This window comes from Durio zibethinus, chromosome 24, assembly GCF_047325235.1.
Source record: "Durio zibethinus cultivar Kanyao isolate XHJ-2024 chromosome 24, ASM4732523v1, whole genome shotgun sequence".
In the NCBI taxonomy this organism is placed as follows: domain Eukaryota; kingdom Viridiplantae; phylum Streptophyta; class Magnoliopsida; order Malvales; family Malvaceae; genus Durio; species Durio zibethinus.
The window spans coordinates 5,544,531-5,616,619 of NC_143185.1; the positions used below are offsets into that span (position 1 = coordinate 5,544,531).

Here is a 72,089-nt window from a genome sequence, read left to right on the forward strand (position 1 = left end):
TTCTATGAATTGAATCCAAATTTTAGATAAACTTCTAAAAGATCAACCGAATCTTATTAGATTAGACCCATTGATAAGATTAATTTATTTTTTATATATCCTTACCATATTTTTATTGGGTTGATAATTTTGAGAAAAGTAATGTAAAGAAAAATATGATTCAATTATTTCATTTTATCTTATAATCATCCATGAAAAGATGGGTTAAGTTAGATTTTTAAAGTGAAGATTTAAATAAGAGTGGAGAATAGCCAAAGCTACCTATTCCCTTACAACACACTCTCTCTCTCATAATCAACAACAAAAAAAAAAAAAAAAAATCTAACATCACACGCTCTTTCCTATAAAAATAAAAACAAAGTTTCTTTATCAAGCTTCCTTTTCATCTCTCTTTTCAACTTTTTCCAGTGGGTTTTACCCTTCTTCTTCTTCTTCTTCTTCTTCTTCTTTTTTAATCTTTGTTCTTCCCTGATTTCTTTCATTATTCTTGTTTATATGTCGTCAAATGAAAAGAATGATCCACAATATAATTATGATTCTTTCCAAGGATTCAACCGATCAACCTTTCCATTCTTTGACGACAATAATCCTTGTATCTACAACCAAGCTGCTGCTGCTGCTCCATTACCAACAATACAGGGCCTTGATCCACCTAACATGAGCTTCGCTGACTGCTTACATGGCTCCATAGTCGACTACAACTCCTTTTCAAGAGCCTTCGACATGTCTTGTTCTTCATCTGATGTTGTTAGTCCGATCGATGATGGTAGTAACTCCATGAAAATTGGCAGAACTGCAGATAATTCAGCAGGGAATAACACTACTGAAAACCCATCCACACCAAATTCCTCAGTGTCCTCTTCCTCTAACGAGGGAGCAGCTGCTGAAGATTCTAGCAAGACCAAGAAAGATAAGAAGCCGAAAGGGTCCAAAGATGGAGATGACAAATCAAAGAAAGTGTAGGTTTTGTTTTAGCTCTTTCTTGGTTTTTGATTCATGGTAAAGCTTTTGAAAGGAGTAGCACATAGTTTTATTTAACTCCATATATTTGTTTTGATCAGTTTCTTCTTCAACTTAGACTATTAAAAATATAATTTTATCTGCCTTTTTGTGGAAGGAGTTTGAAGTTATTGTTCTTAATTTTATACCAAAAAGTGAGAGAATTAAAGAAAGAAGGCTGCAAAACCCTAATACATGATAGACATTTTTATGGAGAAGAATTGGTCTTGAAAGCAGGCGTTTGCATATAAAATTTTCAGGAACAAACCAACAAAGGAGAAACGGCAAAGAGAGCCAAGGTTTGCCTTCCTCACCAAGAGTGAGATTGATCATCTTGAAGATGGATATAGATGGAGGAAATACGGACAGAAGACAGTCAAGAATAGCTCTTATCCAAGGTGGTTCTATTAACTGATCTGTTCAAATTTCTGCGCTTAATTCAATCAAAATTATTGAATTCTTGATTAATTTCTTAATTAATTACCATATATACACCAAATTAAACATTACAAGGTACATATAGAGTTAATCTTATGAATAACTCATAATTATTATAAAATATTTTGATATCTAAATTTTAAAAATCTCTAATATGTTATTTAAATTATAAATTTATTAATTAATTAATGTCATATTTAGAGGACATTTTATCGGTCACACATAATTTTTTGAAACTAATTACACTAAAGATGAATATCATATTAGTTAATAAATTTATAATTCATATATTACATTAAAGACTTTTAAAATTTAAGTATTACATTAAATATTTCATGGCTATTTGTGACATTATATATATATATATATATATATATATGCTCGTAGGAAGTTAGACTTCACTAAGAATCACTCGATTGTTGTGCAATGATTTGTAACAGTTGAGGAAGTTAAGACCCTGTTAACATTTGCAAATAGTTTTATGATCTGATCACAACCTTAGTTTATTATTACTGCAGAAGTTATTACAGATGCACCAGCCAAAAATGTGGTGTTAAGAAGCGTGTTGAAAGATCATTTCAAGACCCATCAGTCGTTGTCACAACATATGAAGGACAGCACAACCATCACATTCCAACAACTCTTCGAGGCAATGCAGCTGGGATGCTTTCACCTTCAATTCTGGCATCATCAGCATCAATGGCTACCAGCTTATCTCATGAGTTCCTAACTAGTCATTTCCTTCCTTCAACAAGCAACCCAGCCGGAGACACGAACTCCATGCACGATCAAAGCCTTTCTCCTCATCACCAGCAGCAACTTCAAGTTCCTGATTATGGCTTATTACAAGATTTAGTTTCTTCCTTCGCCCGCAAGCAGGCGCCATGAAAGTCTATATATAGTGATCTATCCCTCTCCTTGAATTTATATATAAATGAACTAATTACAAGTATGAGGCTCACTTAGAGCATTATATCAGACAAGCTGGAGTTCCTGCATTCATATTCTTCATCTTGCAATATTCTCTTCCCTCTCCTTTTGTGAAAATCCTGAATGATGGCTATTCTCTTTGAGCTAAATGCAACTCTTTTTTATATATTTGCCTCCCCAATATATGGGAAATAAAAACATCAATGGAGGCCATGGGGTTAATCCACGTATGAAGTTTGGGAATCCATTTCTTTTTGTGGTGCAAATGCAATTATTCAGATGGTCATAACTCACTGTAACGAGGGATGAAATTGTAATATTGGAAGTCCAAATTGATTGTTCCTTAATTTATTCTCTTTTCTACTATAAATTTCATATTATCTCATGTTCTTGGAAACAGTTCCTTGCAATGACAATGAGCTGATCTTCTCCATTTAATTGATCCTCTTTTCTGATTATGAGTATCATAATAACTAAAAGTGGCACTGTATGACAAGGGAAAATTTAAAGGGGAAAAAAGTTGACTCCATAGCCTTGGCTGAGGGAAGATATGGAGAAAAAGTGTGACTGTCAAAGAAATTTGTTGGACAAGACCAATTATGACCTTACCAAATTACCATGCTGATTCCTTGATGGATATATAACCAAAGAATAAGAAGTTTGGTTTACAGCATGAAGCATTTCCTAAGCAATAATTGATATCAATTTTAACTGAATAAAATTAACAGGCTCTGACCCTAATGCACAAACACTTTTTCGCAAGATTATGTATATATTTCATTCGGCTTAATTAATTAACTATGATTATCGTAGTTAAGGTATTCAATACCCGCATATCTCTCTATTTTAAGAAAATTAAGGATTGATATGAACTTAAGTTTAAATCAATTGGTTCATATAATTATTTATATTTAATGATATTCATTAGGTTTGAAATTTAATTTTCAAAACTTATAACTTTTTATATATTAAAAACTGCAACTTGAAAATATGAAAAATAATTATAATTGCAAATGAATGTTGTCTCTTAAAAGTATTAATCAATTGCATTAAATTTTGAATTTTTTAAAACTCTTTATTATCTTTATACAACAATCTTTATGATAAAAAAATAATTAATGTGACGCAGTTCAACTAATTTAAATCACATTTAAAAGACCTATATTACGGAGGTTTCATATATGTTAGTTTATAATTTTTTTTAGCTCACGAGTCACGATAAGAAATTAATATTTTTAACAAAAAGTTTCAATTCCACAAAAAACACTAGAATTTTATTTATTTATACTGCTTTGTATGAAATGAAAAGTGATTAGATATACATATATAGTCACATTGAATTTGATTGGTATTATATTATTATTATATCTTAAATCTTTTCATCTAAGAATCCTATCAAACACATTCAAAATGTTCATTTGACAACAGATATACTGTTATCTCACATTTGTGTCTTTTATATTGATTAGTGAGAAGAATAAATACATATATATATATATAGAGAGAGAGAGAGAGAGAGATTTGTTGAAGTCAAAGGGCCAATGACATCCACCTAACTCAATTTTATTTAATAGTAGCAATTTAGAATGCATTAAGATTGGTAGAATTTAGATTAAGTACAAAAGATATCCTTTCACAAAACACAAATAAAGGTTGGATTATTAAATTGTTTGCATGAGAATCCAGACCACCTCCTAGTAATGGACCAAAGACACATTCTCCACTGTTCACACTTAAGTGCAGTCTTGATTTTCATAACTTCAATTTTTTAAAAACCACTTTCATCTAACCTGACAAATTTTTTAGGTAACGCCTACGGCAGCTAGATGTGGCAAATTCCACACCCAAAAACTGCCAACTTGCCCAAAGTTAAACATGATTTCTTTGACATTGATTATGGAACTATGACGTGAGGCAGGCTTTCAGACTTGATAGACTAACAAAAATTAAGGCCCATATTCAACAAATTAATTTCTCTTGTCAAAGATTCGGGGACTGTTTGTTCTCTCCCGTGTGTTCGTGAGTTTTATTAAACTTGGTTATGGTAATATCTGTTTTCTGTTCGATACAAATAACAAGAAAAATGAAATTCTCTTCTTTTTTTTTTACAAATTATATCGGCCCAATAATTTCATGCGTTTGTGGAGTAACTAATATTATTTTAAATTGGTTAAATATTGAGTTTCTTAGTGTTAAATTGCTTCTGTTAATTATCGAGTGATTTCAAGTTGGCTGTTCACATAATATATTTGATCAGTTCAAAATTTTTTTTATAAAAAAGACTATAGTTTGGATTAGGGAAATAAATTATAAAAATTTAAATTTAAATTTCAAATATATTAAATGTCAATTGTTAAAAAAGATTATAAAAATTAGCTAAAATAATAAGTTTTAGGTTCAAGTCCAAGTCTGTTGTATTTCTTATTATAATTTGGATAAATTACTATATATATATATATTTTATGGTTAAACGTGATTTGACTTTACCCCTTGAATTTGAAATGTGATAATTAATCACCTTAAATTGTTTTTTCATGTTATTCTGTTAGTATTCACTAACAGAGTTAACACCTAAACCCTTACCTTCCCTAATGCCTCTTTATCTCCTTATCCCCATTCTCTCTCAAAAGTTTTGGTAATCCATACACAAATTTGAAACCACCTCTTTTTCTTTCTCCTCATCATCTTCTACAAAAATTACTTCTTTTTCATTCTTAAAGTACCTTGAAGGATATAGCTTTTAAATGAATTCTTATTAGGATTTGAAGTTGATAACCCACATTTAAAGTGTTTGACAAAGGTGTGAATATCTCTAGGAAAAGGTAGTTTAGCCTCTGCTTAATAAAAGATTCTTGAAACAATGTTGTTCAAGGATAAAATTATTTTTTTTAGCTTTGATTCACCTAAGAAAATCTAAGAAATTTGAATATGGGGCTTTGTTTTTGTGACTAAAATTGAAATAGAAATACTCATCACCATTGCGTTTACAATTACTTGTTAAAGAATCCATTGATGAAATTTACAAACTTCAAACCCTGAAAACTCAATACTCATTCAAAGAAAACCATGAAACATAGATTTAGGAGGTTAAGACTTTTATAAAAACCCTAAAAGCATAGAATCCAGAATAACCATTTCTAAAGTTGAAAACCTAGAATTTGAAAAACCAAGATACATCAAAACCCTATGAAAAGATAGGATTTTTAGAAGAAAAAAAAACCCTAGAAATTTTGAAGTGGAGAAAATAAGTGGAAAAATGGGAAGAGTGTTTTCTAGACAAAAAGCTATTGACTTTTTTTGGGAAAAATCAATGAAAAAAATTGATGAAAAATTACTTAAATAGTTGTTTTATGTACTTTACCATAAGCATGAAGAAGGCAAAAAAAAAAAAAAAAAAACTCAGTAAATAAGCAACAGTCATCAATATCTTATACTTCACATCCATCTGTATTTGCATCTCATTACATGAAAATAAAGATTTAGTGGTTGTTTTTTAGCAGTATTTTTAAATAAACGTCACAAAGTTTTATGTTTTTATAAGGTTAGTAGTGTTTTTTTTTATAAAACGCCTCTAAATTTTTATATAATGGTGTTTGGATTTTAAAATGTCACTTAAAATATATTTTTATAGCGTTTGTTGACCTAAACACTGCTATATACTTTGACTTTTATAAATTTCGGGTTGTTTACGTAAACAACGTTAAAAACAAATATACAAACTAAAAATAACATAGGCGGCATTTGGTTCGGGGGAATCCAAACATTTTCCCCCAGAATCTTACTATTAGGTATTTGATTCTAATGTTTGGTTCAGGGTAATCTGATTTTGAAAAAAATTGATAGATTTTCAACAATACCTAAAGTCTTAAAATCAAAAACACACCTCTCTGTAGGATTCTAAGATTCCAAAAGGAAAAGTAATATTATTTTCAAATTTGACTTGACTAACAATTTGTGAAATAGTCATTACCATTTTAAAAAGCATATTTTAAAATGAAAGCAAGTCAATTGTAGATTTTTCTAGTAAAAAATTTAGTTTATATATGACGTTTGGCATAAAAAAATGCTTTCAATAATCTCTTACAAAAAAATTGAATAAGATTATTGAATGCATTTTTACCCAAAAATACATTGAATAATCCCCTTTAATTTTTATAAGGATATTATTCAAGGCATTTTTAAGGAGTTATTGAATAGGTTTCTGGCAAAAAACACCTCAAATAATTTTTTTCTTTTTTTTTAAGGATTATTCAAGGCATTTTCTGTCAAAAAAGCCTTCAATAATCTCCTTCTATTTTTTTTAGATTATTTTCATACAAAAAATTAAATGGGGTTATTCAAGGCATTTCTAGCTAAAAATACTTTGAATAATCCCTTTCAATTAAAAAATAGAATGGATTATTTAAGGCATTTTTGGCTAAAAAATGCTTTGAATAATCTTTGTTTCACCCTCTTTATTCATTTTAGGCTAGAATTTTCTCTAACACTCATAGTTCATCATTTCTTTCCATCGTAAAGCTATTTTTCTCCCTTTCATTTTAGGCTTTTGTAAAGCCAAAACCTAAAACTTGACCCCTAACATAAATCTCTGACAGCCAAATTTGTTTAAGGCTTTTGTAGAGCCAAATTTGAGTTTCGTGATACTGATGCCTCTATGTTCAAGCCAAATTTGTTTTAGGTTTTTGTGTTTTAGCTAGGCCCATAAATGAAGTAAAAAACTTAAGTGTATGTGTGTGTTGAGGGTTGTGAATTTGAAAACAAAATAGAGAGCAAACCATGTGAGCCAAAATAGAAAGGAGAAAGGCTATGTTATGTCGTGAACAAGAGAAGAAAAAATGGCTTATTTATTTTTGTGTAAGTTTATTTTTATTCTACTAAATAAATATGTTTGATGCATTTTGAAGTGAAGAAATTTGTTATTTTGATTGCTATTTATAAACTTGAATTTTAGTTGTGATTGAAAGTTGATTATATAGTTGTATTAAATATTAAACTTGGTTGTTTGGTGTAGACACCCAATTTGGTCCAGGCTCGGATTAATTGGGCCTGGTCCAAATGGGTAAATCAATTTTGTATTTTTATTTTATATCTTATTTATTTATTTATTGTTATTATTATTATTTATTAATATATATATTTATCTATTAATATATATTATTATTTAACTATTAATGTATATAAATTTTTATTATTAACTATTATCTATTATTTATCTATTAGTATATATATATTTATTTATTATTTATCTTTTTTTTGTGCTGGGATTAAAGGATATTAATCAAAAAGCGAGAGTTTTATCGCGAATTTGAGATTCAATTAGAGTCTATATTGGATTCAAGGATTAAATCCCAATCCAAAAGAGAATTGGGATTGATCAGAAACTCTTCTGATCAATCCCTATAAATAAATACACAGAAAACGAACGAAAACACACAGACAGACGAAAAGAACATAGAGAAAACAGAAGCTAAAAAAGTTCTGGTGCGTTAGATATAGCTTTAGGAATTTATGAGAAATTTTTTAGAATTTTTGAAGTTTTTTTTCTGAAAAATTTTTGAAATTTTTTCAGAATTCGACAAAATTTTTCGACGAACCTTGAATTTTTCGACGAGTTTTATGGCCAACTTTGAAGTTTCCAACATTATTTTCTAGAATTCGATGAAAATTCAACCGGATTCTGGGTTGTGTTCTTCGGGTAGAGAGAATGAGGAGAAAGCTAAAGGGAAGAAAGAGAAAGAGGAAGGCACATATGAAGAAAAAACATGTTCTTTGCCTTTTATACCTGTGCAAAACGATATTATTTTAATGTTAGTAAGTTACCAAAATCCACGTGTTTTTGTTTGGGCTAACCCGACCCGATCGCAATCCGATTCGTTAACCCGCATGCTAGCCGATCCCTGGAGCCGAGCCAACTTTCCCGAGCCGCGTCTTCGAGCTGTCTCTTTTGTCTTGAGCTAAGCCGAACTGTTTCAAAGTTTTTTTTTCTTATTTATTATTATTATTATTATTATTATTATTATTGTTGTTGTTGTTTATTGATTATATTAGAATTATTTAGTATTCTTTATTTTATTTTATTTTATTTTATTATTTTTTAAATGATTTTCTTTACATAAAATTCCAAAAAAAAGAAAAAAATATTGTTGAGAAAAAGTTGAAAGTATCAATTTTTCTTGAAAATAAGTTTTTTAAAAAATATTTTTGAGGAAAAGTTGAAAGTATCAATTGTTCTAGAAATTAAAGTTTCAAAAAAATATTTTGGAGAAAAGTTGAAAGTATCAATTTTCCTTGTACAAAAGCAATGAGTTTTTGAAAAGAAAAGGATTTATATCTAAAGCTGAATCATTTTTTTTTATTTCTTTTCCTTTTTGTTTCTTAATTTTTTTTATGTTAAATAATCCGATTATGAAACCTCTGCAAGTGAAACAGTAGTCTCCTTGCATACTCTTAAGGTGAGAAAATTTTTTCAATTTTTTGCTAAAAGTATTAGAGTCAATTGAGAATAATTTTCAATAATTAATTACTTGATAAATTTTTAAAGTTTATTGGATAACACAAAATTAAGCTGGTACCATCTTTTGACAGGCGTTGTGAGGGTGCTACAACCTTCTTCACACGTAACCGTACTCCTGAACTCTGTTCTGGTTAGTAGACCTGAACCTCTTCTTTTAGGGACCCTTAAGCTTGGGTATTCCTTAAAAAGATAGATTCCTTAGGTGGTCAATCACACCTAGATAAAAAAAGATTGGTGACGACTCATTCAAGTCAATATCTAGCAATAGTCCTTGGATCTAGATGTTATGACATTTAGAGATATTTTTTTGGTGAATTTTGAGCTAGAAATTTTGTATGATTAAAGTGATAAATTGTGATATGTGGAGGTTGATTGAAGCTTGGGTTATTATGTATCAAGATGGTTTATGCAATGTGCATGCCAAGTGTTTGTGAAAATGTTTATTAGAGCTTTTCTCCCAACACTTGTGTCATAATCCTTGAAGCATCTATCGTTGAATGAATAGCTCTATTTCATGCAGATAATGGTTAAACTAGAATTGACTTTTTAGAAGCTTTCATGCAATATACATAGCAGCTTTCAATTATTTGATTTAGTGGGTGAATTTATGTGGTTTAGCTTAAAAACAATAGTTTCTATCACCATAAACTTTGTTATCTGACTATTAGTAGCATTAGAAGCTTATTTGAAAGATATAGATCCTTCCACTTACTTCTGTTAACCACGCTTTGATAGAGAAACCTAAGGAGCTTATTTCATGTGCCTTGTAACAAAAACTCAGCCTATTCACGATTTTTTCTTAACTTGCTAAGTAAATTGTAATATGCGTATCTACTTTTATATCCCTCTCCTATATAGTATTTGCTCATTTATTTTGCCTCTACATCTAAAGAGACACACATACACACATATTCTCTCTCTTTTATGGGTAATCAATATATGCTCTTGACTTATACCTTTTGGTCATTGAGGTTTGTTAATACTTTTGATTGCATACCATCAAGCAAACATAGAGTTTATTATAAGAAACAAGGAATTGACAGAGACAAGGATAATGTAGGTAAATTAATTAGTTTTTTTTTGCTGGCACAGCATGTATGTTCACACATACAGATGACACATATACACCGTTTTTTCATTATTAACTTGTTAATCTATTTGTATGCATTTTTCTTAGGCACTATGTGAAGAGCTGGCTTCTGCAGAAATGAGAGCAGAAGAATAACATGCAGCACATAATGCTACCAAAATGGTCCATATTCGGAACATTGATTTATTATTGTTGTTATCTTGCATATAATAATCTCTATTTTTAGAACAGGTTACCATGGAAAAGGAAGTTGAATTGGAATATTAAGCTATTGAGGCATCCGCAGCTCTTACTAGGATGCAAGTAATATAAGGATTCTTTGTTTTTTATTCCATGGCCAAATCAGCACCTAATTTGCATGCATAATATTCTTGTTTTTGCTTTTATGAGTATCTTCTTTTTTATGTTTCAATTACAATGGTATTAAGAGTTTGCAATATTAATGTCTTCAATAATAGGTCTATAGAATTGTTTTTTTTTTTCTCATAGAAACAGATTCAAGTTATGTTTTTAAATGTCTCTTGATGGTTTTCCAAATTCTTGAGCATTTTAATCTATTGCTGCTAAGTGGAGCTCAAGAAAAACTCATTAATTTTTTGAAAGATGATAATAAAATAATAAAAGAAGACATTTTGCATGTTCTGGCTAAGGTTGGTGGTACCATTTGAGAACAACTTGCAATGTCAACAAGGTGCAACTTTAGAATGCCTAAGTTGTTGGATTCAGTTCTTCATTCATATTCTTATCATCTTCTTAATAATTACTTGCAATTAAATTGATCTAATATTAAAGAGGCTTTGTTTAGAAGGTTGTCGAAGACAAGCTAAATATATAGTGCATGCATTAGTAGCCAAGTTCACAGTGTAAAGACACATTTGCCAATCATATTAAAGTCTTTAGAATGTATAACTCATACTGCAATACTTGTTTTTAAAACTAAATAGAGTGAAATTGAAGAATTTATTAAATGCACAATATATTATCCTTTTTATGTATTTAAATATTTAGATATTGAGAGGAAGGAGAGGAGAAGATGGCAAAAACTTTGACTTGGGCGTTAAAGGCATCAGCGGATATTAACAAAATGACACAGAAAAACAATTCAAGCTGGTTACGTGTCACATTTTAAACCCCTAAAGAATAAAATCAAAACGCATTTAATCAAAAGATATATATATATATATATATATAATTTACCCTTATAATTTTTGTTGTTTGTTACCTTTTATGTGTTAGCCAGCATGGTAAGTTCTTTTATTTCAATTTACACCAAAACATAATCTCTCGAATTTCAGACCTTTGAGTCTGGCAAATGCTCATATGGATCTCTACAACAACTTAAACAAATATTAAGCCAGAAAGAGCATTATTAAATAATCCATTAAATAAGGAGAAACATAAACTGAGCAACATCAAACAGACGTTTGGCCTGAACCATGTAGTTCAGCAGCACAGTTGGAATGGGAACATTAGCATATTTTCTAAAAGCAAAGACACATTGAAACAGGTCTAACTGCGCAATTCTTGAAGAAAGATCAGCATTTTTATAATCCAAAACTTCCAGGTCGGTCAGGCCATCCCAAAGAGTGTTTGAAGCTGAAAAAAGGGTGCCTTTACAAACTTGGAATGATTTTTTGAGACCGACTGCTGCAGTGTTTTGGAACAGGTGGTCTGCACACTGATGGGCATAGGTTGTCTGAGAATACATGCAAAAGAGCACTGAATATGTCAAATCAGTAACATTACTAGTTCCTCTACCAGAATCTGCTAATAAACAATTCAGGCAAGCATCTGGTTCCAAGGTTTGGCTGCATATTTTTTGGACAATCATTTTGTCAGCTTCTGCCTCAACAGGTTTAGAGGACAGCAGAAAAACCACCAAGAGAATTTGAGTGAGGATAATGAAGATGACCCCAAGACCATACTTAAAGCAACCCATTTTTGCTTCTCTGCAAAAATTCAAGCTTCAACATTCCTGTATATTCCTACTAGTGATTGATTAATGCAATGGTCATTTTCTCTAACAAACTGCAGAAATTTCCTTCTGTCTAATATGGCATCTGATTGAATGCTGCCTTTATACAGGTCATTATAACCTGCACTTTTTCTTCTTTGGTAAAAACGCCTTCCAATCCATTTCTAAGCATTTAATGCCCGTTTAGTTGTCCTGAAATTCCTTGGTTTGTCTCTCTCCGTTACTTTTTTTTTTTTTTTAATTTCTCAGTACAATCATCATCACTGCTTACGTATTAAAAAGTAATAAATAGAAAATTAACGAAAAAGAAATACCCAAAAAAAAAAAAATAATGAAGGAGGTTTCATGTAAGATTCGTATATTAATTTAATTTCACAGTATATAAATGTCACTACAAAGAAAAATTATAATTTATTAATTAATATGTTAATTTTATTTCACTAATTTTTTGTTGTCACATACATTACATATGAATATTTATTTTTATTTATTTTTAATTTATATTTTGAACATATAGTTGTACATTCTACAAATAATTGAAATTTACATTTTAACATAAACTTGCATTACCATGTATATAAAATTTAATTTTAATTGAATTATTTTTAATCAAATGAAATTGATTTAATGAAATTATTTTAATAGAATTAGAATTTTATTAATAAATTAAATAAATTTTATTAAATATTTACAATGAAATATATTCAAGATATCGATTTAGAAATATGTTTAATATAAAATGCATCGTTTCCGTCAATCGAAATCCCAAACGAATCATAGAAATTTTCAAAATATACCCAATATAGGAGTTCATAATGTCACTAAATTATATAACAATTTCAACATAACAAAATTTTTTCTTGTTGACCACTCCTACTCGATTTTATTTTTTTTTTTTGTTAATTTTATGAAACTCCTACTCAATTTTTTCTTGTGTCAATTTGAAAGGAGTGTTGGAAACCAAAATAAATAAATAAACAAATTACTAATGCTGAATACCAACGGTAGCTTGACCACTCAACCGAAAAAGTGTTGAAACCATATAACTCAAACATCATTATACGAATCAAACAACTCCATCTAAGTTCATTAAATTAACGTTAAATCTACTCTAAAATGATGTTTTACCAAAACTAAACAAAAGACGAAAAATAAGAGAGCATATTATATAACAATAAGGAACATTCCATGATTTTAGTTTCAGAAAGGTTTGTCCATCCTTGATGTCTACTTTTCAGCTTTGAAGAAAAACATTATATCAGAAACAGGAATTAAAGTCCATGTAAATTAAGACTAATGCTTGATTACAGTAAGCTCTGAGGAGGCAATGGATCATGATGAATCAAACACAGGTACAAATTTGACCAAAATCACATGTGAATTTGAGGTTAAGAAATCAGAAACAAGGTGAACAAAGTGCAAGACATTACCGTATAAAGAGGAAAAAGGGAAATGAAAATGATCATTCATTCTTCAATACTTTGATGGCTGGTACAGAATAATAAGTTAAAAATGAAGAAAAGAGTGAAACAAAAATAACTCCATTACCATTCAAAAAGAACAGTAATTGAACCCCAGGGAAGAAAAGATCATAAATCATATAGTAGTACAAACGACACCCCACCAATACCCGACACAGATCTGTACAACAAGAACCTCTAGGTCTCTCTTTCTCTTTGAGATATTAACCTTTCATCTGCCTGAAAGCAGCTTTTCATCCTGTGATAACCAATGTGTGATATGCCCAAGGAAGCAGTAAAGAAACAGCTACCAGTAATTCAAAATCCTAATGGGCTATCTTCGGGCTGATTCCTCTCTTAGATGCGGGAAGTTTCTCCAAAACAAACAAACTTTGGGATGTTTATGTATCAATGGGTTACTCAAACTTTAAATACGACAAGATTTATTCACCAGGTTATGCTTTTGTCAGTCCTACTCAATGAGTCGTCTCAGTTATGTTGCTCTGTGATTCCCCCTACCTTGCTGTCCACACCAGTTGATTCCTTCATAGATTCGATTTCCATGCTGGCTGTACGGCTCTTTCTGTTCCGCCGGTCCTGAATAAGATTGCGGAAGTCTATATCAGGGCTTTGTCAATGGTACTTTTAGCATAGTGATCATAGAAAAATAAGCAGAAGTGTAAGACAACATAACCATACATCTACATAAAGGAATGAAAAATATCTTGACCAATTAGAGAAAGGTACAAGGAACTACAAAAAGCAAAGCAAGCAAGAATAAAGGTTTGACCACCTTCAAATACCACATACTATTGCTATTTTACAGTTATCATTGAATGAAAAATCTCCACTAGACGATCATCATCTCAGTTTAAAATAAAGTTGTGAACAGAGCTCCACAGGATATAAACAAGACAAATAATTAAAATTTTCAAGTTTCATGTTGTCAAATCAGTCAAGTGGTAGAAAGTTACGAAAGCCCTTTATAGTACCAGCTGTCTGGTTTATAAAATGGACTAAGGTTTTAGAAGCCAAAAGAATTGTAGCATTTGAATTGCAAGATACGATGTGTTCATTTAAAAGAAATAAATTAATAGATTCAGTTAACACCAGATCATACTGAATGTTATGCAATAGTATAACTACAAACTTGAGCATCAGAAATTCATATAATAACATCAAAAATATTTCAAAGACTTCATGATTTGTGATGAGGCATCATATCATGGTTATTAAAATAAATACCCACATGCCTTAATGCCAAACAAATGAACTAGACCTATTACACAAATAAAATAATTCATGAAAAAGAAGCCATACAGAAATACACACGAAAATAACATTGTCAACTCAGTAAATAGAATCCTTATACCTCACGGAATGGGTATTCATCAGCTTCAAGCATTTGTACAACCTGACTCATTTTGGGTCGCTTATCTGCATCAGGATCAACACATCTAAGTGACACCAAAAGGGCACGTTTAAGAGCACGTGTTGTGGGTCTAACTTCAAGATTTGGATCCACAACTTCCTCTGCTCTTCTTGTTCCAACCATCATCTTCAGCCACTCAACAAGGTTGACCTGCAGTAGGCATATGGTTTGCTGATGAGAAATTCTTGCAAGAATTAGCTTAAGTTATATGAACAGAAAGAATCAAACATAGGTGGGGGGGTGGGGGGTGGGGGGGCAAGAGAGGAGAATTTGATTGAAAAAGTGTTAGTCTTTGCTATTAAATAGTACCTCATTAGCTGGTCTTCCATAGTCGACAGGGTCTCTTCCAGTGACAGCTTCAAGAAGGAGGACACCAAAGCTGTAAATATCACTCCTCTCGTTTAACAAGCCAGTGTTAGCATATTCTGGTGCCACATAGCTGAAATTCACATATGAAATTTTCAATCAGAATATACTTAGATACAGTAAAAGATTGTTGCTGGAAAGAATAAGAATTTAGAATTACCCAAAAGTCCCCATAACTCTAGTTGTGATATGACTCTCTCCCGAGCCCAAGAGCTTGGCCAGTCCAAAATCAGAAACCTTGGCATTGAAATCATCATCAATCAAGATGTTACTTGATTTTATGTCCCGGTGAACAACTTTCGGTTCTATTGCTTCATGCAAATAAGCAAGCCTGCAACCAAAAAAAAAAACCAGCTTTTCATCTCACTCAGTTTTTTTAAAGCAAATGACATTTTCAATTATTTCAAGCATCAATTAGAATACTAATAAGAATGAGGAGAAACATCATTATAGCAATAACAGAATATATAATGCTTTTTACTTTAACTAGAGAAAAGAGTTACATGGTCAGAATATAAATAAAATCTCTATTATAAATGAATGACAAAAGCACCTTTAAAAATTCACTCTTCAATTTTTAATCCAACAAAAGAAAAAAGAAGCTTCAAGTTTTAATGGTGAACTTACGCCTTGGCAGTACCAAGAATAACCTTCAGGCGAGCCTCCCAAGTAAGGGTACCATGCTGGCGCATTGCCCCATGTAGCCATTGTTCCAAGTTACCATTATTCACATATTCATATACCAGCATCCTATGTAATTAACCAGTAATTACAGTTATAATCTGATTTGCAGTCAAGTCAAACTCAAATAACTATAAAGAAAGAGATAGGATCAGGAAAGTCTAGCATGCATTGACACATTAATACACAATTATGGTTAAAAGTGAATCTGCAATGATATTGACAAATAAATTAATGAAACATATTTTAATTTCACCTGTGAACTCCTTCTATGCAATAACCCAAAAGCCGCACAAGATTCTTATGCCGAACATGACCAATGGCCTCCACTTCAACCCTAAATTCTTTTTCTGCCTGTCCCCTAGACATCCAATATCCCAATAATATTACAAAATAATTTTGTTAAAAAAAAAAACAAAAGTATTAATATAAATAAGATAGTGTCTCTAAAGATATCCTTACAGGTTATTAAGAAGCTTCTTAACTGCTACTTCAGTTCCATTAATCAGTCTACCCCTGTAAACCACCCCATATCCACCCTCTCCAATCACATTCTCTGCTGAGAAATGATCTGTGGCAAGATCAAGATCCCTAAGGGTAAACCAGTGACCCCACCCAAGATGTGAAATTTCTGGCAGACCAACTAAGGGAGAGGCTGTCACTATTCCCCCATATGACAATGCAGATGGCTTTCGGACCGTTCCGGAGCTCCCTTCTTCTCCTGAATGGGAACTCAAACCTCTCTCATGATGGTAAATCGAGCTGCATTGACTGATATTATCAGGATCACTCGATTTGCTCATCCCCAAATGAGCTAACATTTTCTCCGAATTCCTATCACTCGATTTATCATTAACAGAAAGGAATACACTTTCCGGATGATCATTGAAGCTCTGAACTCCGACCTTGTCAACCTTGATATCCTTTGAGACATTTGGTATTTGAGAAAGGGAGAACTTGTCTACAGATCGTCTGGATCTCCTCCGAAATGTAACCCATACAGATAAGATACCAAGAATCAACACTATAAATGCCCCAACAGATATACCAATCAAAACCCAAAGCTTTAGACCCAAAAATGATGTCTTCTTTGATAATTCAGCATTTAAGGCACCCTGAGACGACATCTCTGATCTTCTGGATTTTAACAGTCAAAATTATATTTACTCTCTTGTATACAGGACCAAAATTTTAAGACATCCCTACCTGCGCACCAGAAATATCAAAATGAGAAACATGTTTAATAATTTTCAAAGTCCATAGATACATATTTGGTGAAATTTTATGCAGAATAAGCTAGATGTGATTGACATTTATCCAAACTCATCTAAACAATCCTTACACTCAAATCTGAAGACCCAGAAAAGATAACAAATTCCATAACATTCTTGGCCCAATCTTCACCCACTAAAATGAACCAAAAAGATGAAAAAGGAAAGGAAAAAAAAATTGCAGGAGAATCTGATACCACATTTAATGAAGTTCATCACATTTTTAACAGTTCCATGAGTAGAAAAAGCACCACTTTTTTAATGCATTTAACAAATCAAGAAAAAAACCATTCTGTAAACAAGTCAGACCAATACAAAATTCACAATAAACTCATATTCCTTTATTAAATATACCCAAAAAAAAGCACTCCATTTCCATTGAAAAATGAATAAACTTGTAAAACAGAAAAAGCATCACTTATGATCCAAGTAAGAGACAGTTAAAGTAATTCAAAAAGAGGAAGCATTCACCTCGATCTTCTTTCTTGGGCATTCACAGAAGCAGAGAAAAAAACCTTATATTTTAGCATCCAAGAGGGACTCTCTCAATGAGCAAAACATAACAAGCCAATGTAGAACAAAACCCAAATGCCTGAAAAAAGGGATAAAGCTGCAATTCCAAAGGGATGAGTAGTTTACAAGTAGAAACCTTTTGTTGTTGTTGCTGCTGTGGCTTTCCGAGTGGGCCAACAAAAAAAGAATTCAGCTAATGATGAAAAGAAATGGGTAAGAAAAGGCCAGACAAAAATCTAATCTTTGAAGCAAAAATGTAAAGAGAGAGAGAGAGAGAGAGAGAGCTGTAAGCCTGAATATATAAAGAGAAAAGGAAAAAAGAAAAGGGAAGAGGTTGGTAAAATGGTTGGTGGGTCTTTGGGTGTTTGAGGAGAAAAGAGGGACCTCGAAGAAAGCTGGAAAGGAAGCTTAGTTTGCAATGGAGGAAACCAGTGACAGAAAGAGAGAGAGAGAATAGTAAAGAAAAAGCAAAAATGAGGTGAACAAAAAGCGAACCCAAATGAAATCCAAGTGGAGAGGAACTGATACAGGAAACTAGTACTAAAATCGAAGCTTGCCTTGACGTCTTCTTACCAAATTGTCCTTTCGTTTCTCAATTACCAAATTTAATTTTCAAGAATATCTTCATCTGTCTTGAAAATGGCTTTGGAGGGTATGATTTAACCCTTCCATCCATAGACAACTCCACTGTACTTGTCATATTTTTCTTTTTGTTTCTATTTTTTCTTTAAAGTTTCCTTACTCGTAAAGATGTTTTACACGTCCATTAAAAAATTTTAAATTTTTTTTAAACTCTCGTTTAGTTAAGAAAAATTTACAATTTTTTTCACAAAATTTTTTTATTAAATATTTAATTTCAATATTTAATTTAAAGTAATTTGATTCTAAAAAAATTTATAAATTTTCAACGACACTCAAAATCTTAGAATAAAAAATTTATTTCCCCTTATAATATTTTAAGATTTAAAAAAATATATATTAATTTTAAATTTGATCTGAATAAAAAATTATAAAATAATAATTTTTCTTTTGATTTTTTGAAAAAAACAAAAATATCTAAATAATTTTCTTTAAAATATATCAACAAATTTTTTTAAAATATTTCTAATCTAAAAATACCTTAAATAATAATGAATTTTTAAGATATTTTAATTTCAAAATACCTTAAATAATATCTTTTAATTTTTAAAAAAATTTATGATTTCGTGAACAAAAAATCTCTTAAAAATAAAGTATTCATTTCAACACAAAAATAATTATTTTTAAAGCTAAAATTTAAAAAAAAAAAAAGAAAGAAAAACACTTTCGCTTGTAACAAATTGTACGATTTTACTTTATTATAAAATATATATTATATTTTACTTTATTATAAAATTTATATTATATAGGATTTATTTTACTTTATTGATTTGTTTTATCGTTACAATTGGGCTTTCTTTTTTAAAGAAGATTTTAAATTTTTATATAAAAAAATCGAATTAGGGAATAAAAAGAAAAATTGGAAGTGTTTTAAATTTATTAAATATTATTATTTAAGAATAATTATATAAATTAATTAAATTATTTTCAAATTTTATTACCATACACCTGCCAACCTAATTAAATGTGGAAATATATTTGTAATTTACTTTCATTTTTGAAAAATTAGGAAGAAAAAAGTGATGAAATATTTAGATTGCAAGAGTAGTCACTATCTTCAACAATTCAACTAAAATATCTAATTGAGATTGGTAGGAACCAAACTTTCCAATGAGAAAAAAAAAAAGAAAAAGAAAAAGAAAGCATGACATTTGTTAATGCTACACATGGGCCATTTAATTCAACTCAACTTTATAAGTACTTCAACTTTGTCAAGCAAAATCAAGCAATATCCAACATTTTATGTTTAATTACAATTTCATTTTATTTTTTTTAACACAAAAATTATAGGTTAAGATAAGATAATATATTATAAATATTAATTTAAATCTTAAATTTACTAAATATTATATTTTTTAAAAAACTTTAAATTAACTTAATTAAATATCAAGTTCAATTTTATTTTATTCTTGCTTTGCTATGATATACATATATATATATATATATTGGAGTAATTTTAGAAAATTGAATAGGATCAAAATAAATAAAAATATAAAACCACATTTAATGTTTGCAATTGAAAGAGGATAGGATCATCATCATTCATTAAAAAAAAAAAAAAAAAAAAACAAGTTCAAGTGCAAAACCAATTAAAGAGTCTATTTTCTCTTTTCTTTTCTATTTTTTGGAAATTAAAATTGAAAACCAAAAAGATTGTACAAAAGAAGGGTATGGGTCCAAAAACAATTACTTGTTTTAATTATTACTAAAAAAATGAAATTTCAATCTTATCCAAAATTTTCATTTACTTCTTTTAATTAATTCTGACAAGTAAATTTTTTTTTTAAGACTTTCAATATTCTATAATCATTTTAAATTTTGATTAATTCGAAATCGAATTGAATCGGATCTTATAAAAGGATAAAATCTCTCAAATATATTTTTTTCATTCATAAGACTTAAAATTAAGATTTTATTTTAAAAAAATCGAATTCTTTACCATTCGAATCAATATTTTGATAAATATTAATTATCATATTAATAATAAATATTGATAAAATAAAATAATTGAAGTAAAACATTTGACCTTCCAAAATAAAATTTAAAATTTTATAAAATAATTTTATTTTGCAACGGTCCTTGAGGGTAAAGATGTCAATCCAATATGACCTAATTTTCTGAAACTGCAAAGAGATTGATATTTTATTAATTTCTCAAGTAGACAAATGTGCCTCTTATGGGAATACAATCATGGGTTTGGGAGAAAGACAAAGCCCCCATTGGGGGAAGTTAACACAGCCTTTGATTTGAAAGCATAACTTTTCATTTAAGTATGTCTCAATTAAACAAATACTTTTCAAATGTCCTTCTTGCTTTTTATCAGATTTACATTATTAAATTTATAAAATAGGGAATGTAATAATAGGTTGCAATTTTTTTTATAATTAAATTTTTTTAATTATGAAAGCAATTTTTACAATATTGAGATTTAATTTTCAGTATTTATAATTTTTTTAATTTCTTTATTCTTTAATTAATAGTTTTTTAATATAAAATTTTAATTATGAAAGGAAAAAATAATATTTTTTTGTTTTTGTAAATCCTATAACATTGGTTCAAAAATTCTAACGGGGAATCATCCACTTTCATGATAAATTATCAATTTTTATAATATAATTAGAAATATTTTTAAATTTTGTTGAAATTAATCTTGTTTTTGAACAATTTTAAATATTTATTTTCTTACATTAATATGATATATTTAAAATTTTACTCTCAAAATATTTTTTACCTAATCGAACTATATTAGATAAAAAAAAATTTTAATCAATTAAACCAGTTACAAAGTATCAAAATTTATATATATATACTAATTAGTGATTGGTTCAATCAGTTAAAGTTTATTCTGCTCGATTAAGAGATTTTGAATTTAAATTTTATCGATAACCACTTGTTAGAGTTATCTCAAATGTACGACTTGCAGCTGCATGTCTTAATCTGTCAAATACAATATATGTTTCTCTTATTTAAGGAATTAAACAATCTATTTATATTTGAATTTTTTTTAAAAAATTTTTTTTATATAAGTATGTGTTTTATATTAAAAGAAAAGTAACCAATGAGGTTTGTTTACTTGAGAGATCTATTAGGCCTAACTTTGACTAGGAAAATCCAAGTCTTAAGTCTTTTAGATCAATGAATATGATAATTAAAAATCATGTGATTCAACTTGCCTCGACAGTCTAGAATTACTAGATCGTATGGGTTCCATATGGATAGAGTGCAGGACATCAGACACCTCACGTGCAATGCAGGTGAATTACACTCTTTTTCAGTCCATCTTTTTTAAATTAATTAATTAGCATCAGAGAAAAAAAAAAAAGGGAAAATTCATTATTTATGTACGTAGAAATAGTGGATTGCAAAATATTATAGTATTATTGTTATTTTTTAACATTTTTTACATAATGAAAGTGGGAGGGATGTTTCCTTTAAGCGTAAGCCCACAGGAAATAGGAAACAGAGATCGGTAGATTTAGGGTTGTTTGGATTTCATTGCATTGACGTGCTATTCAATTGGAGGGTTTTGGGCCCTGAATTGCATCACTTTGTATTTATATTAAAGGTACAAATGAATAAAATTTTTAATGAATTATTCGGAAATATATTTAATTTATGTTAGTTTATCTTTATTTATTAAGTTTAACAAATAATTTCAATAATATTTTTATATTTATTTATTAAATAAAATAAATATGAATAAAAGTATGTTTGATTTATTTATATTTGTAAATAAATTCATTTGAAATTTGATTAAAATTCATTTATTGTTTGTTTATTTTTAATTTTATAATTATATGTTGGTTTATATAACTTTATACAATTTTTTTTTCTTTTTTGTCTAACAAATATACTAAAAGGTGTAATAAAATATTTAAATTATGTAATACGAAAGAAGACATGATAATAACTGTTTTAAGATAATTTGTTCTTGGAAAATATGTTATCTTTCTAATTCACATAAGCATCACCAAGAATATTAGTATTAGCTAAACTCCAAATGAAAATAATTGTATATTAAAGAAAAATTACTATAAAAACAAAGCACAAGAGGACTTGTTGAATAAGGTTTTGAACGGGTTTGATGATAAAGCAACAACAAAGTTTTGATAAATCCAAATTCAGATGATTCAAAAATTCAAGCGAACTTGACTTGGGATGTGATGTCTTTCTCTTTCCTTCCTGCGAGGATCATAGAAATCTGGAGGCCTCTGCTGAATGCTTGGTTGAAGAGCAGCCGGGTTTGGAACTCTGACACAAATGGGAACCATGACAGGATAGCTATGGGCATGAACAATATCAGACCCATAATATACTCGTATGCCCTTGCCAGCTCTTTTATTGATTCCCACAGTCCTATAGATTTCAACGCTGACCTCAGTGCTTGTCCAATCTACAAACGCAGAACATGGGTTTAATGACAATACTACTGCAATTAATCAGTAGCATATAAAGCACAATTATTATTATTATTATTATTATTATTATTATTATTATTATTATTATATATATGCTAAAAATAGTGCAAGAAACAAGGATTAGTCTGGCTTGAAAATATAAGGTGTAGGCCATACTCCAGTGAAGATATTGTAGCTATGAATATTTACAACAATTAAGCAAACAGGAAGCTTCGGTTGCAATTAAGGCATTTGTTACACTTGTTTTTTAAACCTGGTAATCTCAAACATAATACAAAAATTAAGATAACATAGTTTAAAATTTTAACAAAAATCATATATAGATTTAACAAAAACCAAAAAAATATATTTCGTGTTTTTTATGTAGACATGAATTATGATATATAATTTTCATATAAAACATCACATAAATACACAGATTGCCAGTGTTTTACATGACATGAATACAAGAATTGCCAACTCTATTGTTTTTCATGCCAAAGCTTTTAGCATCGGTGTCAAACGTAATTCTGGTGAGAAATTTAGTGAACATAATTAGTTTTTGAGTTACAATGGCTGGCACCCACTGCTAAATGAAGAGAATAACGAGTATGCAACATTTAAATTGAGAAGCTGCTAGTTGATGCCTTACAATATATATATATATATATATATATATATATATATATATAAAAGTTGTATTGTAATTTTGGAAGTTTAAACTTACGAGAAGAATTGCCCATCCAGTGGGCAAGAAGGCAAGGATGGAAGCAAATACATCAGATATTGTGAGGCCACATACTACAAATAGAACAGTCATGACTGATGTAAAACCGAGGAATAGAAGTGCCTTAAGAATCCTGAACATGAGCTGAAAATCGGTACCAAATCTTCGCCTACCCATTGATACCATCTGAGAACATGGAGAATACATAAGCAGAAAGAGAAGTAAAAATTAATATCTATGAAAACATAAGAAAAGTATGAAGGCATGAGTGGTCAGTGCCTAGTGGAGCATATTGCCAGTTCTTTAAACATGAAGCTACTCTAACCATATCTCTCATTTGAGTTTGTTACAGCTTCATTTGCATACCTTTAACACCAGAAGAGCCGTAACCATAACTAGCCAAGAAAGTCCATAAACCTACAAGGAGAATTATTAAGTTAGACTGTAGCAAGATGGACATATGAACTAGCAAAATAAAGAAAAAGAATTCCATAAAGATAAACAATCATTCATAGGCAAAAGGAAACTGTAGGTAGAAGAAGTTTGAAAAATATACCAGTATGCTTTTTCTGTGATGAGCTATATCAAGGTGGTAGACGATACCATACTGGTAAACAAAGAAACGACACACTAGGATAATCTCAAGCATCCTTCCCCTAATATTTGTGAATTTGAGGTGTTCTTGTTCTTCTTCCCACCATGATTCCCAACTATTATCAGGGTGGATACCAATACCACCGCGATTTCCCATCCACCTCTTCCAATCTGTCCAGTCATCCACTGTTTTCTGCCATTCAAAACCAGATGGATTAAACACAAAAGGGGCAAACAGCCAGGATCCAACCAGGAACCACATGGAGATTGTGATGAACCAATAAAGGCTTGAATTCCGATAGGATTCACCATAAACTTCATATAGGACCAAGAGAATAAGAAGCTCCAACCCTTTTACAAAATGACTTCTGGAATACAGCCTGTAGTTAGCTGCAAACTTTGCATGAAAAACAACAAAGCCACGACCGGTAGCTCGATATTTAGAACCTCCATGCAAGATAGTTCTTCCATAATAATGTGCTTTTGTACCAAGCTGGAAAGTAAAGAATACAGAGGCCAGCTGTAGCTGCATGATGATAAAGTCGCCCAGAGCAGTACGAAACCCTTTTTCCAGGCCAATTTCCATAACCATTGGCAGCACCAGCAACAAGCCAAGCTGGAAGACAGACTGTGTAGCCAAAGCTTCTTCAAGGGCCTTGCTCTGGCGTATGGTTGCATTCTCAAGAATCTCTGCTTCTATTCCACTCATAACCATGTATAAACGTCCATATAAGAATACATAAACTGTAAGGACTGTAACCTGAAATGGTATAATGCCCAAATCAAGTTGTAAGTATTTATTTCCATATCTACAGAGTTATTTACTTTGGCTTTTTTTTCTTAATTTTTGAAAAAAGAAGCGTGAGGTGGGGGGAGTTCACTTTCACAGTTAAAAGCTGTAAATTTAATACACTTCCAACAGCTGCTACTTACTTGGCCAACTATAGTCAAGGTGATTGAGAAATCTATCTCAATATCATATATTTAAAAAGTCAACTACTCAACAACAAAGGGATCAAACTTTGAACACTACAAAAGAATGTTACCCTAAATCATTTAAGAAACAATGCTTCATCTTGTAAACTGATTAGACTATATAAAATGCTCAGCAGAGTAACCTAGTTATGAAATTTAGAGCAGTTGGATTTGGAACTCAGCTGTGACGGACAACTACAAATGCTAGTATATTTTCTAAGAACAAAATAACCAAAACAAATTACTCTGATTAGCATACCATGCTACTGAAATAGAAGCCCACAGTTGTAAAGTAGAATGATAACATTCTATAGAAATCAAACCGACGTCCAAGCCGATAAACATCGCGGCTAAGTGTCTGCTCTCCATTTCCATTGGCAACCTTTGCCTCAAAAGCAGATATCTGATTCATGCCAACGTCACGCCCTTTACCGACTTGGATGTATTCATGGTGTGTTACGTAACCTCCGCGCAAAGTAGAATTGAACCCTGAACAAGATAACAAAATTAACAAGCATGCTATAGCTTTTCAGCTAGAGTATTTGGCTGACTCAATATTACCAGCAAATATATCCTCGCTTAAATTAATAATTTTTGAAGCTTTGCTTATGCCACCTCTTGTTATATGGAAGATTCTGTCAAATATATCAGGATGACCATAATGGAACCTTACCCTGGAATGATAAGATGAAAGCATTTAAGAGAAACTCAGATGATAATACAACACAAATAAGGCTGCTCAACTAAAACCTTCCAAGGCCATAAATTTAGGACTTCGCACAATCATGGCCATGTTTAAGGATAGAACATAACCAAGATCACATATAAACATCAATAAAGAAGTATCAGAAAATACGCAAAACCAACAGGGCAGGCTACTAAACATATGATAACAGAAAATTTGTTAGATTTTTTTTTTTTTAAGTTAGGAAAGAAGAATGCGAACCCTGCTCTTTTTGAGTAGGGGATTATGCACCAATCAATGGGCTAAATGCTTAGGTGATGCAATCGTTAGAAAATTTTTATCCAATGAATATGTTGCAAACACACAGATAAACTTATTCTTAAGCTTAATCTCTGCACACTTTTCTAATGATAATTCTTTTTTGAAGAAATTTCTAATGAAAATTCTTATTCTTAATCTCTGCAAACTTTTTTAATGATAATTCCCACCTCAATCATTCTTTTTCCAAACATAAACCCAAATTCCTTCACAAACCTAACTGCCCTGTGATCAGTGCAAAACTTTTCTAAATAAACTCTAAATCTTATTTATCATGGCCATCAGCAGAAAATTCAATAACTTGTTCTTTAATTGCAGCCAACTTTTTGCCATCAAACTCAATCAACTCAAACCTTTATTCATTTACTATCCTATATCCTTTCTTTCACTACTTACAACGACTATCAAACCCAGCCTCAGCCTCCACAGTCTTTAATTCAAGTTATCACAGTTCTATTTACAGAGGTGTGCCAGAGTTGAGATAAGTTGGGCCTTGAAAATTTCATGAACCATATTACAATAGAATCAAGATTACTAAGTCTGGAACTGACCTACCCATCCAACCTGATCCAACTTGCATCCCTAACGAGTTAAGTGGATTTGTTTATCAACTCTCTCTCTCTCTCTCTTAAGCTCCTTTATTGTACAACAACACAGATAAAATATGAATGTCAATATTAAATTTAATATCACATAAATTCAAAGATTTAAGACAGAAAGTTCAGGTCTACCTCAGAGGATTTGCTAAAATCCGTTGCCCGATAGTTACAAAACTAGTCTCTTGATTGGACATGAACCAAGCTAGCGAGGAAACACTGTCAAATAAATAAAAGCATATGCATGTATTACTACTATCAAACTGTTCTGTGTAATGTCTTGTCACATTTTCAGCAGCTTAATCACGGCTATCACGCCCAACAAAATCACACTGAATTCATCAAGATATTGGTAAACTCACCTTCCAGTAAATATATGCTCCCTTAGACCCAATATTGATGGCTTTCTCTGATTATGGCGATGTTTTACAAATTCCTCCAAAACATTTCTCATTTTATAAGCCTCTTCAAAATAATTATCCTGAGAACATAGCAGGGTAAAACAGTGTAATTTTGTTAACACATCTTTGAAATCAGTAAAAGGCTAAATTCCTCCAAATTATTTCCCATTTTATAAGTCTCTTCAAAGCAATTATCCTCCACAAACGTATAAAAATTGAGACTTTTGAATGCATCTTTAAAATAGGTAAACAAAAAGGCTACCTGATTCATGTCTATGGTCTGTAGGGCTTCTCCACGAGTAAAAATAATTGCATGATTTTGATTTTCAGGCTTCCCTTCGCCGATTTCTGTCGGGGGACCTGGTAGTTTGATGCGGTAGATTTCCTAGGAATATTATCATTTCCCCATTTATTTATTAATAACATTAAAAGAAAAGAAATTGATTGCATAAAAAATTCGAAATTATAAGGAGTAAGATTTCACAAATTATAAATCAGGAGTGATTTGAACATTTTGCAAAAATACAGGGCTAATTCAGACTAAAACGTAACCATTTCTACCTCTTTTTCCATATTGATAATTACCAATATCAAAATGACCACTCTCAACATCTCTAGTACCCTATTTTAACTACATCCCTCTCTTAGGTTAGGCTTGAAATACTAGCATTAAAAGGATGGGCATGATATATTCCTTGTTCAGCTTAGAATGTATTCAATACCTTAAACTATGGATTTAATAACATAAAGGAGGAGGCATGCTTATTGCAAGATAAACATGTACATACTGGATAAATCACTCATCTAATATAAGCAAATTACATACTTAAACCTATGCTACATTGGAGTGGTTATGGAAAACATCAAGCAAAATAAAATTTGCGTAATAAAATGTTGTTAAAAGTAAATGCAGGGCAGGCAATTTGTTTAACAATCTGATAACACAATGGGCACACCCCAAGTAATTTGATGGGTTCGTATTCACATGGTTGTGTTCATGTAATAATCGTATCAACTTGATAATGACACAAGGATGCTTATGTCTAATGTAAGTTGGCCAACTTAAGGCAAAAGTGACATGCATTTACTCCTACTGATAGTATCAATAGGTTAACTGTTGAACACAAATTCTAATCATCTAACACATTTAAACCCTTTAAAAAAATCTTAGCACTTAAAATCAATGTATTTATTCAATTAATTGAATTTCAATATATTAATCGTGCCATGTTGTACCTAAATGTTGATACATTTCATCCAATTAAACAGGTTATTTTCTGGTGTCATGACATTTTTAATAAACACGTCATGTTCGTATCAGCTATTCTTTTTACAATACAAAAACTTTGAAACAACATTATTAGAATAAGATAACATGAATTTTCACCCTTAAGTACTGTTTGAAAAAGTCCCGTATGATAGGGTGTCAGAAAATTCATACTCTACATTGTCAGCTAGGATATCAGACAAGTGCTGTTTCATACCTCGTCCAATTTTTCACCTCCTTTGACAAGAACAGAATAATAAACCTTCTGAGATGTTTTTTTCTCTTTCACTGTCTCCTCTCTTTCATCGATATAAGCAACACGCAAAGATGGATACCTTTGCAGTTTCCACATGTATAAAGATGAAATCAAAATTCTATTCTACACAGAGAACTATGATATTGAAATAGTGAGCGCTAACTTACGTTAACATGAGATTTAGAATGTTCAGGTAACAACTTCGATCTCGTGCATTAGTAGACTTTTTCTGAGCCCCATAGACCTGACAGGAAACAATGTAGGTGAACTTCATATTGGCCAATGCTTGTGCTTGCTCTCTTGCATTGGCCAATGCTTGTGCTTGCTCTCTTGCATTGGCCAATGCTGGTACTTGCCCTCTGTAATATCCCAGATCCTCCTCAAAGACCTCAGGACCTCCCAAAACTACTAAAAGGAACAAGTGAATACTTCATCAAGCTAGTTTCATTGCATCAACCTTTTAAAAGAAATTGGAATAACACATAGAAGAAATTTTTTTGAAATTGCAATTAACTATCTAAACAGAACAACAAACCAGAGTCTCCTGAAATTTCTAGAAAGTATTGGAGTTCCAGAGCCTGCCTATAGTACATCATCCCTCTCACTGGCAAAAAGACAGAGCATAGGATAGCTCAAGTAGGAATCTATATTGTTAACGCTAGAGAAAAATAAAATGATATTTTTTACATTTCCAGACCTGTTCTGGAGAGTGTCTGTCCTCTATAAGATACCCACTTTCGAATTTCCTCGTTCCTATGAGCCTTCTCATTCTCATCTTTGATTCCAACATTATGCATACGCTCCAGAAAGTTATTCCATTCATCTAGTTTGCAGTCACAGACGCCCAGTTAGTCATATGCTTTTCATGCAGCAAAAGGCATAAAGTAGCAAGAGATCACAAGTCACCTGGATATATTCTCTGTAGGTAAAAAAGAATTGAGATTCCATCCTCATTTTCCTTAGTGAGTTCCTCATCTGAATAAAGTACATCTTCTTTGTAGTATGGAGTCAAAACACTGAATCAGAGAAGCAGTATAAGTGAGAGTAGATAGCAGAGAGTGGAGAGGCATCTATATAAATAATACTTCTAATAGAGGCTATCACAGTGCCCTTGTTTGTGTGGTACAGAATGCAGAAGCACATTAACTGATCATAATGATAATTAAAAGGAAAAGAAAATCCTAAATATAGATTAAACAAGTTAAAAACCTTAGTTATGATTCAATTAAAGTAACAAGCCCCACTGATGGCTGTGAAACTGATTTTAGAATACTAACATTATAAATTCTTATAAGGAAAATTGCCCCTCCCAGTCCTTGTTTCAAGTTAGCAAGCAGTAATATATCACTAATTTAATGTCCTGAAATGACTAACCTAAAGGAAAGCATATCACGAACTTTTGGGGCGCTTGGCATATTCATAAATAAGGAGTTTGCAAAAAATGTGATGCGGCGCCGAGCTTCCAAATTTGGAGGGACATTTATAGCAGATTCTTTAACAGTCAAAAGCAAATAAAGCCTATTGATCTGGAAAAACGCATAAAAATAATTAGATTATTAACAAAACATCTTTCTGAAAAATAGTTACATGATAAATAACCATTATGAGTCCATATTAAATATACCTTTTCCTTCCACACTTCATGTTCTATAAGCCTAATATTTAACTTTTCAAACCACTGCTCCTTGCCATGTTGATCGCTTCTACCATGTGGGTGAGCTCTTTCATAGATTCTACAAAGAAAAACTTGTAGATTAATTTTGCCAAATAAGACTGACACACATCAACTCCAAAAAAGTTTTTGTTTTCAGGCACTTACCCATCGCCATGGACCATAACATCCTGTGTAATAATTTCAATGATATCCTGCAGGACATTGATTATCTGAGAATTGAATGTATCATAATCTTCAACATCAGAAATCTGCCAACATAGATAGATAGAGAGAGAGAGAGAGAGAGAGAGAGAGAGAGAGAGAGAGAGAGAGAGAGAGAGATTAGTATGGGAAAGTACAATATCATGAATAAGATTTATAAAATGTGGTGCCATGGAGGAGTTAAGAACATCTAAAGAAAGAATGTTACCAAGTTCTTTAGAAACTTCTCCAACCTATTACTGAGTGATGGCAGCCCACTCATCCGAAAGTCCTTCAAAAAGCTCCGCTGTTGTATGCTAGTCTCCACTTCATAACAAATCCGACCAACAAGACTAAATATAAAGAGAAAGGAAATAATTAGACTTTTGAATCAAGAAAAAGGAAGGGGATATTTTTTACTGCCAGACAAGGTCAAAGCTGGCACGATCAATTTAAGATCAAGCTTAAAAGTAGTTCAAGTTCATAATATGAATGGTACATCCTTACATATTATCTGCTGCATCCACCACAAGGTTAAGTATTATATCTCTGAGAGTCTGGTAACATTCTATAACCGCTGAATACATATAATCATCAGCTGCTATCTTCTTAAATAACTCTGCATCATCCTTTTTTTTAAAATCTTTTGCCATGTCTAATGCAATAGGAATCTGTCATGTGTTATAAACAAGACGCTATGTAAGACATAGGATCTTGCATTGAGCTGAAAATTAATATAAAAAACTACTACATTTATCTACCTTGCTAGCAAGCAAGAAAGGGGGCCACTGGACAACAGAGACATCACTTGATGAAGATGGTACGAGTAGCAAATCTCTATCCCTGGACAATAATAAGTCAAAAGAAAACATCAGAATTCTCTATATAATTCATTTAACATTTGACAGACGATTTAGCAAGAAATTGCCCAACCTATTGCTGATCAGATCCTGCATCCGCATAGAATGTATGAACTTATTCCAAACAAGAGAAAAACTTGCAATATTCTTTCTTTCTGCTGCCTCATCCTGCCATGTTGAAATGTTTACTTTTAGCCAAAGAAACAGAAAACAAAAGGAACTACACACTCCACAATTTCATTGATTATGCAAAAAAAAGCTCCAGATAATGGCCAGTCTTTATGTATAGAAGGAACCATAGTTCGACTTAGATATAATGGTAATCCAGACAGTTAAAGAGCAATGACATAAACAGCACTGTATCACTTAGGTAGTACCAGATGCTTTTTTCTGTCATACTGAGATGGAACAAGACGACGACAAAAGGCTGCCGGAACAGATTCAAATCTAGATCGCAACATCCCCAACGTCCGTATCTGAAAATGCCAATTGAAAAGAAACAGCAATAAGAAAGATAATCACTATCTCCAACTAACAGAAATCAAATTGTTTTTTCACCAAAATCATATATGGATTTCACAGGGCAACTAATCTATCTCTCTGAGACATGTGCCTTCAAGGTATGAAAACAACTTGGCCACTAACCTCACCCAAATGGCTGAAAGCACCATGAATCCCACCAAAAAGAGTAGAAAATATGGCATACCATATTTGAGCATCCATAAAATAAACCTATTGGGAAATAAAACAAGGCTTGTTATTCAATTTACACAGAAACTGTTTAATAATTTTAAGTACCTCGCAACAGCGTGACTCATGTCATTCCAAAAGTTTCTACATGATAACTTACCAGGACAATAGGAGACCAAATTGCAATAACGACTCCAATGTTATGAGTTACTACTACAGAAGATTCAAACATGACTTAGTGCAGGCCATAGCCACATGAAGAAAAAAAGTTAAAACAAACGCAAATTAAAGATTGATAGAGGCAGTAAGAGGGAAGAAGTGGTTTGAAGGGTTGCTAAATATCATACCTTCCGAAAAGAATTCATGCCACTGATAATTATCCACATGCAAATCCATGATTATCTTCGTCGGTTGAATTAGAGGCAGTATCTATCAGCAGATCATGCAAAAAAAAAAAACCCCAAAAAATTTTCATATATCCTTTAAGGCAAGAATGAAAAAAATAAAAAGCAACTTCTTGAAAGGTATTCACAAAGTACAATAATATATCAACAATTCACTCAAATTCAAATAATCTAATATGTTCTTTCTATAGTTGCTCCAAAAACTCAACACATGGAATGTAGTCACTTAAGGCAGTTAAGGTTGAAACTGGTTTTAATTCCTTTACATATATGGTAACTAGCATCTTTTGAATATTCATTCTTGTGCACTGCCGCAAGCACATGCACAAAATAGAATTTTGTACATAATGACCGATATAGATGCAGAAAACACGTGCACCTAAATGCAAACGTACGAAAAAGAATCACAGGAAAAGACAGCAAGAAGATTTCACAACAATGAAAATATTAAGGCTTCCTTTGGTTGTTTCTCTTTCTATTGTCTTTTCTTTTCTCAAAATTTGCAATAAAGGAAACGCAATTAAGAAAAATTGAACTCATGAATTCAAAAATGAACATGTAGCTAAAAGTAACAGCAACTGAATCACAAGGGATGTTATGACAAGCTTATGATCATTAATGAATTTGGACAGCTAGAAATGGATGATGATATTTTGCATGCGATAGAATTAACGAACTTTTCTAAACCTAGTAGAAAAAGTATTTTAGAAGCACTGAAACTCTATTGCACCCTAGTTTATGAGTCTATAGACATGCATAAATGTGTCTAAGTAAACACACACACATAAACACAGTTTTCTGAAGTTTGGCAACAAGATTAGTTCAAATTGAAATTTGCATTGCTTTACACCCATGAATGTGCTAAGACAAGTAATTAATTATTAGGGTGCCACTTTAAGACCACTTAAACTAAAACGGGAGAAATCACCTCCACATAGTAGCTGAATGCTAGCTTGCTGATTAGTAGCAGAATCCAAAACATTGTATACCTGAATATATGAAAAACACAATCCAATCATTGGGAGAAAAGGCATGTCAATGTTGTAGCACAAATGTGTCAATCTTGAATCTTTCAAGAGGAATACAATTGTGATTTCATTGAGTAGCACCAATAGAGGAAATGATCTCAAAACCTCCCCCTTCCCAACCACCAGTTAGAAAAGTCATTTGAAAAGAGGAAAACGAAAAAAAAAAAGGAAAAGCAAATTATTTTTTCTTACTTCAGAAGTGAGAAGAAGTCCTCGTGCATGCCTCTTCCTACATACAATTTTGGCTGCAGCATGGTACAAGTTAACCGAGAGCCCAATCTTTAAAAATAAATAAATAAAGGAAAAGGGGCATACTGATGTTGACAGAGAACAAGAAACTCACTCAAAATTAAGGATCTAACACATGCTTACCTGAGCCCACCACATAATAAAAGTGATAATTCGCCAGTTTGAGCGCTCCATGGATTTTCGTAAAGGTGGAAGTAGAAACATTATAGCAGCTAGTATATTGGGTATCAAATATATTGCAACAGCATAATTATAAAAAGACTCATTTCGCCAATCTTTAGCCCAACTGCTGAAGAATTTTACAAGACCTGTTGGGTTCTGTACAGAGCTAGAATAACCAATTGGCAAAACCACTGCCCAGAAAGCTGCTACGGCAAATTTCAGAAGGTACCGGAGTATTTGGGTAATTTTCAAGCTTCTCCAGGCGTTGAGACTAAGAATTATATCCAAAGTAACTGCATGAAAAGTGATTGAATCACAAAATCTTTAAACTGCCACTAAAAGAGGAAATAATTGGCTCATGAAATTTCGAACTGCATTAGCAATGACTTATTAACAAATTCCTGAAGCAAAGCATCCACATGGCTATACTTCATTTTATAGAAGACTAACAGCATTGCTTCTTGTGGGAAAACAGTTATTTACAGCTGGTTGTAATCTTGTAATCTGTATATTTATATTTGTATCTCTAGAATTAAGTATTTGTATCCCTAGAATTAAGGATAAAAAATTAGGATAGACAATCACTCACTTATAGGATCAGTTTTAGGAAGATTTAGTTTCCTAATTTATCCACTAGTTAGTTGTATATAAACTTAAGGTGCTTGTATAATTCTTTATGAGCAATTTTCAATATACATTCAGTTTTACTCTTAGTTTTCACACAATTTTTATTTCTTAGTTTTTCCACATGGTATAAAAGCTTTAGGTTCTTCTTGGGAAGAAAATTTTTTTAGCCTTCATTGCTGAATTCTATTTCAGACATTCATAGCCAAATCTTGCTAAATCTTTTAGTCTTATTTTTTCCTTCTTTGGCCTTCATTGCCTAGAATCGTCTTTGGTTAAACTTTTACTATCAAGACTCATTTCAGTCCCAAACAAGATAACCATACCAAAGATTATAGAATCTGCCACTACTACCCGATTTACTGAAGTGACAACTGGTAAAACCACTGGAGTACTACAGAAGTCTCGAGAAGAAAAAAAGTTGGACAGGGAAGAGATTGAGAAACTCAGAGTCCTATTGAAAACTCTTTAAAAGCCTACTGGGGCATGTTTCTTGGGTAAGGTTTTTAGTCCAGGTAAAGCTTCTAGTTCTCATGGATTAAATATCTCAGTTAAGCCAATTACGAATTCTTGAGTCATTGACTCAGAAGCCACAAACCATATGATGCATTTCTCACAGAAGTTTAATACATATATCTTGTGTCCTAGTAATAAGAAAATTGTTGTTGCAGATGTTTCACTTACTATAGTGGTAGGATTAGGAGATGGTCAAATTAATCTTGTGTGTGTTCTTAAAAATGTTCTTCATATTCCTGGATTGTCTGCTAATTTGATATCTATACAAAAACTTACCAGAGACATGAACTGCAAAGTGACTTTTTATTCCTCTTATTGTGAATTTCAGGACCAAAATTCGGGGAAGAATATTGGACTTGCTAAGGAGAAGGATGAACTATACTATCTTGAGACATCAAACAACATAAGTAATATCAAGAATAGTTTACCTTTGTCATTTCTTTCTGCAAAATCTCCCAATAAAGACAAAATCTGGCGTTATCATTTTCGTCTTGGACATCCTTCTTTTGGAACTTTGAAAAACATGTTTCCTTCTTTGTTCAAAGGATTAAATGCCAAAAATTTTCATTGTGATGTTTGTGAGCTTGCAAAGCATAAATGTGTGTCTTTTCCAGTTAGCAATAAAAGAAGTTCTACTCCTTTTTACTTAATTCATTGTGACATATAAGGTCCTTCTACAATTCCTAATATTTCTGGTGCAAGGTGGTTTGTTTCTTTCATAAATGATTGTACCAGGATCTCTTGGATATTTTTACTTAAATCCAAATCAGATATGAATAGTGTGTTTTTAAGCTTTCAAAACATGATCCAAAATCAATTTGGAGTGAAAATCAAGAGATTTAGGTCTAATAATGCAAAAGGCTATTTCAACCAGGATTTGTTTACCTATTTCCAAAATAATGGGATTATCCACGTGTTATCTTATGTTAATACTCCACAGCAGAATAGAGTGGCAGAGCGAAAAAACAGTCATTTACTAGCCACAACCTGAGCTTTACTTTTCCAAGCAAACATACCCAAATCCTACTGGGGGAAAGCTATTCTCACTACCACACATATTATAAATAGGTTACCTTCAAGGGTTTTGGGATTTAAAACTCCTATGGAACTACTCTCACAAATTCTATCCCAACTTTAATACCACAAACAGCCTCAAACCTAGGATATTTGGTTGTACATTATTTGTTCATGTTCACAGTCATAATAGGAGGAAGTTGGATCCTAGAGCAATTAAGTGCATTTTTGTGAGGTATTCATCAACTCAGAAAGGGTATAAATGCTATCATCCTCCTACCACAAACAGCCTCACACCTAGGATATTTGGTTGTACATTATTTGTTCATGTTCACAGTCATAATAGGAGGAAGTAGGATCCTAGAGCAATTAAGTGCATTTTTGTGAGGTATTCATCAACTCAGAAAGGGTATAAATGCTATCATCCTCCTACCAAAAAATTCTGTGTCTGCAAATGTCACTTTTTAAGAAAGTACACCATTTTTTACTCAACCTTATCTTTAGGGGGAGACTTCATTCATGGAAGATAAGGATAAAGATTTCTTTTTGCTTGATTTGCCTTCCTCTTCAACATTTTCACCCATTACTTCTTTTGAGTCAAAACCGTTTCTTTTTAGTCCAAGTCAAACACTAAATTTGAGTCTAAATCCATTCCAAACACAGAAAATGTGTCAAAGGATAATATTGTTCTTGATTCTATAAAGGAATTACAGGTGTACTCAAGAAGGAAAGTTCCAGATCCTGAACCAGTACAAGTCTAAGAACCTGATCCTAACTTTGGAAATGAGGTAACTATAGTCTTTGACTCTGCTTCTTAAAATGAGCTTGAATCTCCTAAAACTATAATTAGTGATTATGATCTGCTTATTGCCATTAGGAAAGGAACCAAAAAATGTACTAAGCATCCACTATACCCAATCTCTAATTTTGTATCATTAAAAAAACTCTCACCATCCCACAAAAATTTCCTTGTAAGCCTAAACACTATTTCTATTCCAAGTACATTATTTGAGGCATTATCCAGTGAGAAATAGAGGCAAGCCATGAAAATAGAAATGGAGGCCTTCGAGAAAAATAAGACATGGGAATTGGTAAAGTTGCCTGAAGGAAAAAATTTGGTGTAAAAGGATTCTCACTGTAAAATACAAGACAGATGGTATTGTTGAAAAGTATAAAACCAAGTTGGTGGCTAAAGGCTACACTCAAACTTATGGAGTGGATTATCAGGAAATTTTTGCTCTAATTGCCAAGATGAATACAGTTAGGATTTTGTTATCATTGACCGCAAATTACAATTGGCAGCATCAACAATTTAATGTAAGAATGCTTTTCTACATGGAGATTTAGAAGAGGAAATATATAAGAAGGTTCCACCGGGATTTGGAGGTCATCTAGAAGCAAACAAAGTATGCAAGCTGAAAAAGGCTTTATCTGACCTTAAACAATTTCTTAGGGCTTGGTTCAGGAGATTTGCCAAAGTGATGCCAGTAATGAGATATAAGCAGAGTCAAAGAAATCACACATCGTTTATTAAGCACTCTGATTCAATGAGAGTCACAGTTCTATTAGTATATGTTGATGATATAATTGTAACCGAAGATGATGAAAAAGAGAGAGAATCTCTAAAACAGTGTTTGGCTAGAGAATTTGAGATAAAAGAGCTGGGGAGATTGAAGTACTTCCTAGGAATTGAAGTAGATCACTCACGGCATGATATTTTCATCTCATAATAGAAATATGTGATGGATCTTTTGAAGGAAACTGGGAAGCTCGCATGTAAATCTGCAAATACCGTTATCATAAACTTGGAGAAGCTGATGAAGATGTTGCTGTAGATAGAGAGATGTACCAAAAATTAGTTGAAAGACTCATTTATCTCTCACATACTAGACCTGATATATGCTATGGGTGTGATAAGTCAATTTATGCATAGTCCTAAAAAAGTGCACCTATAGGCTGTCTAACGTGTATTGCACTATTTGAAGGCCAATCTTGGGAGAGGTATCGTATTCAAAAGAAATTCAGGGCTAGCTTTAAAGGCATATACAGATGCTGATTATGCAGGTTCAGTAACTGATAAAAGATCCACCTAAGGTTACTCCACTTTCCTAGGTGGTAATCTTGTGACTTAGAGTAAACAACAGAATGTGGTAGAAAGATCAAGTGCTGAAGCAGAGTTCAAAGCAATGGCTCAAGGAATTTGTGAACTACTATGATTAGAGATTATCCTAGAAGACTTGAAGATCAAGTGGGATGGATCAATAAGACTCTACTGTAGAAACAAGTCTGGAATAAGCATTGCATACAATCCTATGCAACATGACAGAATAAAACACATTGAAGTAGATCGGCATTTCATAAAGGGAAACTAGACAGTGGGTTGATTTGTACACCGCATGTATCAACCGAGGATCAACTTGCAAATGTGTTAACTAAAGGTTTCAGCAATGCAACATTTCAAAAAATTATTTCCCAGCTGGGAATGGAAAACACCTATTTATCAGCTTTAGGGAGAGTGTGGAAAAACAGTTATTTACAGCTGATTGTAATCTGTATATTTATATTTGTATCTCTAGAATTAAATATTTGTATTCCTAGAATTAAGGACAAAAAATTAAGATAAACAATCCCTCAATTACAGGATAAGTAGGAAGATTTAGTTTCCTAATTTACCCACTAGTTACTTGTATAAAAACCTAAGGTGCTTGTATAATTCTTTATGAGCAGTTTTTCAATATACATTCAATTTTACTCTTAGTTTTCACACAGTTTTATTTCTTAGTTTTTCCGCACTTCTAATAACCAAATATTCATATGAAAAAAGAAACTCAACTAGCCGAGAACAACCCTAGTACCTTGCAGAAAATTGAGAAACGCAGCAGTAATGAAAATAGTCAACACACTTCTGAACACATCTTCATCAAAAAAGCCAAGAAGAGATCCAGAATTCCATGCAACAATTAGCATAGCCTGAATACCACAATATAATGATGGAGTAAATTCTTTCAGAAAAATAGTAAGAAACAAAAAGTGCATGCAGAAAGGCACCTGAAAAGCCATTATAAAGAATATCCACATTCGGTCAAAACTTCTGTAAAGGTGCCAAAATGTTCGGGCTTCAACAAAATTAGTTTTAGGCTTTCCCTTCCCAACAGTGACTTCATTATGTCTCTATAAGCAGATAAAGAGCATCAATTTAGATCTTTGGAAAGATGAAAGAGGTAAATTCAATAATAGATGGCAAGTGTTGAATGTGAAAACCCAAAGGGGTAACCTGAATAGACAATTATGTTCAAGGTTCCATAAGCAAGACAAAAAGAATTATGCAGTCACAGGAATCTTAAGTTTCTTGGGGGAAGCAGCGCACAATTCTTTTTTTTTTTTTTTTGTGGGGGGGGGGGGGTGAGGGGGAGGAGCAATGGGGGAATGGCCATACCAAATCATTCAAATCTTAAGTTCTCAAAAAGAATATTACAAGATTAAACCAAAATATAAGGGTGATACTATCATGAATTAAGGGTGTGCGTTCTTTTCTGACTTTTATGTCACTACCAATTTTAGTTTTAAGTAAATTCTATGAATTATGTATCTTGGTTATCTGGACAAGTCTAGTTTTCAAGGTCCTTACATTTACTGTGCATACTGGTAGTCTTTGAATTAATAGTATTATAAGTTGATGATTTCTCTCTCTCTCCCTCATTGTTTTGGGAATTTTATTTTTACCACCGCCTCCAGTATCTTCACAACCAAAGACTTGAATCAATACACTGCAAACCCACGCTTCACTTTTTGATTGCTGTCTCAGAATCTCAGAAATTAATCTTGTGATTTCTCGCCATACTTGCCATCAAAACTCATTAATGTTAATTCTAAATCCCTTATTCTCATAAAATCCAAGCCAACAACTTCAAGCTGTATAGGCAGATTTGTCATACATATTCCAAGAGTCTAATACAACAATTTCTTGACCTCTACATGAAAATAAATAAATAAACCCCTTAAAAAGTGATCCAAAGAGTAGCTAAACCTGATTCACTATAAGTAGCAGCAAGAGTTTCCAATAAGCGACGCATACAATTTTTTATCCTATATCAGCAAAGGTGGCAGACATACCTTCTAAAAGACAACAGGAATTTTTGGGGGGTAGTTAAGGGGAAAAGAGACAAAAGAACTTAATGCTAGGAATCGCATGTACTATTTATAAAATTTTTGTAAATGTTTTGATTCATTTTGCCCGCCTGTCAAAGCTCCCAAGCACAAGGCACAATAGGAGACCGAATGGACATGACCCAAAGCATTCTCAATAAATAAGGCAATTCTAGCTCAAAAAAACAAATAAATAAACATGGCATCTGTTACTAAGAATAATGAAGTCCAGAATTTGTTTGCCTTCAGCTAAATAATTATGAGAACAGAGACAGTCATTCCAATAGCCTCCTTTAACCTAATATCAAACACCTGTAGCACATTTTCTGTTGATTGCCAAATATATATATATATATATGTAGCACACTTGCTGAACCCAGAAATAAAGGAGATTTCAAAAGAAAAAGGCACTAATGTTTGAGTGTTCAATGTTAGGGTTGCAAAAGAAGCAAAATAGGTAAAGCAAAATAATAAAAGAGAAAGTAGGTAATTTGTCTGTCTCAAGGATTATCTCTTTCTCTTTACCATATGTCCCCTTCATTTATTTATATGTCTTCCTTCTGGTCTTATTCCTGCTCAGTATTTCTAATTTGAGCAAACTAAGTACATCATTTCAATTATAAGATAATTGTTAAACCCAGTAGCATTTGTTTTATTGAAAAGAAAAAGATAAAAATATATATATTATAGAGGAAAAAGAATATCGATGCTCTAACCAAATCTTTTAACAAAGATTGCCAAAAAGATTTGCAAATACGTGCCTCATTTGCAGGTAGCGGTTCATCTGAATGCACAAAAAAATCTGATTTCAAGTCCATTGGCCACTTCAACTGAAAACACTTCCCAGACCTAGAAAAGTGAAGGCTTTATCTATTTATCCGACTTTATTTAGAAAACATCCTTCACTATCTAAGAAACTCACCAAAAGTACTCATTTAGGTCATCATAGTTTCTCCATTTTGAGTGGCTTGCCTTGCCTCCTTTGTTTCTCTTGACTTCCTTTAGTTAAGTAAAATCAACTTTCAGCTAGAAAACTGTAAATAAAGAGAGCAGAAAAGTATGGAGGTATGACAAAATAATAATTACCTTTAGGAGGACTGCATAGATAGGGGATATAACATCCCTTAAAAATGATTCATCATCTGGTACAGTTTGATATGTCTCCCCACTCACACGATATACATTGCCAAATAGAACTCCGTAAACCTCATTTGCCATCTTATACAATGAGAAAAGAAGATAGATTAAAACTATCCAGAAGCTTTAAAGCATGCACAATAGAGGAGGAGAAAATTAGAAATGTAATTCAGGAAGCTTCCCTTAGTGGAAGAAGCTAACCACATATCAAGCATGAGGACAATTCATCATAATCATATCAGTATGATACATTGTTTTTGTTAATAATAAAGATGTCCAATGTTGATTGTCAGACTCAATTGTTGCTTCACCAATTAAACAAGATCCAAGATTGTTCTAACAAGGAAAAATGACAGGAAAAAGGTGGAAGTATAAAATATTTTGCTTAACAGTTATATAATTAGTAAATATTAAATAATTGATTAGGTCATTAAAAGGATCCGACCTAACAACAATTGATAACAAGTGTAAAGGTTCAAGTCCCAACCTGAATCTAAAGCCACAACAAACCCCAAAACTTAACCAATATACCACTTAACACTTCCCCTTATGTTGGGCAAATACTAACAATTGAAACGAAAAGGCTTAGCACTGACAATAAATGAGGTAAGAAACAACAAATAGAAAATCACAACCAGAACAAAAAACAACTTGAGCCCTAATACCTCATTAAACTTTAAAGACACCCAACCTAGAACCAATTGGCTATAAGTGCAAAGCCAAACTTTAATGTCAAATAGTAGTTTCTGGAAACATCATTCATTTGATCGGAGCAAATTCCTTTGTGCACTATTCCGCACTCTGTGAATCACTTTTTGTCTTCCATAATTAATCTAATCAGGTGAGTGCCATAATTATAAGCTAAAAATTTTCACTAGAATGGATGCATCAGTGTTCATTTCCATTTTCCTTAAAAGTGGTTAGCAGCAGTTATTTGGCAACCAAAATTGCTGATTAACTATGCTAATTTAACAATACATCATTTTGTTCACCCTACAACAAGGATGATTTATGTGAAAACTAATTAGATAAAAATACCAACTTTCTAAATTTTATCTTGTTATAGTTGCCCCTAGAAATTTAGGTCAAACTGTTGACTCATCTTTATAAAATGGAAACTATAAAGATTAGACCTGGTTTATTGAGACTTTGGGTTTGGAGGGGATTAATAGACATTACTGTGGGAAAACACTTAGTTACAGCTAGTTGTAATTTTGTAATCTGTATATTTATATTTGTATCCTTAGAATTAAGGACAAAAAATTAGGATAGACAATCCCTCAATTATAGGATCAATTTTAGAAAGATTTAGTTTCTTAGTTTACCCTCTAATTAGTTGTATATAAACCTAAGGTACTTGTATAATTCTTAAGAGATGTTTTTCAATATATATTCAGCTTTACTCTTAGATTTTCACACAATTTTATTTTTTAGTTTTTTCATATGGTATCATAACTTTAGGCTTTTCCTAGGAAGCAAAATTTTCAGCCTTCATCACTGACTTCTATTTTGGGCCTTCATTGCCAAACCCTATTAAGGACTTCATAGCCATCTTATTTTTCCCTTCTTTAACCTTCATTACTAAGAGTCATTTCTAGTTATATCTTATTTGTTAAGACTTGTTTCAGTTTAAAGAAAGATAAAAATGTCAAAGATAACAAAATCTGTTATTGCTAACACTCGATTTAAGGAAGTATCAACTTGTAAAATCACCGAAATACTACAAAAATCTCAGGAACAAGGTGAGTTGGACAGAGAAAAGATTGAGAAATTGAGAAGCCTATTGAAAACCTTGAAAAGCCTACTAGGTATGTTCCTTGGGTAAGGTCTCTAGTTCAATTCTGATTCTCATGGATCAAATGTCTTGGTTAAGCCTGAGTTCATTGACTCAAGAGTCACAGACCATATAACACATTCCTCACAGAAGTTTAGCACATCTACCTTATGTCCTGGTCATAAGAAAATTGTTGTTGCAGAGGGTTCACTTACTACAATGGTGGGATTAAGAGATGTTCAAAGTAATCCGTCGTTTATTCTTTAAAATGTTCATGTTCCATAATTGTCTACTAATCTGATATCTATACAAAAACTTACTAGAGACATGAACTGCAAAGTGACTTTTTATCCCTCCTATTGTGAATTTCAAGATCAAAGTTCAAGGAAAAGGATTGGACTTGCTAAGAAAAAGGATGGTCTATATTATCTTGAGATGTCAAACAACATAAGTAATATCAAAATTAATTTACCTTTGTCATTTATTTCTGAAAAATCTCCCAATAAAAACAATTTGGCTTTATCAATTTCGTCTTGGACAACCTTCTTTTGGAACTTTGAAAAACATGTTTCCTTTTTGTTCAAAGGATTAAATGTTGAAAATTTTCATTGTAATGTTTGTGAACTTACAAAGCATAGACGCATGTCTTTTCCAATTAGTAACAAAAGAAGTTCTACTCCTTTTTACTTGATTCATAACGACATATGGGATCCCTCTACAATTCCTAATATTTCTGGTGGAAGGTAATTTGTTTCTTTCGTAAATGATTGTACTAGAGTCTCTTGGATATTTTTACTCAAATCCAAATTAGATGTGAATAGTGTGTTTTTAAGCTTCCAAAACATGATTCAAAATCAATTTGGAATGAAAATCAAGAGATTTAGGTCTAATAATGCAAGAAACTATTTCAACCAGAGTTTATCTACCTATTTCCCAAAAAAAAGGATTATCCATGAGTCATCTTGCGTTAATACTCCACAGCAGAATGGAGTGGCAAAGAGGAAAAACAGTCATTTACTAGTCACAACCTGAGCCTTACTTTTTCAAGCAAACGTACCCAAATCCTACTGGGGGAAGCTATTTTCACTACCACACATTATAAATAGGTTACCTTTAAGGGTTTTGGGATTTAAAACTCCTATGGAATGACTCTCACAATTCTATCCCAACTTCAATACCACAAACAACCTCACACCTAGGATATTTGGTTGTACATCATTTGTTCATATTTACAGTCATAATATGGGGAAGTTAGATCCTAGAGCAGTTAAGTGTATTTTTGTGGGGTATTCATCATCTTAGAAAGGGTATAACCATTATCTTTCTCTTACCAAAAAATTCTATATGACTGTAGATATCATTTTTGAAGAAAGTACATCATTTTTTACTCAACCTTATCTTCAGGGGGAGACTTCATTCATGGAAGATAAGGATAAAGACTTCTTTTGCTTGACTTGTCCTCCTCCCCAAATTTTCACCCATTAATTCTCATGAGTCTAAACCTATTTCTTCTGAGTCTAAGTCAAACTTTGAATTTGAGTCTAAACCCATTCCAAACACAGAAGCTATGATAAAGGATAATATTGTTCTTGACTCTATATAGGAATTACAAGTGTACTCAAGAAGGAAAGTTCCAGCTCCTAAACCGGTGCAAATCCAAGAACCTAATCATAACTCTGGAAATGAGGTAACTACAATCTCTAACTGTATTTCTCAAAATAATCATGAATCTCCTAAAACTAAAACTAGTGATTATAAACTGCCTATTGCCATTAGGAAAGGAACCAGAGAATGTACTAAGCATCCACTACACCCAATCTCTAATTTTGTGTCATTTGAAAAATTCTCACCATCCCACAAAATTTTCTTGTGAGCCTAAATACTATTTCTATTCCAACTACATTATCTGAGGCATTATCTAGAGAGAAATGGAGGCAAGCCATAAAAATAAAAATGGAGGCCTTAGAGAAAAATAAGACATGGGAACTAATAGAGTTGCCTAAAGGAAAAAAATCCAATTGGGTATAAATGGGTTTTCACTGTAAAATACAAGGCGGATGGTACTGTTGAAAGGTATAAGGCCAGGTTGGTGACTAAGGGCTATACTCAAACTTATGAAGTGGATTATCAAGAAACTTTTGCTCTAGTTGCCAAGATAAATACAGTTAGGATTTTGTTATCCTTGGCTGCAAATTACAATTGGCAGCTTTAACAATTTGATGTAAATAATGCTTTTCTACATGGTGATTTGGAATAAGATATATATACATATATATATGAAAGTTCTATCGGGATTTGGAGGTCACCTAGAAGCAAACAAAGTATGCAAGCTGAAAAAGGCTTTATAGAGCCTTAAACAATCTCCTAGGACTTGGTTCGAGAGATTTGCCAAAGTGATGCTAGCAATGAGATATAAGCAGAGTCAAGGAGATCACACATTGTTTATCAAGAACTCAAATTCAAGAAGAGTCCCAATTTGTATTAGTGTATGTTGATATAATTGTAACCGGAGATGATGAAAAAGAGAGAGAATCTCTAAAATAGTGTTTAGCTAGAGAATTTGAGATAAAGAGTTAGGGAGATTGAAGTACTTCCTAGGAATTGAAGTAGCTCACTCACGATATGATATTTTCATCTAACAATAGAAATATGTGATGGATCTTTTGAAGGAAACTAGGAAGCTAGCATGTAAACCTACAAATACCCCTATAGATCCTAATCATAAACATGGAAAAGCTAATGAAGATGTTGCTGTAGATAGAGAGATGTACCAGAGATTAGTTGGAAGACTCATTTATCTCTCACATACTAGGCCTCATATAGCATATGCTTTGAGTGTGTTAAGTCAGTTTGTGCATAGTCCTAAAGAAGTGCATCTACAAGCTGTCTACCATGTATTACACTATTTAAAGGCCAATACTGGGAGAGGTATCCTATTCAAAAGAAATTCAAGGCTAGTTATAGAGGCATATACAAATGCTAATTATGCAAGTTCAATAATTGATAGAAGATTCACCTTAGGCTACTGCACTTTCTTATGTGGTAATTTTATGACTTGGAGGAGTAAAAAACAAAATGTGGTGGCAAGATCAAGTGATGAAGCAAAGTTTAGAACAATAGCTCAAGGAATTTATGAACTGCTATGATTAAAAATTATCCTAGAAGACTTGAAGATCAAGTGGGATGGACCAATGAGACTCTATTGTGATAACAAGTCTGCAATAAGCATTGCACACAATCCTATGCAACGTGACGAAACAAAACACATTAAAGTAGATTGACACTTCATAAAGGAGAAACTAGACAGTAGGTTGATTTGTACACCATATATATCAACCAAGCATCAACTTACAGATTTGTTGACTAAAAGTCTCAACAATGCAACATTTTAGGAAATTATTTCGAAGCTAGGAATGGAAAACACCTATTCACCAGTTTAAGGGAGAGTGTGGGAAAACACTTAGTTTCAGCTGGTTGTAATCTTGTAATCCATGTATTTATATTTGTATCCCTAGAATTAAGGACAGAAAATTAAGATAGACAATCCCTCAATTATAGGATCAATTTTAGGAAGATTTAGTTTCCTAGTTTACCCTCTAATTAGTTGTATATAAACCTAAGGTGCTTGTATAATTCTTAAGAGAAGTTTTTCAATATACATTCAGTTTTAATCTTAGTTTTCCACACTGTTTTATTTTTTAGTTTTTTCACAATTACTTATATACTAGTCAGTTAGATTTTGCTCTTCCAGATTACTGTTTACTACTTAACAAACCAACACAGTTACTCCATCCTTCTTATTAGCTCCCCACACAGTCTCTGAATTTTACAATTAATGATGCATAGGCCACCATCAACTTAATTAGTCGGACAGATGAATAAAAATGACATGTATAAAATTAATTATTAATTATAGGGTTTGATAAATTAATGCTACCAATCCTATTCCAAGAAGAAGTTCGCAAGAACTTAAAGATGAGCAACAATAAGAATACAATGATTCTTAATGAAGACAAATTGACAAGATCAAAAAAAAAAAAAAGACATCTAGTTTGGGTCACATGTAAGAGAGAAAATGTTATAGGTATAAATGAAAAACTAGCAACATCTACTTATAATAAATTTTAACATGGGCAATGCTTCATTAAAATGTAAAGAAAAAAACTTACATTATGGAATATGTAGCTAATGCATTCAGGCATGAATCGGATATTTGAAGCTTCACCCCAGATAAGGAGATAAAGAGAAATATAGATAAGCTCCAGCTGTTGTCTATCACAATTTCGTTGAAACCTGCAAAGTAAACAATAAAATATGCACCCTATGTAAGGTGTTCAACTCGTGCTATAAGAGATGAAAATGGTTTCAGTTTTGCTTATTACAGTTACGTAGTTGATGATCTGCAATAACAATTTGACTTACCTCAAGTGTGTCTTACAACGCAAATAGTTGCACCATGAACGATAATTCTTGAAAATCCTATCCATCAACCTTTGTATAGTGTTATCATTCAGCTGTAGTAAACTTCTAGTCAGTTTTGAACAAATGATAACACAAAGATGAAACTGAAGTCTGATACTAAAGTAGAAAAGTCAAATAAGCATAAAGAATCTCAAGGGAATAAGATTTACCGCAATGTAATCTTCAAATTTCTCTTTCTTCCTAACATCAATATTGGCAAGCAATAGTATCAAGTGCTCTCTTTGATTTGCTACATTTCCTTTCTTCAAATTCCAAAATAAAAATTATAAATGATATTAGTCAGAGAAACTGATTTTTCATGATTATAGCTAAGCAACTTGAAAGAAAGAATCTTTACTAAAATTTATTTCAACTTCTGGAGCCAACCAGATACATGGAGTTGGATGCATAAAACTAATTGAAGTATAGTATCTTGGTACATTCCTAACTATGATTATTAGAAGTTTGTTAAAAAATTTTGTAACTGATCAGAGAAGGCTTAAGAAATATTCTAGCTTTAGAAAAAATAGGTATGTTCTGCAGATATATTGTATAGATAGAGTAAATTATACAGGAAAAGTTGTTCAAATCTCAAGAATTTTTTGGTTAAGCACATAAAATGGGCCAAACTCTACAACAAAAAGGTTCAAGGCCATATTAGTTTTCTTAAAATCGATTGTGAAAGAATTTATATAAGATGCCATGGCTTAAAAAAAATAAAAGAAATGTAAGCTCATTCTTTCACAGGTTTACTGGACTGTTTATCAAAGGGGAAAAATGAAATCTAGGTGCAAATTGTTCAGGAAGTTTGGGCCATTCACTATTATAGTTTCTAGTTTGCATGGAATCTTGTGATTTAGTCATCTCATTATCCATGTCTTAGACTATGTCTTAGCTACATAAAGTTTTGACTGATTAGATAAGTTAGTTATAATCTTAAAATAATTAGATAAGTTAGTTGTAATCTTATATTAGGATTTAATCCTTTTAATAAGATAAGCTAGTTGTAATCTTAGATTAGGATTTAATTTACAAGTACAAGAGAAGTTATAATCAAAATCAAGTATTACATCCATATATAAGAAATCACTGAATAATCAACCAACAAACTAAAACATAACTAGACAAATCCAACAAAAAGTTGAACTGACCCAACACATAGTGGGACTTGAACCTACGACCTCAGGGTTAAGAAATATTATAGCTTTAGAAATACTAGGATATATCCTACCATTATATTCTATTGATAGACTAAACTATACAGGAAAAGTTGTTCAAATCTCAAAAAATTTGTTCGATAAGCACATAAAAATGGACCAAACTTGACAACAAAAAGGTTCAGGGCCTTATTAGTTTTCTTAAAATCCTTTGAGATAGAATTTATATAAGATGCCATGGCTTAAAAAAAATAAAAAATGAAAACTCTTTCCTTCCACAAGTTAAGTTTCCATGATTACCAATATTTTACTGGAAGGTTTATCAAAGGGAAAAAACCAAGGTGCAAATTTTTCAGGAAGTTTGGACCATTCACTGTTGTAGTTTCTAATTTTTGTGGAATTATGTTACTTAGTCATCTCATTATCCTTGACTTCGAGTAAAGTCTTAGCTGCATAAAGCTCTGAATGATTAGATAAGTTGTAGCATTAGAACAGGTAGATAAGTTACTTGTAATCTTAGATTAGGATTAAATCCTATTAAGCTGATAAGCTAGTTTTAACTTTAGATTAAAATTTGATCAAGATAATAAGCTACAACTTACTTAAACAGAATTAATTCAAGCTTTTCATTCACTCAAATCATCTGTTCTTCCAGTTTTTGTTCCCCTAATCTCATAATTATAACTACTTTCAATCACTTCATAAAGCTTGATACTTTTCATCTTGATCAGAAAAAGTTTTAAACAAATGAAAAATAAAATCTGAAGTATGTATGGCCTGTTGGAAATAGCAAGTCCTCCTTGGGAGATCCAAATTGAAGTTTGATTCTTGTTAGACATAAAAGGAGTATAGGTTCAACATACACAGACAGCTTTACAAATGGCCAAGAACCAACGGCACATAAAGTTGTGAAAGATAAGTGCAATATAATTAGTAATTCAAGGTATTACCTGAAATCCAAAGAGGAAAGAAAGCCAATCAAGTATATCATTTACTTGTTTAACCCTCTCTTGAGGTTTATCATCAGAAGCATTGGATGGCATATGAACCCAGGGCATAGGGAGACCTTCCACATTTCGTATAGAATGAAGTACTGCTTTAATCTGCAGTTTGTGGGAGAACATAGACATGGTGAAATTAGACAATAAAAAGACTATCCAAATAAGCAAGTAACATAAATTTATATATTATGCACATATACAACCTCAGGAAGTTCCATAATAGCTGGTTTAACCCCAACAGCATATAGTGGAAGAATGTTATAGTGTTCAAATTGCTCCTTTTTCTTCTCAACTTCTTTAGCATATCTCTCAGTCTGGAATAACCAAATAACTTAAAAGTAAACCTTTTGAGTATATTTGGCATGAAACATGCCCTTCAAAGCTTTGTACATGAACACCAAGAATATACAAATCAAACCTCCTCGTCAACTCTCACAGCAGGCACCACTGTCCTCAGCACATCATACAACACTGAAGCAATCTGAATAATTTTAGCCATCTCCTCCCTTCAAGAGCAAGCAAAAATCAAAAGACTAATACAAAATGAATAACATGCCTAGCTAAAACAACATTTTGAAGTGAAATAAAGATCTCACGGTTTCTTTGTATATTGGCCCTCTGCAATATTTTTCAAATAAAACTGCTGATAATACAACTGAATTTCTCTTGGATCGTTTTTCGCAAGTTTAGGTACTGTCTCTTCTTCCTCCTGAAAGACAGAAAATTTTATTTGCTCTTAATTTTGGAACTTTTGAAATAGAAAAAGATCTTAGTCTATATAATGAACTATAAAATTTCTAAAGAATATGTCCCTAAGGGACGCCCAACAGTTAGAGCATAAGACCCCATCTTGGAAGTCTCGAGTTTGAATCTCGGGATAGGTGTGATGGGATTATGGAATGGATGGGGGCTACCTGCCATTGTGTAGCCCAATATCACATGTACCAAAAAGAAATCTAAAGAATATATCATGAAATCTAGCCAATAAATTCATGAACTTTGCTGAGAAAGCAAACCAATAACTAGTAGAAGTAAAGAAAGCAATGTCATAATAATGTTATGATTTGAAACCAATGATGAAGTAAAAATTATCCCTAAATTTCTATTAAGAGTTATATGGAGAAATGGTCAAAGCTGAGAAATGATATAGACTCCTGTACCCAAAAAAATGAGAAATGATATAGAGTCATAAGACATCCCCAAAAAAGTTCCCCAAGAAAGTGATGCAAATCTTATGAATGGAAGACTCAACCCCATATCATTTCCTTTCCTCACTATGAAACAAGTCATACTTTGATTATATCACGTATCCTCATTGGTGATGCAGAGAAGAAAAGATAGAAGAAATCGGGAGAAACATCAAAGTTCAGTAGCAACATATATAATCAGGGAGATTGTCTCCTCAACTTGCTCCTTAATTGCTAGAGCATTTAGATAAAAGGTGTATTATTATTATTATTATTATTATTATTATTATTATTATTATTATTATTATTATTATTATTATTATTATTGCTACAGCATGAGGGGTTACAGAACAACTGTATTAACAAAATGCTTAAAATTATCAAAGCAACAAATAAGTGTTAAAGTGTACCCTCTCAAGTCTATGCAACAGATAAGTCTTAAACTGGCGAACACCACGTCCACTCGAAGTTGGATCCATTTTGTGAGCCTTCTCAAATGCATGAAAACGGCCTAATTGAACAAAAACATATACAAGGATCACAATAATAAACATGTACTTCTTGTTCTCAGTGTATCAATTGTAAATCCAAAATGCATATGAAAATAAAAAAAAAAATTTAAAAAAAAAAAAAAGAGGAAGAGAAAGGGAATGAATTACAGAGATAAGCGACTCTTGGGTTATCCCATTCGATTTCATTGGCGGCACGTAGAATAGGGGCAATGGAAGCCAAGCTGGAAGGGACCAGCTCACTATCCGCTGTGCTGTTATCCTCATTGGGAATATCCACCATCATAGTTTGAGCCCTAGTCATCCTCCTTGAAGGCGCCCGAGGCAGATGGCTCTTCGTCCCGCTCGAGCTCGCCATGAACCCGATCCACTAACTTCTTCTTCTTCACTAACAACGTTGGGTTTTCTGGGCTTTTTTCCTTTGGTTTTTTGGGTAGCACCAGCAACTGCAGTAGGAATAGCAACAAAGGAAACCAAATTTGCTATCATCATTTGTTTTTCTTTGTTTTAAAACCCTTTTATCTATGGGTGGAAAAGAGATGCTTTGAGTGAAGGGTGGGGCAAAGGCAAAGGCAAGAAGTTGCCCTGAGAAGAAGAAAAGAATGGTGATGACAAAGTTCAAGATAATAAAATTTTATTTGTTAGTGCTTTTGCTTTTTGGTGTCTTTAATTCTTTCTTTTGTTTTTAACAAATGGAGGACTAGATTTCTTTTTCTTTTTGTTTGGGAAACAAGAGCACAGCACAAAGCAGTAAGCAGACTAGTGTTTGGAACTGGAGTTTGAGAGAGATTGCACTTTGGAGTTAGAAGGACAAAACTACTCATACCTGATTGCTGGACACACAAAAGACTTTGAATGTGCCCAAAGAAAAATATAGGACTTTATTCCTACCTCTGAAATAAAAAATTCAAAGTCATTTTTCTTTTTAGATAAGAGATTTCAAATACAAAAATCTTAAAAATTTCAATGCCATATGAAGTAAATATTATAAGTCTGATTTGCTTGAAGACAGAGTAATGAATCTTGCATCTAAAGTTGAATTGGCCAATGAAATAATCAAATTTATACGATGTTTTATATATAAATTATGTATTTTTGTTGGTATAAACATAAAATATATAAAAATATTTTTTCTTTAAATTAATATAAAAATTTTATAAAATTTTAAATTATATTATTTTTATTTTTTTATATGATTTTTATTCGATCTTAATGTATGATAATTTAGATGTAAAGTGACAAATCAAAAAATTGGATTATGGATTAGATTAAATTTTCTTGTCGTTAAAAGCAATTTTTATTTTGAATTTGAACAAATTATGACTGTTGTTAATTAAAGCAGCTAACTTCTACTGTGATGAGCTAAATGAAGGTGGTAGACAATCCTATATTGATAGTCAAAGAAGCGAAGCGCAACAATAATCTCAGGGACCCTTCCTTGTATATTTGTGTATTTAAGGTGCTCTTGCTCTCAATCCCACCATGATTCTCAACTTTTTTCAGCCTGAATACCAATTCCTCCGCAAATTCCCATGCGCCGCTTCCAATTAGTCCAATCATCTGCCGTCTTTTGCCAGTTAAAACCTGAGCAAATAACCCAACCAAGAACCACAAAGAAACAAAGAACTGAACTGTGATATGATTATTGATAATTTAGTACGTGATGTATTTTATATTGAATAAAAAATTTTAATTATTAATGAATAAAATTAATTTTTGTATTATTTTTATTTTTATTTTAAATAATTATATCTAAACAAAAATAATTATTATATGATAAATGCTCATAACTGTTTGAATATAAATAAATTATTATTTATAAAATTTATAATTATATAAAAAAATCATAACAATTTAAATAAAAATTTATAGTTATTCATTTATTATAAATAAATTTTTTAGTATAACTATTTTCATTATTTTCACTTGAAGCGTTTTGAGATTTTATTGTATCCTAAAAATATAATTATTTTTAAGAAAATTTTTTTCACACCTAAAAATCAAAATTTTTTTCTATTATTTCTATTTTCTTATTTATTTTTTTCTAACAATTTAAAGGCAATTATGCAATTCAAATTTTGCATGAAGAAGATATAAGCAAAATAAATTAGCAAAGTTGACAAAATCGACTTTTGAAATAAGCATGGAAAGCATCAATTATCCAAATAGTTTCTTGGTGAAATAAAATACAAGATAAGTTTCTTATTATTATCTTTCTTGTTTTTATATTATATTAAAAGAATTGATGATTAATAATTCATAAGAAACTGTGAATCTCATTGAATTTTATTTTTTTTATTGATTATTCTTTTGATCTTTTAATTTTGAATTAAATTATTTAATTTATGATTCATGATTTTATGGTATGTTATATGTGGATTTTCTTAATCATATTCATAGCATTGAATGGTCATGAGCATAAAATAGAGATGAAGAACTTGCTAGCTTTGGTTATGAATCATTTATAGCCTTATTATATTTTGTCAATCATTGGATTTCATTGTATTTTTAAGATTTATTGCCAGTAACTTTTTTACATACCAATTAATCAATTAGTGAAGGTGAATAAGACCTTAAGAAAAAGCGACACTGTTACATGCCTTAAAGTATTTCTTCAATTTCTCATGATTTTTCTAAACCCTAAGTTCTAACAATTTTAAAATTTATTTTCACAAGTTTATGAGAAATTTTGATTAAAAGCTATTGATTAAAGCAAAAGATAGAATTATGATTTATAATCGAAATTTAATTAATCAAGATGAGAGACGTGGCTTGAATATGGTATGGGAACGAATTTTTCATCAACTTAAGCCTCCTATTGTTCATCTTTCTTTGCAAGCCAAGGAAAGAAAAGTTTTATTGCTATATAAACTAGATATGTCATTTATGATTCTATATCACGGGGAAAAGAAATTAGAAATTAAAAAAAAGGAAAAGTCTCAAAGATTAACACAAAACAATAATTTTATACCCACTGTTGGACAATACAATGGTTTATAAAATTAAGTTGTGTGAATCACAAAGAAAAAGTTTAAGGTACAACTTAATTTGTGTTTGATGGCCAAAACAAGTAAGACAAATAAACTCATATATTTGGAATATAAATGCTCCTGTTGTATAACTATGATTGATGAAAATGGCTTACAAAAGGTAAAAAATTAAATAGATGCTTATTTAAAAAATATATATCAAACTATTATAACTATGACGTTTATAAAGGTTTGGTTTTTGAAATATTATTCCCATTGATGATAGCATTTATAAATTATTTGAATTTATAATGTAATAAGTTAATACAAGATTATTACATGCAATGAATATATAATTTCATGAAGAATCGTGGCTGGTGGTAATGTAAAATACATTAAGTATGTATATCTATGGCATCCCTATATTTTATAAATTTTATGTTAGTATCACTAACTAAAATTTGGCTAACAATTTGGACTAATTAGATGATGGATTAAAAGAAAAGGCATGTTATTAAAAATATAGAAGCATTTGTCGATTACTAACATTTTGAAAAATGCTCATCAATATCTAATTAGCTATGTTTATAAATTTAAAAAGAACATGCAAATTCAATGTTCCAAAGGTACTAGTACATACATGTGTTTAATTCCATTTAGTGATGGCATAGAGAACATTAGTATAGTTTGCCATATATTACGAAAATAAAATATATGGGATGAAATTTTCTTTCTTACACATATAAGAAAGATATGGACTATGGAGATAAAATGTCATCATCTAATTAATACATTATTGGTTAAAGAAAATGAAGACATTTTACTTATTGTACCCCAAAAAATGGCCTTTTACAGGCTATTAAAATGAAAAGTACATAAGTTTTCATGGTTTTTAATAGTTTCATGACAATGACAAAGATGTAGCTGGTTAACTACCACATTAAAATATGGGCTTAGATAATAATATTGGCTTATGAAAGCCGTAAATCTTGAAATTAGCCAATCAATGATTAACCAATACAAATTCATCACAAGTTTTTACATGAAATATGAATAGAACTCATATTATAATTATTGTTTATGCTATTTTATGAAAATGATTCTTTGGATTCATGTTTCATAACTTGCGTTGATATGGTAATCTAGATATAAACATATTGATCACAAAATGATTGTGAAAGTATTTGAAATTGGAGTTAAATATACTATGGACTCTTATTGTACATAGGTATATTGGTCCTATAAGTAAAGTTTGAATTTATTATATATCTAAAAATGTTATAACCAATTAAAAGTGGTAAATAATATAGATATATACTTAGGTTGCATAATGGTGGAGAAATAAAGTTCTCATAAAATTTTGAAATTAAATTTAGAGGTTTCAAAAGTCATAAACTTGAAATTGGCCATTGGACAATTAATATATCCATTGGAATCTCATGATAATATTTGAAATAGGTGGTTTTCACTAAAAGCTATAACTATAAATGAGATAACTTCAATAGCCAAATCTATATGATTTGTAAGTATGATGTGGATTATTATAGTTGGCTTAGAATAGTCATAAACCAAAATTCATGCCCCAATCTTAATCACATTGTGGTAATTTTTTGTTATGTATATGGTCTAATTTATGGATTGTACAAATAATTTTATCTCATCTATGGTTTTATTAAAAGTTTTAAAATATAGTGAAAATTTTAAAGTATATTTACTTTGGAAGCCATGAGTAATTCAAAAATCTTATGAAAATGAAAAATTTTATAATTGTAAAAGAAATGATATTTAATCCATTTGGGTGATGGACATGGTTTTGTTCATGGTAATAAAAATTAATAATAGTGTTCATGATGAAATAGATTGATACAAGTATTTATGAATTGACATAAAAAATCTTAAAAAGAGATTATAAAAGCATGATTATATTTGAAATATGCTTATTGATATAAACTCTTATATTGAGTTAAAATATAAAAGTTTTGAAACTTTTATGAAAAAGAAATATTAAGATATAAAATATTTGCTAGTTATCTTTCACTAAAGGTGGATTTGAAGGCCTCTTATTTTAAACAAAAATAAATAAATAGTGAAAAGATAAATAAAATGGTAACTTGATTAAGTATATATGATATCTTAATAATTGAATGAGACATGCTTTAATAAAAGAATGCATACTTGCACATGGTAAGGGTGAAAATAATAAAAAATAATAATAATTGCCACTATAGTGTTGTAATATTTTAGTATAATTTTATGAGTAAACTATACAAGCTAATAAGTTTAGTATACTTATTAAAGTAAAATTATAAAAAAAGTCCTTAAAATTCTTAAAATGACTAAAATAGTTTGGTTTATTCATTGAGTTTATCCAATTGTACTAGAAGTATAATTGTATTAAAGTTGTATAAAAGTATAAAAATATAAAAGTTGAAATTTATTAGTATAGAGTTGTGGCCATAATTAAAACCAACTTTTTCTTAAAATGACAAGAATAAGGCAACAATATCTAGAGCATATAAATGATATGCAAAATAGAAATTTTGGATATATTAGCCTAAAGTGATTATATTAGAGATTTAATTTCAAATGGGATTAATTACCATAAAAAAATTGAAATCTAAGATATTTGATTAATAGTACTACAAGTAGAATAGATTTAAACCCTATCTATTGGACACTAATAATGGAAATTCAACTTTGAATTAGTAACCTCTAATTACAAAGTTTAATGGGTAAAAACAAATTATTGTTATGTGTCTATTAAGTACTAGTAAAATCCATTCAAATTTTAGAAACTAGTGTGATCCATGTGAGGAGGATGAGTTTTTATACTCTTAATAGAGTTTTAATTGTCTAAGGCAATAGAGACATAATGAAAACTCTATATATATAAATATAGAACTGTTGTTACTTCAACAAGAAGAATTGGGGTCCATCGTGTAAATACTTATGAATAGAATAAGTACATAGCCATAATAGTGTTGAAGTAATTATAAACATCTGACAAAAGAATAAATAAGTATTATATGTATTATTTCTTCAATTCTAATACTAGGAGTTGAGATTTAATCTGTGGATACCATCAACATCATTAGAATTCTAAGATAAATATGCTAATTGAAGGTTTAAGTCAAGATATACCTTTTTGTATTCATAATATTTATTTGTGTAAAATGTTAAATATTAAGCACCAACATTCCAAACTAGTAGGGGATTATTTGTAGTTTAGAATGTGGTGTATCCCACATTGAATAAAAAGATTTAATTATTGATGAATAAAATTAATTTTTATATTAATTTTGTTCATATTTTAAATAATTATGTTTGAACAGAAACAATTATCATATGACAAATGGTCATAACTATTTGAATATAAATAGATTATTATTCATAAAGTTTATGATTATACAAAAGATCATAACCATTTGAATAGAAGTTTATATTTGTTCATTCATTATAAATAAATCTTTCAGTATAACCATATTCACTACTTTTGCTTGGAAAGTTTTAAGACTTTGTTATATCTTAAAGGCATAATTGCTTTTAAGAAAGTGTTCTTCATGCCTCAAAGTCAAATTTTTTTTCTATTATTTCTATTCTCTTTTTTTAAAACCATATCATCATTTAGAAGATATAAAAAAAAGAACCAAACCAAGTATGGGGCATTCCCTATTCTAAACTCTTGTTATTGTTTCTTTTATTTTTTTCTCGTTTGCTTATTCCCTTATCTTTAGAAATTTAATTAATTTGATTATTTAAATACATCCCAACATATTACTTTCAACATCTCTTGATTTTTTTATGACAAATTTAATAGCTCTCCAACTCAATTTCTAACTAACTCTACTTCCACTAAATTAAAAATCTATAATGGAACCATACCATGCAAAGATCATTATACAAACTATGATGGTTAAGATAGAAGTAGATACAATCATACTAAAGATCACTAATATTGTTATAATTCTTAACTTCAAATAGTTATGATAAGGCTATTGCTAAATATAAGCAATACAAATTCTTATCACTTGGTTACTTTAAACAGTTTGTTTCAGATATATTTTAAATACAATAAACAAAAATATGAGAGTTAACTTGAAAATTTCAAGATAGAATTAATTTTAGACATCGAGCACTTGAAAACTACGAAACTGAGCTCAACCAACTAGAGCTTAACTTGGCTCCATTCTTTTGCACATGCAATTGAAGAATGAAAAGATGTTAGATTCCATTTTATTTGACCTATTCTCAAGTGTTTTAAGAAATAGTTTGAAATGCTATGGGACCAACTGTAGGAGCTAATAAGTTTAAGGATTGGTTAACAAAATATGGGCTATTTATTTTTCACTGTTATTGTTTAGGTCACTAAAGCTCATTTAGATTTCATAGCATTCTAGATATGATGGAATTCAACCTCTTTTTTGCCCTCAACTACATTATGGATGAATTTGTATAATATTTAATAAGGTGAGGAAGTGTTGTAAATAAGCAAAGCTAGTTAGGAGATGAGGGAAAGGAAGACTAAAGTAGACCCTAAAATGTTGAGTATAGTAGTAGGTGGTGGTGGATAATGAAATAAGGTTGGGTAGAATAGAGAATAAAGTTAAGAAAGAAACTTAAGAATAAAGAATTATAGAGAGATTTTGAGAAAAAGTTGTGAAAAATCTACCAAAATCTAAAAGTCCCTCGATAAATTATGGAAACTCCTATTTGTATGCTTTAAGAATAAAAGTTACATATCTTAAGTATTGAATGGGAATAATGGTGAAAATGACAGTTATAAAAAGTGTTAATACATTGTTTAATAAGGGTTTAATTAGTTTTTGGTGATAGTTATAGTGAATATAGAAGTTTACTATTTATTCTAAAAATATATATAAATATTAATACTTCAAAAAAAGATTAAGAGAGGCCTTTTAACTTTCTTTATATGTAATCCACCAAGCCAAACTCTCCAAAACATCCCAATAGCCCAAGAATCTTATCATATTTCGGGGTTATTTTCACTTATTCTTTCAGTGAAGTAACATTCAGATAAACATCTTTTATATAATAACTCTTAGTAAAGCAATTTTTGGTGAACAAGTTTTCAGTAAAGGTGTTTATGTTACTCATTGAGAAAATTATTCCAAGAGCAATTGTTCTGTAAAGGTTTTGTTCTATAAAGGAGTTGCTTTTTAAATAGCTATTCCATAAATAATTGTTCTGTGAAAGAGTTGTTTCATAAATAGTTGTTCTGTAAAATAACTTTCACTAAAACAACCTTATCACTTATCCTAAATTATCTTCAAATTTAAAAACTTTAGAGAAACTTGAAAGAATAAAATATTATAACCAAAATCAAGTATCTACATTTTATACCTTGCATGAGAATTCTTAGTATAAAACGTTCTTACGCATTAGTACAATTTCCCTAAATAGTAAAAGTAAAATATAAAATATATCTATTCTTATAATTTTAAAGATGAATGAAAATTATATATATTGTTATGAAAGCATATATGCAGATTCATTATCCCTTGCATGTAATTTGTTTGATAAAAATCAAAGAATTTTTCATGCATAGAGTAAGCAAATTTTAATGTTATAAATTAAAAAATTACTTGCTAGATAATTGTGTTTCCAAAAAAAAATGATAGTGTTTTTCTTTAAAAAATAAAAGAATCATCAAAAGAAACAAGTAATGGGAGTGTTTCCCGAAAAAAAAATTATCAAAAGGAATATATAATGATAATGTTTCTCTAAAAAATAAAAAAGTTATTAAAAAGATAAGTAATGAGAATGTTTCTAAAAAAATAGGAAAAGTATTAAAATAAATAAGTAATGGGAGTATTTCCTCTAAAAAATAAGAAAATTATTAAAAAGAACAAGTAATGAAAGTATTTCTCCAAAAAAAAAAAAATTATAAAAAATAACAAACAGTGAAGTGGTTCTATTTTATTCTTAAATCATTCTAATAGTTGGAGTATTATAAAAAAAATTTTAAAAAATCATGCATAAAATAAATAAATCTTAATGATTATAGGAATGGCATGGAAAACAAATTAAGCTAGGTAATTAATATATATTCTACATCAATATATGCCCCAACATAAAAAAAATATATATTATATATGTTTTAATTCAAGATTTGTGCAAACAAATTTTGAATGCAAAGTTTGTTCTGTGTTTAGGGCTGATTTTCCAATAAAAGAAATAAATGAATAAAAAAAACTTTTGATGTCTTAATCACAATGCTTTACTGTATAAATAAGACTAAACTTTTACTTTGTTACTCTAATTATTGTTCTCAACAAAATAATAATAATAATAATTTAATAGTAAATATTATTTTTTAAAGGAAAGAAAAAAAAATCATGAGCATGGATGGACACTGGGCATTATGTAGGTGTGCTCAGCAAATTATAAATTAATTTTACTTTATGACACTAGATATGTGTGGTAGGAAAATTTAAATTCTTTGCTTTTATTTATTAGTATTTTCGTTACTTATAATTGATTTAGATTCAAAATGAAGAATATTGAAAATTCTGTGAAATCACATAACATAGCACACATTTTGAAAAAAAATGTAAAATAAATGAAATAATAAAATAGATAATGAAATGAATCTTGTTCTTAAAAAAAGTGTTTATAACAATACAGTAAAATATTATATAGGATATCAAAAGTGTTAAAATCTTTTAAGAATAAAATATAATGAAATTTGAAGACTAAAATTAAGGATTTTGAGATTTTATTAAAATCTTTTTTGAATAAGGAAAATAAATATTTGTTATTAAAGGAATTGATACTTTTGACCCTATAAATATAAAAACTATATTGAGAGAATTTTCAATTCAAAGTTAAACAAAAGTCTAGTTCCACTTTAAAAATATTTTTTTGATATTTTGAACAAGTGTTCTTTTTTTTTTCTTTTTTCTTTTTTCTTTTTTTAAGAGCAATGAGCTTTGTAATAAAATTTTTTTAAAACTATATGTAGATCTTTTTTTTTTAATTTTATTTTTTTAGAAGTTTTTCAAGAGTTCTAAGAGTAGCTATTGTTCATTCTTTTCAAAATCACAGTAACTTCACAAAATTTAATACAAATTGTTTTGGTGTATTTGTAATAAGTTAATTCTTATACGTAAAACATCATGACCTCACGTTTATAACTTATCATATATATTTTTAAAAAATACAATTGATAGATTAGTTTTAAGAATAACGAATTGTAGTTTTAGTGAGAATAAAGTTTAAACTTTAAAGTCCTACAAAGAAAAGTAAAGAATTTTTATTAGCATTGTTAGGGAGAGAAACTATATTCCACTTTTTTTATGTTATTTTGTTTTATGTCATACACGTTTTTCAAGGTCTAATTGTTATAGAAAAGAAAAAAAAAAAGAATTAATTAGTCTGATGAATATGTTATATGTGATGTATTAACTATGTGCATGATACTTCTTTACCAAGTTATTCTTTGTTTAAGGCTTATAGCACTCTTTTTTTCTTTTACTATTTGACTTATTTTTTAGGCTATTTGATTTTGATTTAAAAAAAAATAGAAATGAAAAAAAACTTATCTAAATTTTGTTATCGATTTCTTGTAAGTCATTTTCACTCCCAATGTCGAGAATAAAATTATAGCCAACCTTTTCACATTACTCAAACTCCTATGAGGAAGAGAAAAAAAATAGTATTTTAGAAAATTCTATTTCGAAAGCACGTCTTGAAAAGAAAATATGTCTTCACGTTGGAAAGAAATATGTACTTCCTTCTGTTCCTGAAGATTGGTCAAATAAAATCATTTGAAAATGAGGAAAAGCTCATTTTTAAGAACAAGTGCATAAGAGAAAAATTGCTTCTTATCAAGGTCCCTTTGTTGGCTATTCTTAGCAAAGTATTGGTTCTAAGTATCGATTTATAAAGTTTATACTCCAGGCTCATCTATTCTAAAGTTAAAGTTTGAGTGTAAAGAATTCTCACTTTTTATTATTAAGTTTGGCTCAAATTCGTAACTTATTCAAGGTTGGGTAAACAAAGTAATTGAAAAGCCTGCTCATGCAAAAGTTTTATCTTCAGCAGGAATGTTTGATGTTATAAAAGTTATCTCTAAACTTTGTATTCCAGAGAAGGTAAAATGGATGGCAACCTATTCTTGCTAGGTAGAGTATTTTTTTCTCATATTATAATAATTACTAAAAGAAAGTTCACTTTTACTCTTAAAGATGTATGTATTCTTCTTGAACTTTTTTGTCTTGAGAGACACAATATTTGTATTATTGAATTGTTTGAAAAAGAAGAAAAAATTCATAACTTTTTTTATGATTTGCTCAAGTGTCAAAGGGAGAAATCAAAGGCAGTTCAACTTTCTAATTGACTTTATCTTTTTTTCTAAGTTCAAACAAAAACAAAGTGAAAGTAACTCTTCTAAATTTTTTGATTGTAAGCATAAATTGAAAGTACTATTGATGATGTGGTTACCTCAAAATGTATTTTCAATATGTTCAAATGATGGAATTAGTCAAACTTTTATTCCTACAGCTATTAAAATTGCTAAAGGTATGCATTTCTCATTAGCTCTTTTCTATTTGGGATCTCTTTATAGGCAATTGGATTAATATTATCTCAAAGACTGAAACATCAATTGGTTGGTATAAGATTCTAATGTATATCGATATTTCATTTACTAAAATGTGTTTGTAGAAAAGATTCAATGTTTGTGCTATAATATCTAACTTATATCCTCCACCTGTTATGTCTTTTATCTAGCCTTTTTTTCAAAAATAATTATAGAGCTTGGGCATGACATAATCAAACTACAAAAAAGAGTGTTCTTGAAGTGTTAGATATAGCCAAAGAATTTATTTGGCACCAATATTTTAATATAAAAAATGGGTATAATGATCTTGCTTCTTATTATAGTACTCTAAACCAAACTCATTCTCAAACATTAAGTAAGTAAAAAATTGAGTTCTATTTTTAAATCAACTGTGTTATGTTGTCTTCTATGATAAAGAGTACTAGTGCTGGCATTGATAGAGATTTATGTTCTATTGAAGTATATTCGATATGTAGAATTGCATGTCAATTGGGGTATGATCAAATGGTTTCACATGCTCTTCTTATGTATTGGGATGAAGATTTTTCTTTTTTTGTTTTTGAGTTTCTTTTTGACAAAGTTAAGAAGAAATGTAAACAAGTTAAACGCTATGTTATGCCAGCATTTGATAGAATTAGCTACTATAATTTGAAATGACTTATTTATTGAGATGAGTGTATTTTTTTATCGTAAAACCTATTGCATATCATTACATGATTCTAAGAACATCTCTCAATTCTCAATGTTACTGGGTGATATATCTTTGTACTTGATACGTGTTTCATCTAAGAAAAAAGAAAGAACATGTGAGAATCAAATAGATGAAGAACTATTAGTATTATTGCTTTTCATGTTTCATGTAATTCAAAAGAGAAATGTGTGTCTTCTCATAAAGTAAGCTCTTGTCATTTTTTTTGTTCTTTTTTTTTTTTTGTAAAGATGTATATTTTATCTTCATGTTTTGCATTTGTAGGAAAAATTTACTCAAAAAGAAAGACCTATTGTTAGTGATGGTGCAAAGTATTATGATGATGAATATTATGATGGGATTGATAGTGAATACCTTCATAACGTTGATGATGAAATTGAACAAGATTTTAATGAAGTTGATGTTAAGAATGTCTAAATAGATAATTTTATATCCTTAATTGATATTGATGCTGAGGAATTTTTTAATAAGTTTGTCAATGATATTTATAGTGATGAAATTGCAATCTTGAAAGTAAATAAAGTTGTTGGTGATGTTGTTTGGAGTGTTCAACTTCAAACTATTTAGACTCAACTTGTTTAAACCGTTATTACTTCTGATATTACTTTTAATGTTTTTTTCACTCCAATATCAAAACACAAAGATGTTATTAGTGCTTTTGATACTCTTGAAACACAATATGGGAGTGTTATGGCCAAAATGAATTTCTATGATTTTTTTAATTTTATTAAAATATGTAAAGTATTTAGACTGTATTTATAGAAAAGAGGATAAATTTTAGAATATTTGCATCTTTTAGACTGAAATTTAATCTCCTACACTTTGAATCCTTTAAGAAAAGCTTTGTTTATTACAGATGCTCCATTGTCTAATGTTTTTTCAGAAGAACTATTATTAATGTTAAAGTTTATAAATGATGTGTTAAAAGTTAGATTTAGGTTTAGGTGTATTGACATATGTATGTTTAAATCTAAATTTTTTTTTGTTAGAGTTGAGAAAACTAATGAAGAAGCGAAATTAAAAGAGATTATAGAAAAGATTACCTCGTTTCAAAAAAAATTAAAGTTACAAAAATCATCAAATTGAGTTAGGAAAAAGTTGGAAGCTATTTCTTAATTAACATGACTGACTCTTCTACAAAAAACTATGTAGTTAACTAGATCTTTTTTTTATCATTTTTTTTATTTCAACATTTCTTTTGTTTTTGGGAACTTTTCTATCTTTTTTTTTTTTTGAAATAAACTTTGGAATTTCATTATTGAATGCAATGTTTATTAATGTCAATCAAATGACTCATTTCGGATGGCAAATCTTTTACCCAATATCTGTCCTGACCATCATTCAAACCTTTTTTTGCTAATGCGTAGGAAACATTATTGACCCCTTGCCTGACATGCTAACATCTTCATGCAGTGAACAAATTTAGGAAAATCTTCACATATTCTATAACTAATCCTTTTGAAGAAAAGTTTTTCTCCTTCTATAAAATTTGTTTAATGAATAACAAGGACTTCTCTTTAATTTTAATCTTTTGAAATCCCATATTCATAGCAAAACTCACTATTTCTTCATCGACCATAGCTTTAATTGTGTCTACATGCTTGCATCTTTTGATCTGTTTGCACACCACACCCAATATTCCCCCCCTCTAATCCTTAGCCACCACCCCAATCCCTTTTTTATGATTTTTTACGTCTAAAAAACCAGTAAAATTCAACTTGATAATGTCTTTATGTGGTGTTTTTCAAGTTACTCATTGACTTTGGACTAGGGTCGTCTGTAGCTCTTATGCTTATTGGTATTTCTTAACATATTCTTAAGCAAAACACACAACAAAATGGTATGTCTTATGGACATTATTAATGACTTCCTCATTAGGAGTATGCCATATTGCTTAGGTCAACTCTAGAATCCTTTCTATTTCTCTTAAAATTATCTTTACACCTACAAAAGCCAGCCATTATTTTGCATCATTTCATTCTTGTCCTTCAATGTAAGATGTGGGCTATGTTTCCCTCTAAACATCTGTTGATTGAGTGTGTTGCATAATCGCATGTAATGTTGTTTCTTCATTTTGTTTACATCTTGGGCATGTACTTGTTTCTATAGTCTTTCTTTCTTTTAGTTTGGTGTACACAAGTAGAATACGATGACACAATTGGCATGCAAACACCTAATTTTGTTTGGTAAGTTTGTCCTCCATATTATCCTCAAAGGACTTGAAACACCTATATGTTCAATGTATTCTTTGGAAATTAGAGAGATAAGTAGTTTATAGCTACTTCTCATACTATATATACCATTCTTACTATAGTGCCATACTATTTCATCTTACCCTTTTACTTTATTATATGAGATTGCCATAATATCCTCTATTTTCTATTATGAAAAGACAACTACCAACTTCTTCTTGTCCCATTGGTTTGTTATCTCCTTGAATAAGTCACTAACCATTGATCCTTAATGTTCAGCCTATTCTTTTAAAATAGGCATGAATCATCAGTATCTTGGTATCCATGAGTCTTTCCATATTTTAATATTTTCTTTTAATCCAACTTGCCACCTTATGCCTTTCTTTAGTACTTCAAGCCCCATACATATGCTATGTCATATTTATGATGGACAATGACCCATATTAGCTTTAAAGAATGAAGACCTAGGAAAATACTTTCTTTTTAATATTTTGTATACTAGGAATGACGTACTTTCTTAGTAAACTTAAGCCTTGCTTAGCTAATAAAGCTTTTTGCCACCCTTATATTTGCTTTTACAAAGTTTTCTCCAAGAAAATCAATGGATTTATCATCTATATTTACCTCGGCTCTACTGATATCTATTCATTCTTAAGCCTTTTGATAAGAAAAAAAATATGATATTGCATGTGATCATATAAATTATAACACTACATTAATAAACACCTTTTTACCTCCATCAAATAGCTTTACCATCTCGTCTTTAGCTTGATTTACTATAATGAAGAATATATTATAATTTGTGAAAAAAAGGTGAGTGATCCTGGGCCTAGCTATACTAGCACACACTTTTCTCAGGTATTTATTCTTTTGTGCCTTTACAAGTAGTGTTGATAAGCCTTCAATACAAATTAAAAAAAAGTAAGGGATAAAAGGTCTCCCTATCACAAACTTTTTTTTGGGATAATAAAGTCAGTCATCTTTTCATTAAGAATAATACTATACCTGACAATTCTCAAACAATCTATTATCTAACAAATTCATTTTGAGTTGAAACCCAATTTATCTACCATAACTTCTATAAAATCCCATTCCACCCTAACGTATACTTTGCTTATGTCTAGTTTAAAGGCACCTCAACCTGTTTTTCCTTCTTTTTTTTTTCTGTTTCAAAGCATGCAACAATTTATAAGCAATAATAATATTATCAGTAATCAATCTACTAGCTATGAAGGCACTCTGATTTTCACTAATGTATAAAGGTAGAACCCTTTTTAGTCTGTTAGTTAATTTCTTAATAATGACCTTATAAAGGACGTTGCAAAGGTTAATCGGTCTAAATGTGATCATTCTCCTTAGGCTATGTACATTCAGGATATGCACAATATTTGTATCATTTATTCCATCCAACCTATTATCACCATTCAACACTGATAAATAAAAACCAGTAACATTCTTACTTATGATATTTCAAAACATGTGAAAAAATAAGGTAGGTAATCTATTTGAACCTGACACCTTTGTTGAATGAATCTACATAATGACTTGGTATATCTCTTTTTTCATCAACTTAACTGTCAATAGGCTATTCATCTTTATGTAATACATAGATTGACTATTTGTAAAATTTCCTCCATGTTCGGGTTCTTCTGGGATCGAAATATGTCCATGAAATATGCATAGCTTACATCATCACTTCTTGCTCCTTTTTGTGCCACCTACTAGCTTCTTCTTCAAGCTTCACCATTTAATTATTTTTCTTCATTTTGGACTTTTGCACATGGAAAAATCGAGTATTAAGGTTTCCTTTCCTAAGCTAACAAATTTTAGATCTTTGTTGCCAAAATATCTCTTCAATTTCTAGAAACTCGTTGAGTTGATTTTTAATATCCCTCTCTCATAAAATTTCCTCATAATTAACCAACTAACCTTGTGGCATTTGAAATTCTTGGTTGAGCTTTTCAATCTCCATATGCATGCTCTTGTATTTCTTTTTGGCCTATTTGGATAGCTTTTTCATCACATTTTTCATCCTCATCTGTAAGTCCTAGACACCATATTTTTTTTAGTACCCTTTTGCTATGCATTTGCATTCGATCTTTTTAGCCCACATGGCCTTAAAATGTATCCTTCTTTTCCTTTAACCATGGCTTTGGTTACCTTTCTAATCTTTGGTTTCGATCATAATGGGATAATGATCTAACACAAAACTTGAAAAGTGTTTCACTAAGTAAGATAAAAATCTTTTTACTTGGCTTATATTCACCACCACATGATATAATTTTTCGTATATCCTACTCTCTTCATTAGTTTCCCTATATCATGTCAACTGTGCCCCTTCAAACCTCAAATCAGACATTACAATTGTATTTGTTAATGATTGTCATTTTGTACAAGAACTGCTAATTTATGTTGTCATTTACTATTTATATTTATTGTTCTTATTTTATGTAGGTGTTAATGAAGCCATTCTCTCTAATGCCTCTTAATGCATGCTTGAGGGTGAGAGATCCCATATTGAAAAGTTCAAGTTATTGTTTAGTATAAAATTTGATATAATTACTCAAGAAACAATACACATTGATTATTTTTTGTAATATTTGTTTAGCAGATTAATGAATATGTTAACAATTTATATTAATGTTTAGGGTATATTTATTAAATATGTTATCTAATGGATAAGCGTTATACTAAACGTGTTATACTAAACATGTTATCTAATAGGATGTCTAATATTGAATAGGTAATCTAATAGATGTTTTATAAATACAACATACTATAATGGATATTTATAAACATACCTTACTAAATAAAAATAATAACGTTCCTAAATCATTACCCTAATTCATAGTATCAATACATCAATCTTTATCCTTTGGCATCTTAATTCGAATATATACATGCGATGAATGAGTGGGCTCTACTGTTGTCAATGTAATTAGTGTGAAACTCTTTTGCAGGACGAATACTGTCATCGATGTATGGGCCAAGAGCTCGTGGGCAAGGCTAATGTTGTCATCACTATTGGAATGATTGTCATTTTGTGCAGGAACTGCTAATTTGTGTTGTCATTCACTATTTATATTTATCGTTCCTATTTTATGCAGGTGTTAATGAAGCCATTCTCTCTAATACCTCTTAATGCATGCTCGAAGGTGAGAGATCCCATATTGAAAAGTTTAAGTTATTGTTTAGTATAAAATTTGATATAATTACTCATGAAACAATACATATTGATTATTTTTTGTAATACTTATTTAGTAGATTAATGTATATGTTAACAATTTATATTAATGTTTATGGTATATATATTAAACATGTTATCTAATGGATAAGTGTTATACTAAACATGTATCTAATAGGATATTTAATATTGAATAGGTAATCTAATAGATGTTTTATAAATACAACATACTATAATAGATATTTATAAACATACTTTACTAAATAAAAATAATAATGTTCCTAAATCATTACCCTAATTCATAGTATTAATACATCAATCCTTATCCCTTGGCATCTTATTCGAATATATACATGAGGTAGACGAATGGGCTATACTGTTGTCAATGTAATTAGTGTGAAATTCTCTTGCAAAGCCGATATTGTCATCGATGTAGGGGCCAAGAGCTTGTCGGCAAGGCTAATGTTGTCATCACTATTGGGGGTAAGTCAGAATGAACACCAATGGCCTGGACGATGCAAGTGTTGATAAGATTGAGGACAGAGTAGGCATGGAGGCCATGATGCATGTGTCGATGCTGATGGTCTAAGTGGTTTAAATACTTGAAATGATGGTACAAAGTTAATGTGTAATGTGATACTGCAGGTCTAGACTGACTATTATACTATCTGCTACAGTCAATGACCTAAACAATATAACATGTGCTCTAATAATTATATCTCTCCATACATCAACACTTTTATTTTAATCTACCAGACAACACATGCTCAATAATAGATAAAAAGGTTAAGCTTAGCTACAAAACATTAGTAAAATAATCAATATTGATAACATATGATTAAAATTAACAAAGTAATCAATAATTATAAAATTATCAAGTTATGACTTACAAAATCATTACTATGTGCAGTATCAACTGCTTGAGGCTAAAATCCAGATCTACACTATAAATTTTTGAATTTGAAGGTGTAAAATTAATGCAAACCAAGCATCATAGTCCAGTGAACACTTTTTCGGTCTCTTACATGTTTTGCCTTGATATTTAGCCTGCACAACATGCATATCCCATCTCTTTCAGTACTAATGTAAGAAGTTATATGCAACATCATATGTGTTGAACGATAATCCTTGCTTAACTCGAAACAAGGCTAATGTGGTAAAAAAAATGATCTATACAAATCCAAATTGTCGTAGAACCCTTTATGGATGATATAGCTCTATGATTGCCCTACACTTGATACATCTAGTAAAAAATACAATATCATGTAATGGATGTTCCTCTCTTCGATTAATGTAAAGTTCCTAGAACACTTCAAGTACTATTAACATATTTAGTTGCTCTTGCAATGTTTGTAACATATCAGCATAAGTATGAGCTTTCCATAATTGAGAATGCGATAAATCATTTATGTATGTCAATATGCCTATTGGACACAATGATGAAAAGTGCTAGTAAGTTCATGCTTACATGAAATATATATAAGTAATATTAATCACATAATCACATACATGAATAATAATAAATAAATAATTATAAAATGTTTTGACTAATTATAAATACATACCTATAAAAGTGTCAATGAATAACGTGCAACCTAGCAGATAAAGTAAAAAAGCCTTGGCTACATAAACTATTGCTTCATTATTTGATATATCTATAACATTCTTAAAAGTATCTAGTAGCCACAGTAGTGGAATAGCAAGTCCTCAAGCCCTAGTAGTTTTTATTGTAGTTTTAGCCACAAACACTCTAAGTAACCTCACTAGCAATGTGTTCACCTTATTGATTATCAAATAATTCATTGAAATCATGGTCCCAGTGATCGGTATGTGTAGAATCATAAATACATCATCCAATGTAATAGTCATATTTCCAAATGGTGGATAAAAAATGTTCATCTCAAACAATCACCTCTCAACAAAAGTCGATATTATCATCATATTAAACCTACGATAAGTGCAATCAATGAGTGAATCTAACTTTAACTTGACTACATAAGCTCAGATATGGATGCATGCATGTCTAGAAGCCATTGTTGTAATTTTGGTCCATGATTAATTGAATTCAATGAATCTCGTTCCTATAACAATAACAACAACAATAACATCAATAATATCAACAATGTAAATAATATCATTAATAACAACTATCAACCAATCCACTCTAAAAACATAAACTAACACAACCATAGTATATGATTTAAGTGATTACTAGGTCATTCTAAATCTGCAATGCAATATGAGATCAAAAAGTCCTAAGAATAGATATATCGATTAGACCTTCAGAAAATGGTTCAATGTGCTTTACACTGTCATTTGCATCCCTATCATGATGCTTATAGGTGGTAGTTTCGCATAATGAGTGAAAGGCTCAACTTGAAAGATATCATGTACTGCACGGTCCTTTACCAGCTCAATATCCTCCCCGACTCAATGTCTTTTCTTGGAGGTAATTGATCGACTCAGACCAAGAACAACTGTAGTACCTCTATCAGCACCTTTACCTCTGGTACAACGCCTCTTCTTCATGTACAAGCCATATTTGTAAAAAAAAAAATAACTCAGTAAACTTACAAATGTATTTAAATTTAATACTCTTAAATATGAATTTTTGAGAGCTTTAGAGACTTCTCCGAAATGGATTTTCAAAAGTTTTAAAAGGCTTTCAAAAATCCATTTTCAAGAAGCTTGAATTTGACAAAACAAAATGGTAAATCCTAGACTATTTTTGCACCAATTTAAACCAAATTAATCAATAATCTTGCCAAAATATTACCTGGAATCAATGGAATACTCAAACAACTTGTGATTTATGGGTTGGTTTGATGGTTTTAGGGTTAAGTTTGGATTGAATTTTGATTAAAAATGATATAACAAAAAAAAAGAGTTAAAAGGATATGAAAAAAAATGTGATTTTGTTGGATAGGGTGTATTTAGAAGAAATATAGATTTTTAATTTATAAGTGAGATGTATTTAATAATGAGGTGTGAAGGAATTTTGAGGGTGTAAATAGAATTTTTCAATTTTTATTTACACCCAAAAAATTACTCTACGCACTCAATTACTTTTCATACCCCAAATTCAAATTTTAAAATATATTTTTCACTCATTACACCCCAAATTCAAAATTTAAAATAAAATTTTCACTCATTACA

At 30.6% G+C, this 72,089-nt stretch overlaps 2 protein-coding genes and 1 pseudogene across 6 annotated transcripts; 1 reads left to right on the forward strand and 2 right to left on the reverse strand.

Moving 5' to 3' along the window:
* Positions 1–383: 383 nt before the first annotated feature.
* On the forward strand, positions 384–2,805 carry LOC111316018 (WRKY transcription factor 28-like). The gene is made up of 3 exons (XM_022918033.2): positions 384–959; positions 1,260–1,397; positions 1,956–2,805. The coding sequence occupies exons 1-3, from the start codon at positions 496–498 to the stop codon at positions 2,323–2,325; spliced, it is 972 nt and encodes a 323-aa protein (XP_022773768.2). The 5' UTR covers positions 384–495; the 3' UTR covers positions 2,326–2,805.
* A 10,925-nt stretch (positions 2,806–13,730) lies between these two features.
* LOC111316769 (putative receptor-like protein kinase At2g42960) lies at positions 13,731–18,181 on the reverse strand (annotated as a pseudogene). The gene is made up of 8 exons (XR_016333143.1): positions 17,628–18,181; positions 16,348–17,091; positions 16,142–16,246; positions 15,832–15,954; positions 15,365–15,535; positions 15,148–15,277; positions 14,779–14,988; positions 13,731–14,003 (listed from the first exon to the last, which is right to left on the reverse strand). The product of XR_016333143.1 is annotated as a putative receptor-like protein kinase At2g42960 (transcript).
* Positions 18,182–22,298: 4,117 nt separating this feature from the next.
* Positions 22,299–52,139, reverse strand: LOC111316770 (callose synthase 7-like). 4 transcript variants are annotated; one of them, XM_022918893.2, is made up of 42 exons: positions 51,449–52,139; positions 51,200–51,300; positions 50,199–50,311; positions 50,021–50,108; positions 49,806–49,916; positions 49,552–49,704; positions 47,615–47,707; positions 47,406–47,497; positions 47,153–47,276; positions 41,159–41,290; positions 40,995–41,071; positions 40,834–40,921; positions 38,975–39,097; positions 38,782–38,896; positions 33,734–34,065; positions 33,554–33,606; positions 33,262–33,322; positions 32,277–32,358; positions 32,090–32,139; positions 31,885–31,971; positions 31,617–31,715; positions 31,313–31,407; positions 31,141–31,222; positions 30,887–31,050; positions 30,609–30,732; positions 30,344–30,447; positions 30,149–30,257; positions 29,899–30,050; positions 29,431–29,540; positions 29,222–29,347; positions 29,060–29,128; positions 28,692–28,932; positions 28,486–28,603; positions 27,264–27,386; positions 26,963–27,081; positions 26,736–26,819; positions 25,563–25,675; positions 25,261–25,490; positions 23,989–24,786; positions 23,799–23,849; positions 23,433–23,618; positions 22,299–22,701 (listed from the first exon to the last, which is right to left on the reverse strand). In XM_022918893.2, the coding sequence occupies exons 1-42, from the start codon at positions 51,654–51,656 to the stop codon at positions 22,447–22,449; spliced, it is 5,835 nt and encodes a 1,944-aa protein (XP_022774628.2). In that variant the 5' UTR covers positions 51,657–52,139; the 3' UTR covers positions 22,299–22,446. The 4 variants fall into 4 exon arrangements, with proteins under 4 accessions (XP_022774628.2, XP_089610007.1, XP_089610006.1 ...); XM_089753881.1 differs by having other exon boundaries at positions 28,692–28,929; positions 32,090–32,142; XM_089753880.1 differs by having other exon boundaries at positions 32,090–32,142.
* Between the last annotated feature and the right edge of the window lie 19,950 nt (positions 52,140–72,089).

Excerpts from the sequence above, each read along its gene's own strand:
- LOC111316018 (XM_022918033.2), top strand. The coding sequence starts at position 496 with ATGTCGTCAAATGAAAAGAATGATCCACAATATAATTATGATTCTTTC. Across the intron at positions 960-1,259 it reads GATGACAAATCAAAGAAAGT|GAACAAACCAACAAAGGAGA; the intron begins GTAGGTTTTGTT and ends TAAAATTTTCAG. Across the intron at positions 1,398-1,955 it reads AAGAATAGCTCTTATCCAAG|AAGTTATTACAGATGCACCA; the intron begins GTGGTTCTATTA and ends TTATTACTGCAG.
- LOC111316770 (XM_089753880.1), bottom strand. The coding sequence starts at position 51,656 with ATGGCGAGCTCGAGCGGGACGAAGAGCCATCTGCCTCGGGCGCCTTCA. Across the intron at positions 47,708-49,551 it reads CTTTCCTCTTTGGATTTCAG|AAAGGAAATGTAGCAAATCA; the intron begins GTAATACCTTGA and ends TGGAATTTGAAG. Across the intron at positions 23,850-23,988 it reads ATCACAGAAAAAGCATACTG|GTTTATGGACTTTCTTGGCT; the intron begins GTATATTTTTCA and ends TTCTCCTTGTAG.